This window comes from Podarcis raffonei, chromosome 1 (assembly GCF_027172205.1).
Source record: "Podarcis raffonei isolate rPodRaf1 chromosome 1, rPodRaf1.pri, whole genome shotgun sequence".
Classification (NCBI taxonomy): Eukaryota; Metazoa; Chordata; class Lepidosauria; order Squamata; family Lacertidae; genus Podarcis; species Podarcis raffonei.
The window spans coordinates 111,420,230-111,492,318 of NC_070602.1; the positions used below are offsets into that span (position 1 = coordinate 111,420,230).

The 72,089-nt window shown below is 42.4% G+C and overlaps 1 long non-coding RNA gene across 1 annotated transcript; it reads left to right on the forward strand.

Annotated features, from left to right (window-relative positions):
- The first annotated feature begins 24,044 nt into the window (after window positions 1-24,044).
- On the forward strand, window positions 24,045-54,376 carry LOC128423752 (uncharacterized). Its single transcript, XR_008332830.1, has 3 exons — window positions 24,045-24,814; window positions 31,328-31,452; window positions 53,818-54,376. It is a non-coding gene; the product is annotated as an uncharacterized LOC128423752 (long non-coding RNA).
- Window positions 54,377-72,089: the final 17,713 nt, after the last annotated feature.

Sequence of the window (72,089 nt, forward strand, 5' to 3'; positions counted from 1 at the left end):
TACATTAAGTAAAATAGAAAAATCACCACCCAACCCCACCCCCACTCACCATGACCCCCTCCAACTCTTTCCTCCCTTTTTTCCTAATGTAACACTAATGTCTCAACAAATGAAACTGATCTGTAGAAAATGTAACTTGAAACAAGAGACATTGCGCATACTTTTGTGAACCAAGAAATCTTTAATAAAAAAATATGTTTAAAAAAGAAAAGAAAGAAAAGAAAAACACACCACCATCTTACAAGGATAAGGTAAGACCAAATGAAATTAGTCTTAAAAATTATAAAGAAATTCTGAAGTGCCTTGTGAAGGAGACAGGAAAACAGAAACCTCTTATCCAGGTTTCAGCACAGCACTACTTGTAATTTCACAAACAATAATCAACAGTGAAAAAACTCTCTCAGGAAGGTTGACAGACAGGTATGTCCTGGGGGCCTGAAGTGTCATCACAATGGGAACTGTTAGAAAGGAAGGGTGAATCTGTCAATTATTGTATCTCTTGGTTTCTCATATTTCTAATCTTGAGCCAGTTCTTCATATTCCCACAGCAATTTTCAATTTTAAAAAATCCTCATGAAAATTCATCAGCATTTGGGTGTGAAATTCTCTGAATTTTTGTATTATATACATTTTTTCAAAGCAATTTCCCTGAATTCAAGGCATGCTTGTATGTTATTTTCACTATTGCATGCATTTTTTGGTGCACACTTTAGTCAAATATATGCAGTTTTGAACACATTACTAGGCTGGAATCACACTAAAAACATTAAAATAAATGTGTCTTTGAAAGGATGGCTGTGTTTCGGTTCATCTATTTTTGGTAGGTTCACTTTCAGATGTGAACTGAATCAAATGTCTTACCCATCCCTAGGTATGACACTGTGATCTCAGAATGCTGGGCAAACTATGATCTGATCAAGCATGGCTCTTCTTTTGATCCTCTGTTCTGTTTGTTTTGCCAGTGATCTTTCCCCCAGTAGATGGAGGTGTTTGAAACCAACTGCAAAACCGTAATGTTCACCCATTAGGTACGTCTTGGTTTGGGGTATGAGAAACAGAGGATTAATTATGTTTCTGATTTCTTGTGCTGCCAAGGAGAAAATTAATACAGTTGAACTTTCACTGACATCTTGCAATTGTGTATACTTATTAATAAAACTTGTCTATTAAAATTAGCAATAACGTAGCTGTTAATGTTAGGCTTAAAATTCTGGATAACTGGTGCCTCTACAACAGTCATTACATCCAAACAGTAACAGAAAGGAAATAATTACATTCACTAATCACTTGGTTTAGTTGATGTAGGGAAAAGGGCAATGTCAGAAAACAGGTTCATGAAAAAGTCATCTATAGAAACACAATATTTTAAATAACAATGTGGGCAATTCAGCCCCAGCCTAGAGATGGGAGACTTCTTTAAAAAAATAAATCAAAAAATAAATAAATCAACATAATCATCATTCAGATAGCTAAATAAAAAAATAATCCAACTTCTGATAACAGATCAGCATTGAATGCAAAAGGTGGATCATTTAAAAATAGCATGAATTCTCACACAATTAATTAAAAACTAGCATAGATTGTCTCATTATTTTGTTGAAGCTGCAAGTTTTTGCAATTGACCCTCCACATTGTGAAATTTGAGACTTCCACCACATCAACACCATACATTTAAAGAACTGTTATACCACAATATTTAAAAGTCATGTCTTCCCCTAAAGAATACTGAGAACCGTAGTTACTCACTAAGAGTGCTGCAAGTTGAATGGAGATATATTCATCTTCCTAATGAGGGTCAGTAGCACAGATGTTGTAAAGGTGCGGTGATCTGCCATGGAACAACCCAACTGAAGAAGATGATAACAGTAATTACCCGGACCTCGTTGCTGGTTGAGAAGGGTCCCTCATGACTGTTCAAACTTCAGGATCCAAAAAATGTAGGTCTGCCTCTGCATCTGCCTATACTAAGATGGAACATTAGCTGTTTCCATCTTGGGTGATGTTCTACTTTTAGGTAGGTGATTGCACTATTCAAATATGTATCCTAGATTGCTATCCCCATACTGTGACTCCTCAAAACACCAGTATCTTTTTTGTAAGCATTGATCTGAAAATTTGGAACCCCCAAAAATGCTTTATCTTCTTCCTAGGGAGACATTACATCATGACTGTTTTGTTCCCATTTCATGGCATAGAGACAACAAGATCAAACAGAAGGAACCTTTTGCGCTGACATATTCTGACAAAATCTATTCAGTTGCTGGTGAGCAAACTCCTTATTAGAGAATCACAAATAAAGCAAAAGGAATGGCTGAGTGAAAGAAGAGGTGCAAGAAAGGAAGTCTGGGGAAAGAGAGACTTCTGTAAATAAACCAAACGCATTTGAAATAGCCAGTTCAGAAAAGAGTTCAGTGATCACCCTGATGTGAATGCCAGATCCCTTTATTTTCAGCAATTATTGTTAGTACTGTGGTGCTGTGGCCTCTTGGGCTTGCCGATCTGAAGGTCAGCAGTTCAAATCTGCAAGACGGGGTGAGTTTCCGTTGCTCTGTCCCAGCTCCTGCCAACCTAGCAGTTTGAAAGCATACCAGTGCAAGTAGATACATAGGTACCACTGTGGCGGGAAGGTAAATGGCGTTCCCATGCACTCTGGCTTCAGTCATGGTGTCCCATTGTGCCAGAAGCGGTTTAGTCATGCTGGCCACATGACCAGGAAAGCCAGCTGTGGACAAACACTGGCTCCCTCGCCTGAAGTGAGATGAGCACCGCCCCCCCATAGTCATCTTTGACTGGACTTAACTGTCCAGGGGTCCTTTACCTTTACCTTACTGTTCTCCAGCGTATTAAGTATCATACACGTGCACTAATGACTAGTTAGTGTGTTGCCAAGCTAAAATATTGAGCTTCCTAAGTTACGCACTCTCTTACCTAAGCTAAGGCAACAGCTTTTTAGCTTGAAGACTTAATGAACAGTTTTCAGGCATGTGTTATGATTATTACACAAATGTAACAGAATACTATCTTCTCTAATTAATCTGTAGCTCCAGTGTATCACTGTGGATATTAGATGGGGAAGAAAATATTAAGAACTCAGAATATGGAGTAAGTGGCTTGAGTACTTTACAAGAACATACATTAAAAGGGCAAATATTCTGAAAATAAGAATAAAATTGCTCATAGTTCTATCTCAATGTAGAAGTCTTCCCATAAAACCTTTGATCTTTTATGTTTCCTGATTATCCTAAACTAAGAATATAACTGAATATCAATGGAGTAATTTGGGGTATGCTCAAACCTTTGACATTTCCAGTTAATGGATCTGCAATAGCACTCACCAGGCAGTCATTGATGAAAAGGCCTGCAGGACTGTACAGTTATCTCCACCCCTCACTGACATACTTCATGTTGTCAGCCCTCCCAAGCTGGCATGCAGTTGCCCGGGTCTGAAGGGAACCATGATGATGCAAATGGCTTTCCAACATGGGGATAGGACCTTCCATGTGTTTGTGACTCTGCAGAGCTACTGCTGGTCAGAGTAGATAGCTGTTATGAAACTTGGTAGACATATGGGACTCAATTTTGGAAGGATGAAGTCAGTTTCTTTCTAGAAATACCGTATTTTTCGCCCCATAGGACGCACCGGCCCATAGGACGCACCTAGTTTTTTTGGGGGGAAATAAAGGAAAAAAAATTTTATTTCCCCCCCAGGTGCGCTGCGCTAAGCCCGAAGCAACTTTGCGTGGCTCTCCCAGGGCTAGCGGAGCGCTGCGCTAATCCTGAAGCTTGGGGCGAGCGGAGCTCAGCGTGCCCCAAGCTTCTGGGTGCCGGCAAGGTCTCCGCTAGCTGTGGGAGAGCCACGCAGCTCTCCCAGGGCTAGCGGAGCGCTGCGCTAATCCCGAAGCTTGGGGCGAGCGGAGCTCAGCGCACCCCAAGCTTCTGGGTGCTGGCAAGGTCTCTGCTAGCCGTGGGAGAGCCGCGCGGCTCTCCCAGGGCTAGCGGAGCGCTACGCTAATCCCAAAGCTTGGGGCGTGCAGAGCTCAGCGCGCCCCAAGCTTCTGGGTGCAGGCAAGCTCTCCGCTAGTGTTGGGAGAGCTGGGTCTCCCACAGCTAGTGGATAGCTTCCTGAAGCCTGCATTTGCCCCATAGGACGCACACACATTTCCCCTTCATTTTTGGAGGGGGAAAAGTGCGTCTTATAGGGCGAAAAATACGGTGCTTTCTTACTTCTATCCAGTACTTAATCTGGACTACTGACTAGATTCTGAGATCCAGTCCGAACTCAGAAATGGAACTTGATTCAGTCTTGGAACTTAATCTAGTCTAGTATCCCAAATGGAGTGACCATTTGACTTCATCTCATGTCTGTAGATGCCACTGATAGCAGGTCAGCAAGCCGTAAGGCACAGGAGGTCTTCCTGTACTCTGGTCCTGACCCATCAGTGTGGGTGGATAATGTTTTCTTTTTTTAAAAAAAAAGTGTTTATTAATTTTACAATAAAAACATCCAATTAACATATCAAATCAAATCCAATAAAAATAAAAATACTAAAATATAAAAGTCCAATTGTCTTCCAAATTGTAATAATTTTTGTTTTGGCTTCCCACGGTCTGAATTCCGAAGCGCTTTCAACATCATAGTCCTGCCTCTCATCATCCTCAATGTTTTTCATAATTCCATATCCGATTTTTTCCCTCCACGTTTTGACTCTGGTTCTGCGATCCTCATTCATGTCAGAAAACAGATACTTTTTTCCCCTATGGAGTGCAGATTTGTCTGTTCTGTGGGTGGATAATGTTTCCATGTCTTAAGTGCACCCACAACTGCATAAGACTTTGATAGCTATACACAGCACACCTTTGCTGTGATAATTTCATTAATATATCCCAACCAAGCCTAAACCCAATATGGGCACTTGAGAGCTGACCAGACTCTTCCTTTTCCCCTTCCCTCCTTAGGACCTACACCTGGGACAGGAGGAAGCCTGTTCCTCAGTGGAATCTTCATGGTACTGCATGAGTAGACCCTGATCAGTCTGCACTTACTAACGAGTATCCAATCCAGGACACTTGCTTTTACAAATGCCCCATTTGATTTACTCACAACACCTCAGGCTTTTCTACAACTAGTGTAGCATTCAGACTCAGCTGTGTTGGGAGAGAGATATAAACTATTTCCACATCTCCTCCACATGCCCTTTTCTTAATGGGATATCAGGCTCATGAACGAACAGCCTTAGCTGCATCCAAGTAATATGCAAATACACCCAAAGAATATGTGTAAAAAGTCGTCCCAAAGGAAGGCAAGATAGAAACAGCTATGTGTGGCTAACCTATTCGTGAGGAGATAGAACCACCATTTCATTTGAGGGTACATTATCTCTCTCCCCTGCCCCACATACATAGGCACACATATATATTGTGTGTGTGTTTGTGTGTGCATGTATACACACACACATGTACTATATCATCAACCAACATAAAGAACTAAGTGCAAAGAGGTGCTCAGCAGCAGACAGAAACATCGCCTAACACAAATTTGAAATACAGGCTAGCAAAGAACACTAAACTGTGGCTGCATAAGCTGTGACTAAAGTATTACATATCTCTCCTGAATGTAGCATTATAAAAGTGCTAATAGAGAATTTACAGATGTATTCTAAATGCCAGGGAAATTTAATCAGGTTCTCTTTGAAGCAGCCACTACTTTTTAAAAGGCCATCTTTTTGAAGTTTACCCACATCATATGGAGAATGACTAACAGGGACCTAAAATGCATTTTACACTTTGAATGTCTTGTGATTGAACAGAGTACTTGTTGCAGATAGAGAAAGATAAGAGACCTCGGGTGCAATTGTGTTTTAGAACTCTGAGCTGTTATTCATTGAGCATCTATTCATTGAATCACAGTTTATAGCCCCATCAGTGAGTACTGGCAAGTAGTTAAAGAATGTTTATCAGAAGAGAAATGGATGTTAAACCACAATTGAGCCATGAATCAAACTTTCATGGGAAGAAACAGAAAGCATCTTTTCCACGTGATTGCTAGCTGAAATGAAAGATTTAAAGTATGAGGTTTCTCTGAAGGGAGAGATTTATGGACTGGCTATTTGTGCTCTGTGGAAAAATTCTCCCACTCCTCCCCCCCCCGTCATTCTCCATCAATTAATGAGAAAAGAACCTGCATGTGAAAATGATCAAAGGAGAAAGGAAATGCTGGTGAAATTCTTGTGGGTGGAGTGAAAGGCTTTTTTGTGTGCTTGCCTTTTGTGGTTTGCTGAAAGGTGGAAACCTGTCAATTATCCAATTAAGAAGAAAATAAATTGCACTTGAAAGCAATCAAAGGAGACAGAAAATTTCAGTGAAATCCTCATAAGTGGGTTGCAGGGTGTTTTATGTGCTTACATTTGTGGATGCAAATATTTGTGAGTGTCCTTCCTTTCATTCTGCAAATCAGCTATCTGTACTCTGGTCTGTACTCTGAAGCCTTACTTGGTTGCCTGTGATTCAATCAGTGTCCTGGGGAAACATCATGATGCATCACCTTCTAAGGCGGACTTTTTCGATCAGGGAGTACGGGGTGCTACTTAGAGCTGGAAAGATGTTTAATAGAAAGAAAGAAAACCACACATCACCCCTGGCTACCTTGCAACGATAAGGTGAGGTCAGCACCCATACCCATGTAATAATAATAATAATAATAATAATAATAATAATAATAATAATATGCCCTGGAAAAAAGACAGGAAAATAGAATCCTCTTTGATGGCAGTGGAAAACTCAAGAACTTGTAAAATAGATTTTGTCACAGCTCTGCTGATTGTGACGATGATTTTGCTTAGACCTGACTTCGAAATGTCTGCCTTGTTGATGATTTGCCAAAAGCAATCATGAGAATGACCTTGTCTGAAATTAGAGAGGGTTTGTGGCCGTTTCTTTTCCAGGGTTGAGGTGGTTACATTGTGATAATTCATGGAAAAAAGAAAAATCTGTTTGCCACCAGAGCCTAAAATAAAGAATCTAGACAGATCATGTCGTTGAGTTAATAAAACACGAACTGGTTCCATATTTTATTAACTTAACACTATGATCTGCAGCGATCAATTTCTGTAGGAGAAGCTCACTCTTAGGAGACCCCAACCGACCAGCCTGTGGGACGGATTCAAAAATCTACTTATGTGATTGTTCCATCAGCTTGCTAGAGGGAATGGCCACACCCCTCTCCTCGCCTGCTTGCCTGTTCTCCTACCCACTCCAGAGCGAATTTTGGGGGCGCGGGGGGGATGAGATGGGGCAATTCCCTCCTCGCAAGGGGAAGCCCTTACTCAGGGCCTCTACTGATGGGAATCACTCATTGAATCCCACTCTGTGTTTATTTGGATGAGCCAGTCCCTGGCCATGGAGGGCGGTTCCTTTCCCTAAACATCTTCTTTTGAGTCGGCCTTTCTGAGCAGCCCCACTTCTCTGAGTGGATGTCTGAGTCCCAAGGGTGATCCATATCCTGCCCACAGGTTTCACAACAACCCTGTTCACCTTCAGAGGTGCCTAAGGGACCTTCACCTAGCATCACCCTTACCTGACATAAGGTGTGAAGATGCAGACATGGACATATACAAATGTGTTGTTCTGATTTTTGCCAGAGCTTTCTGGAGGGAAAATGTCCACAGAGCGGTTCTGTTTTAAAGCACACTTAGCATGCAAAACATATAGGAAGGAAAATTGAAATGTCACTTTACTGAGAAAACACTATAAGCAAGGAGGAAACTGGTGCTGACCAGAGATAATGCATAATGTAAAAGGGGAACAAAATGCAGAAACATCAGTAAAGGTCATTTGTGGTATGAAGAAAATAACCAAAGATTTCAGCCATGTGGGGTTTATGAATAGGAGCCCTCTTTTAGGCTTCACAGAGAACCACCACAGATTTATTTGGGATAAAAATAGGATGACACAAACACAGCAAAATGTCAGGCTTAATTTAAAATGAATCAGCATTTCTGAACAGTATGAATTCATAGAATGATAGAATCATCAGTTTGGAAGGGACCATAATGATCAACTAGTCCAACTCATTGCAATGCAAGAATATTTTACGCAACATGGGGCTTGAACCCGAGACCCTGAGATTAAGAGCCTCATGCTCTTCCAACTGAGGTAACCTTCAGGGGTGATATTATTTGCCGTTGGGGGGTGGGGAAGAGATTAAGTAAATGTAATGTATATACAATGACTGCTCCCCGCATAAAACGGGGGGCGACCTTTGCGTGGACGCGTGCAGTCCCTGGATCTGGAGCGGCTCCATCACCATAGGCTTGGCTTTGCCTTCCCTCAGGTGGGATACCTGGAGGTCTCCGCCTACCCCAGTCAGTTGTCCAATCCCACTTGGGAGAAGCGTTGCCAAAGAGATCAGGCCAGGTAGGGGAGGGATTACCTGCCCACACAATAGAGGGAGGATCTTACCTGGGAATCCTCACTTGGCTCCAGAGCTTCTCCCACCCTACCCACCCTCAGTTAATGCCTTATTTTGCAGGTTAACTTTTCTTCACAGGTTTTGCAGGTTAACTTTTCTTCACAGGTATGCGGGCGATGCTACGTTAAGGTCACTGTCAAAGGGCCGGAAAGGAATTTCCCTGCATTGGCAGGTTTCGCCTTTCCCGTAGCAAAACGTCACAACTTTGGCAGTATCAGGCCTTGGGCAGAATCCTTTTGTCCATCTTCCTCTTTGCGGCGGTGATACCAGGTTTCCCCGTTAAAGGGGTTTCTGAAGGGAGGCTTTGACCATACGCCGAAAGGTCGTCATTGCTCTCCCCCGCGGCGGCGGCGTAACGGGGGTGGCTATCTCTGCTTGAACATATGTTCTCCAGAGCCGGCCCATCCCCCATACAAACACTGGATAACCCTGATGCTCCCTAGGTCCCCGGCTGGGGACTGGGGAGGGAGAACGCCCAATGCCTGAGCCAAGGTCTACCCACATTTGAAATTTAATAAAGTTGTGGCCAATTTAATCCCATAGCATGTTGTCTTGAGTCGTTATTCCACATGACGGGGGGGGCGCTTGGGATCTGGGGACTCCGCCTGCCCACGCAAAAGAAATAAGGGCAAACTTCTCTCATGGTGAGGTAAGTACAGTCCCGTCAGAAGTGGAGAATACTGGGTGGCATAGATAATTCCAGTTTAGTTTTAGAGCTTTGTTAATTTTGTGGCTCCCTTGAGTGAAAACCATTATATTGGTGGCACCTTTTTCTCCCAGGGTTTAGCTATGGAATATTTCTTTACAGCTATTATTTCTTGATCTAGGATACTTCTGGATCCACTACTGTTGCTTGAGACCCAGGTAGCCTTGGTGGCATGAAGTGCCTTCCGTCACCTTCAACAGGTAGCCCAACTGCACCCATATATGGACAGGAGTACCCCCACTTCTACTCTGGTAACTCCCACTTCTGTTGTTTATGCTCTGGTAACAATAAATCATCTGGATTACCAATAGGAAGCTGCTGCTGAATGACTTAAGATCAAGGGTGTTAAATAACTGATTTTGGTAACTATGTGTCAATCAAAGATTAACAATTAAAAGAATTAACAAAAAATAATGAGAGAAGGAAAAAACCAGAAACTTATGTTCAAATGCAAAATCAGAGGACATACCAATTTTCTGCTTGCAAAGCAACAAACCATCTCCAATACTGTGAATGGAGAAAGAATTCATCTTAGGCTGCAGACTTCAGAATACCTATCAGGAAGTAAATCCTACTGAATTAAGTTGAACATACTTCTGAGCACAGTTATTTTGGATCAGCTGGAAGAACTTGGGAGCTTGCTGAAATAGAGATAAAGGATTGATCCTATGACTTGAAGATGCTGGTGCCTTTAATGGAAAGAAGGGAGATGGACAGATGACATTGGAACAAAACCTAGTGTATCTTAATCCCCAGGAAGCATCTGTAGTCACAAGTCATTTCCAGTGATCATTTCATCATTTCAGGTGTATAGTGTAGTCCTCCACATTCAGGTTTAAGGTGCAGAAATCACAGGCCCAACATCTTCACCCACCATGGTGGGGCAAATGTCAGGGTTACATCAGGACCTGGTGCATTGTGGGGGAACGAAGAGAGTAGCACTGTTGCTGGAGAATAAGGTTACCAATGCTTACTCGTTTTGATGGGTGTATGCTAATTCCAAGGTCAGAGGCATAATATACCTGAATACCACTTGCTTCCCTGGAACAGCAGCGCATGGGGGCTACTGCCCTTACATCCAGCTTGTGGGCTTCCCAGAGGCATATGGTTGTCGGCTGTGGAAAACAAGATGCTAGGTAGCCCTTTGACTTAATCCAGCACAACAACTCTGTTCTCTTCGTAAAGGGACCCCTGACCATCAGGTCCAGTCATGGACAACTCTGGGGTTGCGGCGTTCATCTCGCTTTATTGGCCGAGGGAGCCGGCATACAGCTTCCAGGTCATGTGGCCAGCATGACTAAGCCGCTTCTGGCGAACCAGAGCAGCGCACGGAAACGCCATTTACCTTCCCGCTGGAGTGGTACCTATTTATCTACTTGCACTTTGACGTGTTTTCGAACTGCTAGGTTAGCAGGAGCTGGGACAGAGCATTGGGAGCTCACCCCGTTGCAGGGATTTGAACCGCTGACCTTCTGGTCAGCAAGCCCTAGGCTCTGTGGTTTAACTCACAGCACCACCCACGTCCTTTTTTCTCTTCATAGTCATCTCCATTACTCTGTCCCCTGGGACCATACCAAACCAAAAGAGATTCAAATTTACATTTTACATTGACATAAGAATATGTTTTGTACATAGTGAGAAAGCAAGTGGATGAGCCTGCCCTAAAACACTCATTAACTGATGTTATAATTTTGGCTGATGGTCAAAGTAGACCTGTCACCAATTTTCACCAACTTTTCAGCAATATCAGAGGAGCAAGATAAGGTTTTCACCCAGTAAAAGCATCTGAAGACTCTCAAAAGGAAAGAGCTTTCACAAGACTAAGAAAAGTGAAATAATTCTGATAAGATTAGTATAATATCCTACACAAACTTTAGATAAGTCTCAGTGAAATTTGGGGGGCTTCCCCACTCCCATGTCCATAGGGTGTGCAATATTCATTGCTGAAAATGTGTTGGATAACACAAGAATACTTTAAAAATCAAGATATCAATTTCACTTCCTCTCTCTGACTGTTGAATCTTCTTTTGATTTCCATTCCAGCCAAGATGGACACCTAAACTGTCACCAGTGGTTTTCCTGGCCTCTTTAAAGATGATCTCATTAGGAAAATGAAATTGGCCTTAATTATATTAATGATAATAGCTGTGAACTGTGCACAATTAATTCTGTCACTGTACATATCTGTAATATTAACTGATCACTCCTCTGCTGGGTAAGTGGGTATTAATTAGGGGAAAGAAACAACTCAGTCTGAAACCATCTATGACAAATTCCATGCAACAATGCTACTTCAGTGGGTTTGTTTTTATGTAGTAAAATATTTAGCGGTCAATGTAAATTGTAGGAAAAATATATTTGGTGGTGGCTAGATTAGTACTAAAAGGACTTTCATTTATTCCCTCTGCATGACTTTAAATGTAAGCTAGGCTGCGGTCATATAAACAGTTACCTGGAATTGTAGTGCAATCCTGACCATATCTCCACAGAAAGAAGTCCTATTGGATTCAATAAAGCTAACTCCAAGGTAAGAGGGTTTAGAATACCACAGTATGCAATTACGGTACCTATATCGTATCTAATTTCTATCCTACCCTTTTGCCAAGGGTCTCTGAACACCATAGTTTAGATTATCTCATTTTAATCTCACAAGTGCCCTATGTGAGGTTGATTAGCCCAAAATATGCCTGTCCCAAGATCATTTGGGGAGCATCATGGCTGAGTGTGAGTTTAAACCCAGATCTCTCCAAGTTAAATTCAAACCTTCTGCTACATCACAATGGCTCCATTATTAACTGTTTTATTTTGTTTGGTCTATTTATAATTGCAAAGAACAATTATCTTTCAATTTGAGAAAATCTGGCATTGGGCCCTTAAAAATTCTTTTATGTAGCTTTTTTAAGAAATGTGAGTGCACATCAAGGAAAATTCAATGGGCTGGTTACGAATGCTCTAATAGTTTACATTGCCTTCTCTGTCAGAACCTGAGGGGAAGTGTATCAATTTGTGAATGACTAATGTCAGTCTTCCACATAGATCCTCTCTTGTCAGAGTTCATTTATGTCGAAAGGGAGGAAAACACTAACAAAGTTTCACAATGCATAATTTTTCTGCCTGAAAAAGGAGAGAAGTTTCACACAAGGAGTGACATGCTTTATTGAGGTATTAATATTGAAACACACAGACTGCATGATATATGTATATATTGCTTGGATAAATCACCCAAACAATCTGCATTCCATGAAACACTTTTATTGGGTCTTTTGGAAGGTGTCAGCATAAACATTCTGGATCAAATGATAATGTCACTGTGCTCCTTGTGTGCGGCGGTTTCTAAAACTGGTTTGGCACCCTGTATTCCCCCTGAAGCAATCTGAGTCTTAAGGCAACCAGCATTTCTAACTTTTCAATGAAGGAATATACTGCTAAAGTACTGAAATCTTTGGGATGTGGCCAGGATAAATACACCCCTTGGAATGGGATGGGAGCCAGTGTGGTGTAGTGGTTAAGAGCAGTAGACTCGTAATCTGGTGAACCGGGTTCGCTTCCCCGCTCCTCCACATGCAGCTGTTGGGTGACCTAGGGTTAGTCACACTTCTCTGAAGTCTCTCAGCCTCACTCACCTCACAGAGTTGTGGGGGGAGGAAGGGAAAGGAGAATGTTAGCCGCTTTGAGACTCCTTTGGGTAGTGATAAAGCAGGATATCAAATCCAAACTCTTCTCTCTTCTTCTTCTTGCCTATCTATAAACCACTGTGTACGTAAATATGTTGCTGCTAGTCAAAAGGGAGGGAGGGAGGGAGGTAGGTAGAGAGAGAGAGAGAGAGAGAGAGAGAGAGAGAGAGAGAGAGAGAGAGAGATTGTACTAATCAGGGGTCAGCAACCTTTTTTAGTCGTGGGCCCTCAGACCATGTGGTGGGCCAGACTATATTTTGAAAAAAAAATAAATGAACAAATTTCTATGCCCCACAAATAACCTCGAGGTGCATTTTAAATAAAAGGACACACTCTACTTATTTAAAAACACGCTGATTCCTGGACCGTCTGCGGGCCAGATTGAGAAGGCGATTGGGCCAGATCCGGCCCCTGGGCCTTAGGTAGCCTACCGCTGGTACTAATCGTATTTTAAAAGTCAGACCAACTAAGGGGAGGATGTGCGGGGTGTGTGTGTCCTGCATACTGGGAATGGTTGTGATGTTTGCAGGAGAACTGTGGTGTATGTGTTTAAACCTCCCCTACCAAAGGCTGCAGAGGTTTGCCTTGACACATTAATGCTGCCCTTGTGTGCTCATTGAAACCTACCAGCATGCAGGGGCCCTAGGTCACTGCGTGGCCATTGGGCTGAAGGGAAACAGGCAGCTTGCCACTTTCTTCTCTTTGGAGCCCAAATAAGGAGGTGGGGTGACGTTGTGGCACCCCATGAATCCCCTGATTGCATAATTTAAACTGTAACAGGGGCACATTTCCTTGAAACTTAAGGAATCACAGAGAAGGGTGAAATGGAAATTGTGTTACTAAGACATTTCCCTTTGATTCATTAGAATTACAATACTCAAAAAACCCCATGATAGATATAACACACCTTCCCCATATTTACTCCTGTTTAATGCAGTTGCCTGATTTTCTGCTCCCTCCCATTTTGCAGATTTTCATGATGAAATACGGGATCTATTTTGAAAAGTTTTCAGGTTAATTGCTGCCGTTATAACGTAAAGATATTCCAACTGTATTCTTGAAACCAATTCCCATTGTAAAGAGTAAAAAACTCTTAAGTTATCCAGAACTTTTAAGAATTATTTATCACCCAGCATAACACAGTAGGTGTTTTAGAACTGTTGTTTATGCATTGATGTTTGAAATATGATCATAGCCTGTCTGAAAGCACTTCCAGAAAATTGTACAAGCACTGAGCAGAAAGCTGAAAATGTCACCAAAGGGGGGGAAAGGGTGGCAATATGATTTCTTTGAAATATAGTTGAGAGTCGAGTAACCTGTGAAAAGTTGGTTTGATGGTCTTGCTGATTTCACAGTTTAATTCAAATGCTTTAAATCCTTTTACAAACAACACTGACTGTGGTGTCCTTTAAGTGTTACAGGAGAGCAAGGGGAGATATTTCTGGGGCTTCATCCCAAAGTGTTAGAATCACTTTTAAAGGCCTGCCAACACATAGGGAGGGCTGATTCCAAGAAACTTTTCAATGGGATCAGTTTCTTTCTCTATATAGAGCACAGCTTTCCAAACTGTATATCATGGCATGTTTGTGGGTCTGCTGCAGTGTCTAGGTGCAAACGCTCTCAGCACTCTTCCAAGGGCTGGGAATGGGTTTGGTTAACCTCAGGTTTGCTAGTAAAACTGAATTACTTTGTCATGAAATGATGCATGTCTAAACAGTGTGTCACCAACATGGAAAGTCTGGAAGGCTCTGCTGTAGAGCACCCATTTGATGGAAAAGACCCACCCATTTACTCTGCCTACAACTGTACTTCTCTAAAGATATAGAAATATAAATATAAGTCTGCAATCTTTAATTCACTAATAGGGACACAGCTGGGCTTACTCCTGAGCAGAGTTTCCTAGGACTGTGCTGCCTAAATTACATTAGCACAAACTGATGAACCCACAGAAAACACTTCCCATTGATAATGGTATCAACATTTAAGGAGCACCTACAATCTATTTGAATGCAGTCCAGAATAAAGAGACAGGACACACAATGGAAGAAAGGCAGAATGTAAATATAAGAAAATAAATAAAAATGTAAAAACTGTCTAACGTGGAGCACAGGGCATTATCAACATCTGCAAAGGCTCTTTGAAGCATTGTCTTGCATTGCTTAGCAAATGGATGTATTCAGAGAATGTTCTGTGGGGCAATGAAAACTGCAATCTGAAGCATTAAGCAAAGGGGAAGTTTTAAAGGACCTCGCCCCCCTTTTTCATTGTTCATTTTGTGTTTTCATTGGACACTGTCTTCAGTCTGTAAATTAGGGGCACATTCTCCAATCTGTCTAAAATATGTCTGATGCTTTCAGGAAGTGGTAGAAAACCTGGGGAATTCATGCAATCTTAGACGGAAAACAACAAAGTTCTAGGCATCAGAAGACATGCTGGGGCTCTGCTGCAATCTACGTAAAAATGAAAACCAAATGAAAATTGAATGAAACAGAAGCAAAAGAGAGAGAGAGAGAGAACAATTGAAGGTAAAATTAAATGACTGGAGCTATATGCCAGAAATAAAAACAAATGAAATGAAATGAAGCTTTTTTCAGAACACATCACATTGTGAGTTTGTGTTACATAAGTGAGCATATTTAGTACTGAGCCTGGGCTTACACTGTGCAGTTATTCCGATAATTTGAATTTAGAAACATTTCTTTCCAAAGAATGTGATCAGGAAGAATATAAACTTGATTTCTTCAGTTTTTTGAATAGATAATATACTGCTCTCTGAATATCACACGTTGTTTTCCCAACACATACTCATATTTCATTCATTGTGTAGCAAAGAAACTGTAGAGTGTATAAAATGTATAACTCCCTCCCCTTTGAACCAGGCATGCTGGTGCAAACTCATTTTTTTCCTCTAGCTGTAAGAAACCAATAATAATGGTTCACATGATCAGTAGTCCTGGAAAACAATCTCTGAACTCATTTTAGTCTCTGGTTTATGTGCACATTCAGGAAGCAAATCAGAGAATAAATTGAGTTGAAAGTCAACCAATCACCCTCTGGGAAAACCAGAGGTTCCTTCTTTCTAGAAGAAATGACCGTGAAACCATCAAAGTCTTCATAATCTTGGTGGGCATTCACAGGTTTAAAGCAGGGGGTGGAATCCTGACAAATGATCCAAAATATCTGGCAAGGGGATAGAAAAGGTGGCTAACCTGTGGCCCTCTAGATGTTGCTGGACTCCCATCAGCTTCAGGCAGCTTGGTCATGAGGGGAATTGTTCTGCTTCTGGAAAACCACAAGTTAGCCACCCATGGCTTAAAGATTACCGTTTATTATGGCATAAGCTTTCATGGACAAGAGGCCACCTTATCTTATACATAATGTGCAGGCATCTCTGCACAAGATGCTGGGGTGTGTGGTGGGAATGCAAATGAATGAGGTCAGAGGGAAATGATATGCAAAAAGAGCAGTGATAATTATGTGAAAGCAAAATAGTTACAGTGACAATTGATAAGGCAGGGCTGGTGATAGGAGAAGCATACAACACTGTTAGATTAACATATGCAGCATGATAAAATTCTCAATTCAGCTGCGGGTGATTGAATATCCTGATGAATTATAATGCACCAAGTTTCACGCTGGAATTTCCCTTTGAAGTGCCTTTGTTAACAAATGGTCACTTGCAGCGTGTCCTGATGCACTGAAACGTTCTCCTGCTGGCTTCTGGATAGTGCCATTTCTGATGTGAGATTTGTGCTCATTTATTCTTTTGTGTAGAGACTGGTCTATTTGTCCAGCTTCCAAGCAGAACACACCACAAGTCCCATTTGCTACAGCCAAATACCTATGATATAGCCGCTCAATGATGTGAAAAATCAGGTAAAAAGGAGGCCAGACAATTATCAAGGAATACTCTATTAAAGGGAAGATCTAGAGGAGAAAATGGCAGCACACTAGTCATCTATAGCTCCTACTCAGCTTAGAATTGTGCTTCACACATCTAGTCCTTGCATGTTTATTCCAAGGCTGGAAAACCTGTGATCTTCCAGAGGTCCTTCAAAAGTGGCTGGACTATAGCTCCCACCATCCCTGACCATTGGCCATGCTGGCTTAGTCTGATGAGAGTTGGGAGACAACAGGCTCCCTATCCCTGTCTTCTGCTGTAATGAATTTGTTAGTTTTACAAGACTGCCTTGATTTTGCTGTAAGGGACTAGCAAAGATATCCTTCTAGGATACAACAGAGAGCTGCACAATACTTTCTCTTTTTATGCATTATTATTATGAGTAAGAAAATGCACATTGCCACATTGTACAGAAGATACATGTATTGGCTCTGCCCCATGACACCCTATAAAATTGGGGTTAGCCCTATGGACATATTAGGGGAACGTGTGTGGACAGGGAGCTGACCCAACTTTATGGTGTGAGCATGAGTGTTTTCCTGCTTGCATTTATGGAGAAGGGTGACTTAAGGAAAGGGTGGCCTGCAGAAGCATAAAACATATTGAAACTCCTTGTTCAGGTGGACTGAAGTTGCTTTCTTATAATAATATTTATGACATAATAACCTCTGAATGTTTATTGTCTTGTGAACCTTGGGGAACTCTTAGCAGTATAGCATTCTTCACTGCTGGAAGAGTCTGGTTATCAGCACCAAGGAGAGCACCACAGAGGTGATCAGTTGCAGCGATAGGGTGAAATCTCCCCCATGGCAATGCTATTCTTTGCTCAAACTGTTTCTACAGAAGTATGTGAAATTCATAGAATCACTGTACCACATGATCAGTTGTAATTAAGTCAGGAAACAGTTTCAAGAATTAAAGTGAAAGTCAGCATGAACAAATAAAGTCAAACTCTGATTCACAGCCTTTACAGTGAGAACTGTTTAGGGAGAAAAATTGCTATGATAAAAATGGAAGAATTTATTTATTGTTTATTGGGTGACCACTTCATATATCTTTGAGTAACATTGAGGATTTCCCCTGGAATTCTTCTCTGTCCGTATCTATGGTGGAAGTGCCATTTAATGTGCTCCCCCTTCCTCTGTCTGGATGTCTATGAAAATTGCTAAGACAGCTTGTCATCGTGCATTTTGAGTTGTGAGCTGAGCTAGCTGGTATTAATGGTCGAAGTCATTTGGAGTTTGTGTTTTACTCTCCTCTCTGGCAATAGGCCACCTTGACATTTTTGGTCCCCCAGTTAGAGATTGTTCTAACAGAACACAGATCTCCCTATGAAGCCAAGAACCTTAGGAATGTGTGTAGAAAAAACTGGTCCTGGTGGGTGAGGGGACAACGTGTCTCCACTTGTGGAGACCAGCCCCTGTTTCTTCACTGATTATTATATAACTTTAACACTTTGATTAAATTGCATGAATACAAAACAGTGTCTGGTTGGCAGACACATAAAGGCTGAGTGTAGCACTTGAGTTTCAGCTGAACAGCAGCTGTTTAAGTTATATAGGAAAATGTCAAATGGACCACTTGGAGATACCACTAGAAGTAAGGTAAACCTGCTCCTTTCTTAGAAGGTAAGGGCCCAACCCAACCCTGTTTTCCTTGTTCTGCCCCTTCTTTCCCACTGAAGATGCTTTCAAACAGGAATGGGAAACCTGTGGTCCTTCAGTTGGGTTCCAACTCCCATCAGCCCCAGCAAGCATGGCCAATGGCAAGGGTTGATGGGAATTGTAGTTCAGCAGCATCTGGAGGGCTACAGGTTCCCCACTCTTGCTTTAGAAATTTGAATTCTCTAGCAAAAAAATTATTCCTCTCTTCTACTGAGTCTCAGATCAGAATTTGATGGTCCACTGGTTTCTACTGTCATCTGAATGTTGCAGCGGAGGCCCATTTTGGCAAATGTACACAAATAGTGGTTTTCTGTCAATGTCAATGAAAAACAGTATGCGTTTGCCATCTCTGTAAAAGTATACCTATTTAGCCATAAGGGCATAAATATCAAAACAAAATTACATATGTCCTTTTAATTTTAGCTGACCAAAGCACTTTGGAAAAGAAAGGTATTGTCCTGCCATTAAAGTGCTGAGACTTTAAAGCAACACAGGTTTTTAAATACCAAATCATGTTTCTTTGAGGAGACAAGAAACAGAATGAAGGAAGGGATGATGATTTAGGAGGAAAGAGCAAAGAATTTGGACAAATGAAAATAAAAACATCATAAAAAGGAGGGAAAACACACAATATGTATGTATAAATGGTGGGAGTGTGGAGGGCGGGGTATTATTATTATTATTATTATTATTATTATTATTATTATTATTGAATACCATCTGCTCCAGGTAAAAAGGAAGTACAACAAAATGGATGAAAACCTCTTGTGGTTCTTGTGAATGTGGGGGGTGGGGGTAGAGGATATATATTTTGTATGTTTAAATAAAGAAATACACCTCAGGTTATTGTTGGAGAAAGGGTAGAATGGAACTATGTAGGAATCCATGCAAGATAAGGTTTCTTCAGGTGGTGCTAATTGCTGAGAACGTGGGTCAACAATTTCAGAAATATCTGACACTGTCTTGGGCAATTTTTAAGGCAAACATTGTGGTTTTCTTCTTTTACCTCACAGTGAAAAATTCACCTAAATTTTGGGGCTGGGAGGGGGACTCCTGAAAATTCATTTCACACCCATAATCAGGTTAATAATTCCAACCTTCATTCGGGAGAGGTCTGTGAGGATTAATGTTGCAATTATTGTAATGAGCTTCATTATCTACTAATTAAAAAAAAAAGACTCTGTAAGAAATCTGTCAGTAACTTTATCCAGTCGTAGACACTTACTGCATTTAATCCCGAATCTTTTCTTGGCATTAACTTTAATTGTTCTTCACCACCTTTGAATGGCTTTTTAGAAGAGCTTCGTACTTTTAAAAATGTGATCAGGCCTACAAACCATATAAAATAAAATAAAATAAAATAAGGTTGTTTTTAGCACTTCATTGACTCCCAACCCACATATGCCTGTATAAATATTTCATAATGCCATTAAATATGGGCTATTATTTGTCAACAATTTTGTCTGATTAAAGTGGTGCCACTTTAAGGGTAAATGAAAACATGCAGGCAGCAGGACTTGCCAGGCAGGCAGCAAGAAAAAACTTCCCTTCACATTGTGCCAAATATATGCCACATGGATTTGGTCGTGTTGAATATATTTAATTAACATAAATGAGATATAATGTGGCTCGCTCTCTCTTTCTGGCTTTTAAAGTCTGTAGGTTTGATGAACCCTTTGCGATTAAATTTAAATGTAAACCCTCCCATTCTGCATCTATCTCTGCAATGTGGCATATCAATGAGTTGTCTCATATATGCAGATGCATGCACACGTTGGAGAAAACGGATTACAGGCAGAGACGATATAATTGAGATCAAGTTATGTGACTGAATAATGACATATAATTTCGGCGTTTCCCCTCTACACACCCACACACACACACACACACACACACACACACACTCTTTTTGCATGAGTGTAGGTCAGATTGTTCTGCAGCACAAACAGACAGAAACACACCAGAGGAGCGTTCAGTGAGTGACCCCCACTGAATATTCACTGCTATTACCCCAGAGAAGAGTAAATGCATCACAGATAGGCCTAGGGGAAGCACATTCTCTTGATCCATTTCAGTCTGGTTCCAGGCCCAAATTTTGCACTGAAACAGCTTTAGTTGCCCTTATAGGCACTGACTCCTAGGGGCCAAGGCAGTTTCAGTCCCCACAAGGTATTTTCTGAGGGCGTTTTGCTCTTCCCCCTGGCTCCTTGTGATGTTGTGCGATGTCATGCATGTGACATCAAGATGCCATGTGATGTTGCATCAGCTTCCCCAATCCTCTGGAGAAGCTGGTGCCTCTGGTTGCCCTAATGGGTGAGGTGGGAATGCAAGCTTTCCTTAATCTTATAGTGGCTTTTGACCACAGTTCCACAAAAACATCATGAGAGCCTTCTGGATCAGGTCAGTAGCCCATCCAGTCTAGCATCTTGTTCTCACCAACCAAATGCCTTAGAGAGCCTACTGGACTTGAATGCAACATCACACTTCCCTCCTGAAGCAACTCAAATTCAGAAGCATGCTGCCTTCAACTAAGGAGGTAGAACAGGCATAGGCCAACTCGGCCCTCCAGATGTTTTGGGACTACAACTCCCATCATCCCTAGCTAACAGGACCAGTGGTCAGGGGTGATGGGAATTGTAGTCTCAAAACATCTGGAGGGCCGAGTTGGCCTATGCCTGAGGTAGAACATTGCCATCATAGTCAGTAGCTATTGATAACCTTATCTTCTATGAATTTGTCTAATGTGAACATAGCCTTAGCTTAGCAACTAATGCCACTTCATTTCACCAATTTTATCTATCAGTTTGATAGTAGAATGGTCTAGATATACACATGTCACCACATGTGATCATTCCTTTTGATTGTACTCATGTGGGAACATGCATATATGTACACTATGGCTGTACACATGTGGAACACTACAGCTATTTATCATGTATATCTTTATAGCTGCTATTGTTAACCTACGCTGTCACATAATTCTGTTATTTCAGTTTGATACATCAATTTGTATGAAATGTAAGAGTTCTTCCTTTCTTTTCCTTCCCCTGCCCCTTGTGTAGTCAGTCCCTTTGGCATTTAATTTCTCAACTATGTGAGGTTCGACATAGTGCATTGCACGGGAATTTTTACCCCATTAGTCTGATTTAAATGGGACCTTCCAGACTGTTGCCTGCAGGAGGAAAGAAACTTTGTCAGTTTAATAATCCATTACATTTTTTGAAACTTAATATCACCCTCAACCACGGCCCCCTTTCAAGAAATGAAAGTATCATTTTCATATTCTTCTCAGCTTCAGCTGATTTATTTTTGTAACTGTCAGACCTGAGGATTTATTGTATCCGTTCCACCCCCCCCCCCCTTGCTAAAATATCTTCCATCCTTCAGGTTGAAAAGACTGCATGGATTTTTCAAAGCCACATGTTGCACTGTGTTATCTAATTGCTGTGAACTCTTCCTCGAGAGTGAGGCACTTGACTCTCACAGAACTACAGAAACTGAGATAGAAGTGGTCGTTGTAATCTATAATGCATTTCACACCAATGCTTCAAAGTCATACCCCTCGCAGGGGCCTTTCCACAGCCTTTATCCTTCACTGACCTCAATTGTCTCAACAGACTTAACCCTTTGTCCAGCTGCTCCAGTAAAGACACATGCCTTATTGTTTAATGTAAATCTTCACTACCACCATTTAAAGCTGTTGCTTCTTGACCTACCCTTTAGGTCCTTTTCATCTTATTTTCTTTCCCTACTTGTTACTGCTCAGCTGAAGAAAGAGGCTGACACCAAATCTGGGAATAAAGTTTCAGAAGATGATAGCCCGTATCCGACTGTCTGAGGTCAGTGAAGAAAGGGGTGTCCTAAATCGTTCCCCAGGAAGGGCCTGGCTTGAAGTTTAGATGAAGCTGGACTTCGTTGCTAAAAGAGTTTACTGTACACCAGATGTGAATTTACCAGTAGAACTTTTGCAGGACAAACCTATGTGTGCCTCCTCAGCCCTACTGAGTGTGATGGAGCTTACTGCTAGGTAACTGCGTGAAGTGGGCCCATGGGTGTGTGGCAACAGGCACAGAGCAGATGGCTATGTGGCCAGACCAACTGTGCAACTTTGCTCCACAAGGACAACTCAAGGGTGCAGCTGATCATTGCAGAAAGCAGGCTTGAATTCACCACCCATCAGCTGTCAGGTGATGATTTCAAGCTGGTTGATCAGTGGCACTTCAAGGCACTCTGCAGAGCTCTTTGTGAGCCATGTGTGGTGCTTTGAAGTCCCAACAATGATCACCTGATGTCACTGTGACATTGGTCATTGACAGGTGGGCAGTCATGGCCATCTGTTAAATCTGACCTATGATGGGTAGGGCGAATAAGGAACTGGCCCACCAGACAGATCAGGTTCTCCACGCCTGGGGTACAGGATTTCATCCTCACTCACTATGTCTCAAGAGCTAGTCTCTGACCATGATATCTATGTTAACCTTTGACTATTTAATTGTGAGTGCTAGGAATGGGCAAATATGCCAGTTTCAGTTTCTCTCAGTTTCTCATTTTTCCAGTTCTCCAAATTTCCACATCGGTTTGCATTTTTTAAAAAAGTCTGCATGAAAATGCCCCAGCAATTTAGTGCCCTCTTTCCCTAATGAACACCTTTTTGTAAAGCAATTTCCTTGAATATAAGGTCTTTCTTGTATGTTATGTATGCACATTTCCCCATGGCATATGCATTTCTGTACACAATACTTGGCTGGAGAACTGCATTGCAAAATTCAAAGAACCGCAATTTTGAAGAGTGACTGTGTTTCAGTTCATGTGTTGTTCTGGAAAATAAAAATTAGGTAAGTTTGCTTTTAAATGTGAACACAGCTGAATTTATTCTCCAACCTTATGGATGATACAGAAGTGCAAATGTGACTAATCTAAGGCTATGTGACCCTTCTTTATCATTTCCATGGCTATTTCCATCATGATGAAAAATGTCATTGACGTTTGAGATACTTGCCTGTGAAAATGAATATCATCTTTTTCCAGGTTGTGCTTTTGCATATTTGTTTTCATTTAGATTTATTATTGCATTGTTATGCTTTCTTTCCTGTTCAAAAGCACAGGTATGAGTGTAAGGCTATAACTTTGACAGAAGCATATATGTTTACGTCTTTCCTACACTTTCCTCAGTTGCAAATGACCTTTGAGGGAGAAATTCTGAAAACTTTTTGATGGCATTTCAGGTATTCTTTGTTAATGAACAGGACTGCACCTAGAAAAGCAGACAGACAGACAGAATTTCCCAAGGAATAACAACAAACTGTACAGTTACTCTTTGTAATGACATCTCCATGGATGAGCAGAATATTTTCCTGTGCCTTTGTCTCGGAAAACACAATTAGCCAACAATAGCAAGTCAATAAAGATCCCCAACATCATTGTGAAAGGTCAAATTCATATAGCTTGGTGATGTATTAGAAAACTGCAGCTATTAAAATATATATCATCTTTATGCGAAAGTTGATAACGAGGGGAGAGAATGAGACAGCCTTTCATCCATTCTCATGCTGATGAAAACTAATGAAAATGAGCAATAGTACAAGCTGTCTAATCTCATTTACAGTTCATGTGCCTGACTCGGAAATAATCACCATTTTGGTAACATGGATGCATCTTAATCTCAGTCTCATGGAGAATGGGATGCAAGAGCTCAATGTTTACCCATAGGGAAGTTGATTTGGGAGATAACATGCTTGTTATTGAGGGAAAGAAGGGATTGGCACAGGTTTCAGATATTCACTCTGGAGAGGGGAGGGAGAGCCCTATGCCCAGGCAATCCTAAATGCATACTAAGAATTTGCATTTAATCTATTGGCAATAAGCAACCTTTCTCCGTGTAAACGTGAGAGAAACAGATTGATGTATTTGCGTTCAGATAGTGTAGGAGGGCTTGGTACAGGTAGCCTGGAATTATGTTTATACTGCTACTAAAAGGAAACTGGCAGTTCCACACTTTACAGAATTAGAGACATTCTTCAATGGCATGGAAAGAGGGAATAAGGATTTGGATGATAAAATGTGTATTAGATGAAGAAACTTTAAATAGAAAATTATACATATAGCATGTTTATCTCACCTGCTTTTTTCCATTGTAAGGATCCCCCCCTAACGTTTCATCTATTTTAAGATCGTACCAATGAAAGCCCCCCACCTCTTCCAATACAACCTATGTCTGTTTCCATTGATCACCTATCAATGGGAAATATACAAAATGTCTCACAACCAAGAGTTCAACTGATGGACGGCATCCGAAGAAGAAGCCCCAAATCCCATAAGGCTGAAGTGCAATCATCTGTATTCTGGACCTGTTAGTGTGAAATTGGGAGTATCATCCAGAAAATTTGATTCTATGGTGCTAAGGTTAGTCGCAATCATTTATATATTGTTATTTCAACTGTATTCTTTGCTACTGATTTTAATATTTACTTGACTCATTTGAAAATTCTTTGGTTTTACTGTTAAGGGCGGGGACCCTGTGTCAAAGTATTTTAAATAAATAAATCAAGGCTTAACTTGCAGGCCTAATTAAAATAGTAACTCATTACTATAACAGGTCTAATTGAAATCTAATTGGATTAGGGCTACTGCATATTCATGGATTATTCATGTAATAATAATTGATTAGACAATCAATGTGTCCCCATGGAAACATCGGGAGATTATAACCATCTCCTCTTTCGATCATATTGTGGGGTCAGGAGGAAGTTCACATCTTTCCCATGAGCCACACAACTTGTGAAAGACAAACACCTTGCCAGGCTTGACATTTCGTTTACCCAAGTATGGTAGCTGGAGTTCTTTCGAAAGAGCACTGCATGCAATGAATTGGAAAACAGGGTTTTAGGGAGAAGTGAAGTGAATGAGATAAAAATAGGAGGCGAAAGAAGAATTCAAAAGGTTAAAATAAAAAGCAGGACATGATCGGAAGGCACATAAAACCTTCACATAGCTGAAGCTACGCAGAGGCTACATCTGGTCAATGCCTGCATAGGAGACTGTCAGGTAACCCATTATGGAAGGCAGGATATAACGTTACAAGAAAATGAAATAAAATAATAACATGGGATTTCAGGATGCAAAAGGAATTATCCAAGTTTCCTCAGGGAAATGAGCCTTTTTGTTGTTGTTTAATATTAAAACACAATCCCCCCCCAAAAAACCAGACTGAACACCTACTTTCTTTCTCACACATATTACTGCTACCACTAATAGAAGGTTGGCTTCATCTACAATATCAATGGTAGGCTTCTACTGACTTTGATGAGCTGGCATAATGCCACAGGCAGAGGCCAGAGGAGATCTGTGCAAAAAGGATTTGGAATGCACCCTGAAATGCACAATGCATACATACAACTGACACTAGGGTCCTACCACATTGTTCATACCCCCAGCAGGCTGGTGGGAGGAGTAGCCATCAATGATTCCCTACATAATTTGGACATCATTACATATGATTCATGTGCTCTGTGCAGATGCCCACAAAATATCCGAGGGGATAAACAGAGTTGCATCTACTCCTTTAGCATGTGAAGGTTTCTCACTGGTGTAATGTGAACATGGACCAGCTCTGCCCTTTAGCACACTTTACATGCTCCTTGTATACCTTTTGGGATTTTCTCATGACAGATTACACAGAGACCTCTAGCTAGCTCAAATATACTAAGTTGTAGAAAACGTAATGAAGATGGATTTGGGGAAACGTGTACATTTATATTGCTTCTCGGTGTTTTTAGTCAGGACTATTGGGAGTTATCATGAAATAATTATCCTGATCATCACTTCATCATCCTCTTTGAATGAAACTGTTTTTTTCCCTAGAACTGTAGTAGAATGACTGCACAGCACTGCAAATAACCAGCTTAATTTTAAGCATATCATTTATCTAAATCTTGCTGAAAGGTTATCTTTTTATAACAGCTTCTCAAGTGAGATCCTACAGTGTCCATAGGATTAGCTGCAGCGAAGAACTGCCTGAGTGCCACTGATAAATGTACCCAGGTGGCAATATGTAAACAAACCAACAAACCAATATATCTATTTGCTTTCTGTGTTTTCAAAATGAGAAAAGAAATTGCAGCCTGAGGACTGTTAGTAGAAACTGACACCCCCCCCACTCCACTCCACCCACAAAATCACCCCAAAAAATTATCAAGAACTAGATGTGGAACTGAAATATCAAATAGAAATTTGGAGGAGCGAGGACAGTGCAGGAAAGTGCCATGAGGCATTTGGGTATTGCCTGTTTCCTCGCTTGTTTAAAGTTTGATGAGCTACAGGTGATATTTTATTTAAAAAAACTATGCATACAACTTTATAAACCTGGAGGATTACCATGATGTAATCATTGCACTTGCCTCATTTCAGCAAGACATTAGAAACTGCAACATCTGGGAGGATGGGGAAGAGGACTTCACATCCATCTAGCATGGTAATCTCAGGGTCATGGGTTCGAGTCCCACATCGGGCAAAAGATTCCTGCATTGCAGGGGGTTGGATTAGATGAGCCTTGTGGTGCCCCCCAACTCTACAATTCTATGATTCTAAGACCACACCTCCTCTGAACCTTGAATAAGGCAGTGACTCCTTGGAGTAGTCTCCCAATCTTCCACAGCAGGTCTTGGGATATGGGGAAGGAGGGTTTCAGCAGTGAGGAGAGAAAGGTAAAGTCCTATTGCATATGTGAAAGTCAGTTGCATTCATGCACATTCAGCAATTGGTACAACCTCTAGCCCTAAAGGCTTTACTTAAATACACTGTATGAAATCCTCATTTTTATTATTATTCACTTGATGGCGAATCATTGACTCTGTATACACCATTTTGCATTGAACCAATTCAGCAGTGGTGGTGGTGGGAGCTCTGGTCCTTGCCAGATGGGACAACTTTGTTGGTTACCATCCTATATCACTGACATGTTACATTCTCCTGTCTTGAGAACCTGATATTGCCCTGTTTGAAAGTATTCCAGTAGATGGATAATTTAGATATCTGAGAAACATCTGTTCCAAATACATTATCCCTTGCTGAAGGGGAAAACTAATTTGTCTCTGTCTTCTGGATCCTTTACAGTCCAGAAACCCCGTGCCTGAAGCAAAATGTGTTCAAATACCATACATTGCATTATATTTTTAAAGGAAGTTAGTCAAAAGTGCAGCTCTTTAAGAGCCAACAAGAAGGCAGAGTATTCCTGTCCAACTATCTCTAATCTAATCAGTGTCCTGGTTTTCATTTTTCACTCATGCTGATACAATCCTTCATTTTAATCATCATCATCTTATGCTATCCATAGATCTGTATGGATCTATGGGAAGAGGAATAGTATTAAGATTGCTACTTGTGTTCTTTCAAGTTATGGAATGAGTCCCAGAATGACTCGTGAAACCGGATCTATGAAAACAACTTTGTGGAATGATATATATAGGTGCTTACATGATCTTTGGAGTTGAATCTTTCAAGGTTGAAGTCTTTGTGTCTGGAAAAGGAGCCCCCTTGTTTATGGTAGAGGCAAGGGTGGGAAAATCAGTTGCACCATTGATGCAAGCATTTCTCTACATGCCCCCACACCGACCATCACATATGATATTAAGTGTGGGGCAGATGAATCTGGTGTGGGGAAAATAATCTCACAAGCCAAATTGGAACCTGTGTATGTAGATGGAAACCAGAATAAAATTCTATGTTCAGAAGCTCATACAACTCTAGCCACTGATGAAAAAGGTGATGGAAAGTCCGAGGGTGACAATCAGCTAAGTTTGTAGGCCCACTGAAATGAATGAACATGGCTAATTTCAATAGGTCTTCTCTGAGTAAAACTTAGTTGGTTCTCACCCCAAGAACACATGCTACTGAGCCAATGAAACCAAAAGGCAAACCCCCTGGTGTCATTTATTTATTTATTTATTTATTTATTTATTTATTTAGCTAGCCCTGCTGTTTTCCCCATGAAAACCCACTCTTTGCCACTGAATAAGAGCAAATGGCAATCCAGGGACCTAGTCAGCGGTAAAGATTGGGCTTCCCACAGATTGCCATTTGCTCTGATTCAGCAGTAAAGAGCAGGCTTTTGCAGAGAAAGTGCTGGTGGGTGGATAAGTGGTCAGACATGGACAGAGAAAGTGTGGACCTATGTCTAGAAAGTGCAGGGCAAAAGTTAAGTGTGGATAAGCCCTAAAATCAATGATGCATTTGCCCAATTGTGCTCATGCAAATTGTACTTTAGCACTAGTCACATTCCAAATATTGAACAGAAGAAGCCCAATCAGGTTTTGCTTTGAGATTTTCACCTCACGTTTTTGAATAAGCTCTTGCTAGACCATAATGAGAGTCTAGCTACAGGGACTTTATCTTTGTTTTTAAGGAAGATGATAAATACAAACAACATTTGAGTTAAACCTTCCCCAGCTATTTAATATCTTTAAGCAAAGATGGATAGAGATTCCTTTATCACACAAGGGAAGGATGAACTGATTTAAATGAGTATTCTCCGTGGGATACTGTTACTATTTTAAGTTCTTCCAGCTGCGTTCCTCATATGGTGGATTTTAACTAGTGGAATTTATTTACAAATGAATTTGTGCAGAGCTAAATGGAACTGAAATGTTTTTCCTAAGAGAATGGTTTCCTTTTTACATTTCAAATATCCATCTTCTTAATATGAAGTAGAGTTCAGCTGAAATGAGAGTTGCAAGATGAAATTGCAAGCAAATCTTCCTATTTCATATCTGTTAGCAAAAGCTGTGATTTCTGTTCCCTCATTGTGTTTTGTTTCCCACTATTCCTATTGTGAATGTGGTTGGATTTAGGGTTCTTTTTATGGGGTAGTGTGCAAATTAAAATGAAATTCATAAACAGCTCCAAATCAGTCTTTATCTATGGTTTCAACAGTACAACATACAATATGGTGAAATGTATCTGCTGGAAAACCCGCTAGACCAGAAGTTAATCTTCTCTACTTCTTGGTCATTAACCTCTTTGTGGCATCAACACATTAAGCTGAACAGGGATGAGTGAAACTGTCAAGTTCAATTTTTCTCTGTTTCTTGTTTTTCTAATCTTAAATCTCCACATTTCCACATCAGTGTGCATTTAAAGAAAATGAAAAAAGAAGGCTGCATGAAAATTAATCAGCATTTTAGTGCAGATTTCACCCACTATATGAAATATTGTATGCAATTTTGCCTAATATACATATTTTTGCAACCAGTAATTTTCTGCACCAGTTTTGTAATCTACCCTGGTATATGCAATCTGGGACAGATTACTTGGGTGGAGAACTACATTGTGAGATCTGGAGATGTGCAAATTCTGAAGGTCTGGTTTCTTTTGGTTTGTGTATTGTTTTGCAAAGTTCAGATTAGGTAAGGTAAAGGTAAAGGGACCCCTGACCATTAGGTCCAGTCGTGGCGGACTCTGGGGTTGCAGTGCTCATCTCGCTTTATTGGCTGAGGGAGCCGGCGTACAGCTTCCGGGTCATGTGGCCAGCATGACTAAGCCGCTTCTGGCGAACCAGAGCAGCACACGGAAACGCCGTTTACCTTCCCGCTGGAGTGGTACCTATATATCTACTTGCACTTTGACGTGCTTTCGAACTGCTAGGTGGGCAGGAGCAGGGACCAAACAACAGGAGCTCACCCCGTCATGGGGATTTGAACCGCCAACCTTCTGATCAGCAAGTCCTAGGCTCTGTGGTTTAACCCACAGTGCCACCCGCTGCATTTAAATGTGATCTGAATTGAATTTCTCCCTCCATCTCTAAAGCCATAGCAATCTGCTTATATGACTCAATGATAAAAATTAAGGGGCGAGGTGCTGAAACACTCATAGAACATACTACCAGTACCTTAAACATAACTCATCCAAACCCCTAAGCTGTGCATGCTTGCTGAGTTCATGCTGCACATGATTAGTTGGGCATTATTCAAAGCTAAATTCTGAAACAGGATTCAGGATAGAGCTCAATAGATTTCAATATAGATCAGGGGCTGCCAGCATGGTGTCTCGAGGTGTTGATAGGCTACAACTCCCATCATCCTGGACCACTGGCCATGCTAGCTGGGGCTGATGAGAGTTGGAGTCCAATAGTATATGCAGAGCACTATGTTTAATGTAAAGCATTAAAAGAACCACTTCTCGCTTTAAAATAAATAACAATTCTTGGAGGAAATAGATGCATTACCATTCTACAGACTGCCAATTGAATTATGTTGTTCAGCTCATGTTATATAATGATATTGACATTCTCAATTTCAAGAGGAAAGGGGGAGCCGAACAACAATTATCTAGAATATGGTGCTTTGGAGGTATGTTTGCAGATGCCGATCTGGTTTATAGTAAGCCTAGATTGATGTGTATGTAGCAAAAGGAGGTACCTTTTTCCGTGTGTAAAAAAATAAGCAGAATGTAAAATGCTGTGTTTGCTGTTTTGTTTCCTAGTATTGTGGGAAATCATCTGCGTGCGCGCGCGCGCACACACACACACACACACACACACACACACATGCTCTGGTTCCTACCGCACTGCCACCCTTTTATTGATGCCTCACCATATCTCTTTGCAGTATCTTTATAACCAAACTCCCAGATTTAGGGAAGCTGCATGAGGTTCAAATGCCTTCTAACAAAGTTATTTTGGCACACACCCCAAGCTGCGTCTTTTCAGTGCTTGCTTTGTAAAGTTCCAGGGTAGAGGCAGGGTCTTAAGAGGCCTGCGCTTCCTGATGTGAAGTCATTATTCCCCTCTGAAGCTGTTATAGTCACTGTCACGCAATAAATCTGCCCTGCAGTTTTATAATTTGTGCTGGAGCTGGCATCTGTGACACAGCATTGGAGGGATAATAGGAAAGATTTTTATCTTCTGCTTCCTGGTCCTTGCAGAATGTCAACGACACAGCACAAGAGAGCCATGCTGGAAAGTGTCACTGTTGGGTGAGAAACAACCAGGAAAGGGAGCGGGGGCGAGGAAGCATCTTCAAGAATCCAATTGCAGCAGACTCTTGAAAGTAAGTCAAGGACAGACACGTGAAATCTCTGCAAGTACAATACCCACAGTGCATCGTACCACAGGCTGATCTATTCTTGCTTTCAAGGGCTGCCCTAAATGTTCACCTATAATTTTTTTTCTGGGGTAAACATTCTGCTTTAAAAGAGTATGAAGTGGAGTCGAGTAGGTGGGGAATCCCATTTCTCTTCGCAGCCTTTGTTTCCTTGAGCTGCTGTTCTTCAGCACCACTTCCCCTCTCAGGTCTCTCCCACGTAGGAACATATGATGCCTTACATTGGTCCTTCTAGTTCAGTCTTGTCTACAATGGCAGTGGCTCTCTCGGGTTTCAGATAAGGGTCTCTCCCAGCCCTACCAGCAGATGCTGGAGATTGGACCTGGACCTTCTGCCTGCAAAGTAGATTGTTACCTGTGGACTACAGCTTTGCCTTCAAGTGATTTCACAGTCACAAAGAGAGCAGTAATCCTGGGTCAATGTTACCAAGGTCCTGATCAATGTGGCCAATCTATCCCTGCCCAGGAATGGCCAATACTGGTGTACCAGCCAAGGCCAGAATAAAACACTCCTGGCCACTGGGGATACCTGTGGCTCTTGTGCCAGTGATGGATCTAAGAGTACTCCCAAGGTATATATACCTCCTTCTTCAGGGAGTATGCAATCCAGTCAAGAACGAAGGGGCAATCTGTGATGCCAATCTGCAATTTATTTTATCTATTTTTTTGCTGGGGGAGGCAATTCCTCCCCATCTCTAATGAATTTGCAAGTGCTTCGCCAAGAGAGGAAGATATGACAGTATCAAATTGCACATCCTGTGCAATCATACATATTATTCTTGAAACTGAACCCAGTAACTTACCCAGTTGTTTATGATCCTGCACTTTCCAATTCCAAAACAGCATTCTCTCTCTCTCTCTCTCTCTCTCTCTCTCTCTCTCTCTCTCTCTCTCTCTCTCTCTCTCTGTGTGTGTGTGTGTCTGTCTTTTCAACCTCTAGTAGATTGGCAAAGTGCTTGCAAACTAAATAGAAAGCCAGGGGAGGAGGGGGTCACACTGCAACAGAGTGACAGTTTGCCCACCTGATTAAAATGTTCATCAGCTTTGCTGATCCTTTTGGCTCAGCCTTATTGCTTTTTTTTGGATTGGGGAGTTTAGAAGCATTGACATGAGGAGGAAGTCATTGTGGCTGGTATTTAATAGGGACTGTCTGGTGATGGAAGGGAATCTATCAGTCGAAGAGATAAGGGGCCTGTTTTCAGCAATCCACTTTCCACCAGTCATGGCCTTCACTCCTCCAATCTGCTCCAATGGTTTGGGTGACCCAGTTAGGGAGAGTGCAGGGCACTGCAGGGTAGCTCACTGGAAATCCCTCCCTCCCCATTCTTCTAATGGATTCCCTTCCACCACTAGACAGTCATCACTGGATGTCACTATAGTTTGCCCTTATCTGCACTATACATTGGGAGCACTATGGTAGCACTTTAAACAGTCACAGCTTCCCTCTAGGAATCCTGGGAACTGTAGTTTGTTGAGGATAGAGAGAGTTGTTAGGAGATACCCTGTTCCCTTCACAGAGCTACAATTCCTACAGTTCCCTGTGAAGAGACATTTGTTCCTCTGGATCCTACCCTTTAGGTGCACTTGTGATGGTGTCTACTAGTTGTAGAAAAGATAAGCGAAAGTAACACTTTGTATATTGAAAAGAAACATGACATTATCAAGCCCTTTAAGGTTCTATATTAGTTTTTGCCTTCAATTTGTTTATGCATGCCTTTGGAGTGGTGGTTTTTTTTGGGGGGTGGGGGTGCTTTAAATATACTTCTGGCCTATATTTGACATCACCAAGCCCTAGAAGAGTACAACAAATTCTCAATTGCTCTGTTTCCATAGCTCCATCCAAGGAAACTTCCTCAGTGTTTCTCATGCACTAAATAATATTAAGGTTTAAGGTAAAAGCTATCCAAGGAGTGAGGCTCTTCTCAGCCTTCCTGCCATTTCCACTCTAAAATGCTGCCACTTATTTTCAGAGCACTTGATGAGAAAAAGACCGGAATGGAGGTTACACTAATAATGAAGACATTAAGTGGGGGGAAACCATGGTTGTGTCATTCCCATTTCGGGAAACAGCTCTCCGTTTTCATGCTGATGTATGAAAGTGCTTGTTGCTAGGAATTTGTGGTTCTTTCATTTGAATGGGCCAATTAAATGAAGGTTTCGGTAACCTTTTCTTAATAGAAAAAGCCAGTTCCACTGTGAAAACTTTGAGCTGTTTAACAGCAAAGCAAAGCAATAGCTGAAACTACTGATTAACCATAGAGTTTCCTTTTTAAGTGTGTGTGGGGGGGGAATGGGCAACTAACATTTCATCCAGGTGAGATAAAACAATAAATTAAAACAACAAAACGAAGCACTAAAAGGAGTTAAGAAGTAAAATGGAAGAGCTAAGGGTTGGTTATAGAGCAGAAACTTGCCTTAGAGTTGGCCTTAGAGCTCAAAACCCTGCTTCAAGCACTCGGCAGCCATCTTGTTCCCCCTCATCATCCAGGTGTCAGAATCCTTTGTTTGTTTGTTTATATTATTATTATTATTATTATTATTATTATTATTATTATTATTAAACACTTTCACTATATTTATTAACAACATTCATCCAGTAATTCCATACATATTGACATTAACAACATTACACTTATATTTCTAAGCGATAAGAAAAATAACAAAGAAAACATAAACAAATGCATGCGCAGTAGAACAACCAATTGTTTCTTTTTTTCTTTCTTTTTCATATAAAAACCAGGCCACTAATCTAAGTGGCCAATGGGGACAGCCCTCTTTCCCCCAAAATACATTTTCCTGGGCTACGTGCAGCTAGGGACAGGCAAATCCACCAGTCTCCGTTCTCTCATTTTTCTACTCTTCCGTTAAGTTATCCACATTTCCGCAGCAAGGTTTGATTCCCCCCTTTTAAAAAAAAGGGGGGGGGGGAAAGAAGTCCTCATCAATATTCATCAGTATTTTAATGTGAATTTATCCTAATTATATATATTTTTGCAAAGCAGTTTTTCCTAATTCTGGCCTTGTGCAGGTCACTGCTGAAATTTGAAAGACCAAAGTCCACCCTTGTAAGAACTGTTGGAAAAGGAAGGCAGAAGAACTTGATGGATATTTTTCCATAGTTCAGCAAGGCCCAAAGTGTGAGGAGTTTGAATATAAGGCCTCTTTGCCTTTAATTGCTTGAGGGTAGTGCCATAGCTCAGTGGCAGAGTATCTCTGACACATCGAAGGCCCCAGATTCAATCCCTTGCATCTCCAGGGAGGACTGGGAATGTCTCCTTTCTGAAACCCTGCTAGTCAGTGTAAAAGGTAAAAAAAGGTAAAAGATCCCTGGACAGTTAAGTCCAGTCAAAGGCAAGTACTGGACCGCCTCTCCTGTTATGCCCCGTGGAGGACCTTAAGGTCCACAAATAACAACACCTTGGAGGTCCCAAGTCGCAAGGTGGTTAGATTGGTCTCAACTAGATCCAGGGCCTTTTCAGTACTAGCCCTGATTTGGTGCAACGCTCTGTCACAAGAGACTAGGGCCCAGCGGGACTTGACATCTTCCCGCAGGGCCTGCAAGACAGAGCTGTTCCACCTGGCCTTTGGTTTGGACTCAGTCTGACCCTTCTGTTTCCCTCCCCTTACAGTTTTGATCTATGGGCTACTATTAAAATGAGGCTGCATTTTAAATTATAGTTTAACCTGTATTTTAAATTGGTTTTTTAATTTTAAATTGTATTTAATTGTAATTTTATTGGTGTTAGCCACCCTGAGCCCAGCTCTGTCAGGGGAGGGCGGGGTATAAATAAATAAAAAAATTATTTATATTATTATTATCTCGCTTCAGGATGAGGGAGCCAGCGTTTGTCCGCAGACAGCTTTCCGGGTCATGTGGCCAGCATGACTAAACTGCTTCTGGCATGCCGTGACAGAAGCCAGAGCACATGGAAACACCGTTTACCTTCCCGCCACAGCGGTACCTATTTATCTTCTTGCACTGGTGTGCTTTTGAACTGCTAGGTTGGCAGGAGCGGGGACAGAGCAACGGGAGCTCACCCCATTGCGGGGATTCAAACTGCCACCTTCCAATCAGAAAGCGCAAGAGGCTCAGTGGTTTAGACCACAGCACCACCCGCGTCCCCTTGACTAGTCAGTGTAAACAGTATTGAGTTAGATGCATTCCTAAGTTAAATGCTTCAAAGTGGGCCGCTTTTATTCTGAAAGCATTACCAGTTCTTTCTTGTTTTTCTGTCATTTCCACGGAGACAGCATTACAATAGCTTTCCACTTCTTTGAAAAGAATTATTCTGCCCCCTACCCCCCAATATACTTTTAAAAATATGCTTGCTTCAGAAACACATTCTCCTTTTTTTGTTAATTAAATGTAAGGGAAACGAGTTTGTTTCTCCAGAGGCTTTTCAAGCCAGCTGTTTGCCACTCACACTTAACTTTCTTACTTTGTCGAGAGTTGCCACTCTTAATTGTTGAAGACAGAGTTAGAGAACATCTAGCATCTATCTTGAGCCCCTGATCTTCTGTTCTGCTGAGAAATTGCATGCATTGGGCCAGATGGAGAAGAGGGCCCTCGTGGTCCTTCTAAAAACTGGGCGACAACAGATGTACACACATACATACAGCCACCTCAAAGAGAAAATCTTCCTGATAATTAAGTGTTGTTAACAGCCAAGTTGTGAAAGGTTTTCAGCGCCAAATATGTCAGTAGAAATTATTTGGAAATAAAAATGTCACGGCTGTACTTTTGACATGTTCAAGAGGACATACAGTCAAATATTGACCTGTTAAGTCATTTTAAGCAGGATTTAGCTAATTAACTCTGGTTTTAAATTATTAGTTGTGTACAAATTATATTTCACTTTGTGCTGGGAGGTTGAATAAACTTACACGCAACAGCAGATGATGTCTGACAGCTTGAAAGTCTGGTCCCCTCAACTTCTGCTATGTATCAATAGGTCTAGTCAGCTAAAAGGCCTTGATGAGGCAGCAACTGTCACACAAACATTCCAGTTGTCATTGCAGATGGCTCTGGGAGGGACCCATGGCATCCGGGGAGGAATGGTGCATCATCACATTGGGTCCATCCCTGGGCCCTTTACAGCCACAATTTGGAAGGTCTCAGTGTGCTAGTACTGCAAGCAGCAAGAGTTTCTAACAACTTGGGTTGGCTGTGGAGAAAATAAATACTAAGCTTTAAAGATCGACCTTGGACCCCTCATGACAATTGTGTGTTTTTGGTGGTGGGTTTTTGCTTCTGCTTAAAATAAGTAAACAAAAACTTTACAAATGGAATGGAAACTGGGATGAACATGGGGCCTGCACATTCTCCAACTCACCCACCCATTCTCTTTCTCCAAGTCCTGTTTTGGGAAGGGAAAGAGATGTGGTAATGCAAAGTTACCTAATCCACATTTCCTGAAGCAATGTGCGCACAGAGATATCCTACAAGGCTTCTAGTTCTCTGAATTTTGTGGTGTAGCTCTCCAACAAACAGAGAAAGAAGCGAAAAGAAAGGGTTTAAAAATGTGTACATTGGGAAAAGTGTGCACAAAGTGGGTTTGCAGAGACATTTGTGCTGATGGAACAAATCAGAAGAGCAGACTGTTGAATTCCTCCTCCTGTGCTCTCACCACTTGGATCCGGGATTTAGGGCCTGAGGCGCACTGTGGTGTAGGTAAAAAGAGCATGGATCCCCAGGAAAGAATTGTTAGAATTCCTGATCTATGATTGTAGTCATAGGATTGTTGTCTTTCACATGATGGTGTGTGTTTTGACTCCACAGAGTGGGAAGTGACAGGATGTTTGTGTAACTGTGTTCCATGAAGTGGGACTATTGTCCTTTGTTCTTTCTCTCTTTGCTGTCTGATACTAGAGAGAGAGGGAGCCATGTTGCAGTGCTCCGTGTATGTTTATATGTAAATAAAGTAGATTAGCCAATATGCTGAGTTGCTGAGGTCTGTTACGCAACCGTGCAAACTCTGCGGATCCCTAAGTGTGCCGGTGTCGGTTGGCATCAGTCACTGTGATGTTCGGGCTGAAGACAGCTTATGAAGCTCCTGGATGATCGACCAGGAGGGAGGGAACATGCCAGTTGGGCATGTGTCTCTGCCAGGGTCCTACTCCAGTGTAGGCTGAACTCCTGACAAGAATCACACCCCAGCAAGTGTTCAATTGTGCCAAAGGTAGTGGAGGGAGAACACTCCATGTTCTAGGAAGTCTAGCAAAGTCCCCTTCATAGAATCATAGAATCATAGAATCATAGAATCATAGAGTTGGAAGAGACCACAAGGGCCATCGAGTCCAACCCCCTGCCAAGCAGGAAACACCATCAGAGCACTCCTGACATATGGTTGTCAAGCCTCTGCTTAAAGACCTCCAAAGAAGGAGACTCCACCACACTCCTTGGCAGCAAATTCCATTGTCGAACAGCTCTTACTGTCAGGAAGTTCTTCCTAATGTTTAGGTGGAATCTTCTTTCCTGCAGTTTGGATCCATTGCTCCGTGTCCGCTTCTCTGGAGCAGCAGAAAATAACCTTTCTCCCTCCTCTATGTGACATCCTTTTATATATTTGAACATGGCTATCATATCACCCCTTAACCTCCTCTTCTCCAGGCTAAACATGCCCAGCTCCCTTAGCCGTTCCTCATAAGGCATTGTTTCCAGGCCTTTGACCATTTTGGTTGCCCTCCTCTGGACACGTTCCAGTTTGTCAGTGTCCTTCTTGAACTGTGGTGCCCAGAACTGGACACAGTACAGGTGAGGTCTGACCAGAGCAGAATACAGTGGCACTATTACTTCCCTTGATCTAGATGCTATACTCCTATTGATGCAGCCCAGAATTGCATTGGCTTTTTTAGCTGCCGCGTCACACTGTTGGCTCATGTCAAGTTTGTGGTCAACCAAGACTCCTAGATCCTTTTCACATGTAGTGCTCTCAAGCCAGGTGTCACCCATCTTGTATTTGTGCCTCTCATTTTTTTTTGCCCAAGTGCAATACTTTACATTTCTCCCTGTTAAAATTCATCTTGTTTGTTTTGGCCCAGTTCTCTAATCTGTCAAGGTCGTTTTGAAGTGTGATCCTGTCCTCTGGGGTGTTAGCCACCCCTCCCAGTTTGGTGTCATCTGCAAATTTGATCAGGATGCCCTTGAGTCCATCATCCAAGTCGTTGATAAAGATGTTGAATAACTCAGGGGTACTTAATAAGCACATTTTGGGTTGTGCTGTTAGGCTCAAATCCCATGACAACATCTAGATTTATTGGGGGGCCTTCCCACCATTTATCCTCTGTAAAAAGGAAATAGTAGTGGCTTACCTCACAGCCTGATTGTGAAGATGAATTGGAGAAGGAACAGGATATGTTGCCCATTTAAATATGCCATAAAGAATTTTACAAAAGCAACAGGCTTGCAGGCAGTGTTGCAACTTCTCCCTCTCTTCACTTTAAATTCCCCTCAGATGGGTGAAGAGGGCAGATTCCTCTGTTTAAGGTCACTCATGATTACCAGCAAGGCTTAAAAAAACCTGTGCTTTAATCAATTAATCACACAACTAATTGACTAAAGCATCCTGCTCTAATTTACAAATGGGCATACAGAACTCATACCAGGACCTAACCTTGAAATGATCTCTGTGTTTCACCAATAAAGTGGATTTTTTTGGGGGAAATCAATTCAGCAGCATTTCTCTAAAATCTATATATGTGGCCAATACAAAATGAGGAGAAACTCTTATTCTGGTTCCCTCTCAGTTGGTACAGCCTAATACAGGGCGGGGGGCAAACAAACCAAGGACCACATTCCCTCAAGAGGAATTTTCTGCGGACCATGTGGCAGATGTGGGTGGGACCAGTGACAAAAATGGGAGGAGCGATGCTGCATTCCAGGAACACAGGCTTTTACACATATACATGCGCTTACCTTTCCATCTTTGATCTAGGGAAAATCAAAGATCACAGTCTAAGCATACATTCCAGTCAAGCAAAAGCATTCAAGGAAAGCAGATAACAGGGGCCATGAAGGATATGGCCTGAGGAATGTTACCCAAGGAAGGGGCATGAGGGCACCCACCCTGGCCTAACCAATGAACACCACTGTCTCCTTTTCTTTCTTTAAAACTTTTTTTTAAGTACTCTATTACCTACTTTATTGAATTGCCTTTCTAAATAAGAAAAGCCAGTTCAAAAAAGGAGATGTTCCAATCCACTGCAAGTTTCTCTCCCTTTCATGAGAGTTCTGTTCCAAGTGCTGGCAAGTCCTGCCACTGACCACACCCTCACAATTGCAGGTCTGCCATGCAGTCAGGGACAGACTGTATCAGGCCCGGACAACCATGCCAAATTATCTTCAAATAAATACTTCTAAAATATTTTGCAGACCTTCTAATGAAACTGTAGGCTTGTTTTAAGAAGCATAACAGCCTCTGCCTAATCTGTTCCTTCAGAAGTAAGACCTATCGATTTCAGAGGATTTGATTCCATGCAAATATACTTGGGCCTGAAGCCAACTAACCATTTGTAAATAAAATTAACAAGGCAGTCCTTCTAAGCGGCATGTTTGTTTTGAAGGCAGTATAAAGTTTCACTTCATGTACTTAAAGTAATTCTGGATAACTTTTGCTCTATCTTTATAATTGGGAGAGAGTAAGAGGGATCACAACAGGCCCCATCCCACACCTGAACACAACGGGCTTCCTCCAATGGCAAAACTATGAGTATAGCATCCTCTACAGTTCTCAATATCCATATATGGGGGGATTCACATATAGGGAAAGGTGCTCCTTCTGGTATTTGGGTCCCAAGCCATTTAGGGTTTTATATTTTAGCAGCAGTAGTGAACAGGAGCCTGATTGTACTGAACAGGAGACCAAAGTGGATTCAGAAGAATCTGTCATGGGCCAGGAGTCAGCTTTGTCTGCTGAACAGCAGCCTAAAGGGGGAGAAGGTGGAATGACTCCACTTGCAGCTGAGCAGCCTGACTTTGTATGTGAAATATACTCAGAGTTGAGTGTGAATTTCATGCTCTTTATTGAGCTCATAGTAGCAATGAATGAAACTTTCCCCAAAACGTCTAGCTATATATACATTATTTACACAATGGGCCCCGTGTGATTGGCTAATTCCGGGCTGCTCCTGTAGGTCAATGAGGTTGCTGATTCACTTCATCCAGGAGCCTTATTGGCTGCTCCTGAAGGCCAATCAGGTCACTGATTCACTTCCACCTGGAGATGGATTGGATGGCTCCTGCGGACCAATCAGACTGCTGCATTCTGGATCCTATTGTTCTAGGATTCAGCTCAGTAAATAACAGTGTGTGGATTATGTCCCTAGTCTCTGCTTGGCATTGGGAGTTGGATAGGGCTACAACAGAACCAGTACTATGTGACTCCATCATGCTATACTACTCAGAACTGGTAGTGTTCTACACAAGCTGGAGCTTCCAAATCATCTGGAAGGGAGGTCCCACATAGGACAATGTAACAGTAGTCTAAAATTCCTTTATACTGCAGCATGAAGGAATGTGGCTAGGCTAGCATGGTTCAGGAAAGGCTATAGCTGGTGAACAAGACTGAACAGGAAACACACTCCCCTACCCTATGAAGCCTACCTGGACCTCCACTGACAAAGTTGGATCCAGAAGGTATCTTCTGCTTAAAGGTATGAGTATTGACCTGGTGCTATGCCGTGGATCTGGTACAGTCCTGATGCAGCTGCTGTGGTCATGATGCAGTTTTGTTTGTGTGTTTCTGCAGCTGCAGGGAGTTTGGTGATGAAAGGAATTGGCAATACCCATGTTCACAGGCCTTCATCTCTGCATGAACAAATATGGTCATGTACAAAGGACCTTTATTATTATTATTACCATAGTCATTATCCAGCACCCCTCACCCCAAATCTGCTCCTGCACATGCATCTTGTGAACATTAACATGGGGAAATGACCAGAAGTTTTACTTCTATTGTCTAGTTTTTTTGCTATGCAAATCGTTGTCAATATTTTCTTGGTGAATCAATATACTCAGCAATTTCTTTCCCTCTCTCCAGGTCACTTGATGATTAAGTATGTGCCAATGTAAGTCACCAGCTGAAGTTCCAGGTCATTTATTGTATTTAATATTATAGGGGAAATCCATTTAGATGAGGAAATTTGGTAATTAGCTCCAAGGTGAGCTATGTTTAATCTACCCAGATGAAACTAACTCAGGTTAAAATCAGTACATTTGTTGCAGTAATTTTGTTATTGGATTCATCTTCTTTGTATGTGATTTAATACTTTGTGCTTGAGGAGCTAAATTTTTTTTAATCCATCTGTGAAATTCACAGCTTCGAGATACATTTTGGAAAGTGTTCCATGTGCCCCTGATCTCTGGTGCCAATCCTGCTGTAATTTGCATAAATTACACGCTTATGTGTATGCCCACATTTTTTCCACCAGTCACCTACTTGATCTGCAATTGGAGGCCAGAAGCTACAGCTGAAACAGATGCTTGCAAATGCTCTCAGTTGGTGGGTTTTCTAGTGTTGCCATTCAGAAAACCAAATGAGAAATTCCAAATTAAAAATAACATTTTGGATATGAATCATTAATCTTTTTTTTAAAATAATTCATAATTGTATTGCAGTGGTAGCCAACATGCTGCCCTCAGGCTGTTGATGGACTACAAATCCCATCATCCCTGACTATTGGTTAATTTACCAGAGGATGATGGGAGTCATCTTAAGGGCACCACTTGGCTACCCCTGTTGTATGTCATTATTTGTAGATGCACACCCTTGCAGTGTTGTCTGTGAATCGTAGTAGAGGGGGTAAGCGGGGAGGCCCATATGTTGCCTAGATAACCACCCATTGTTTCTTTTCCAGCGGCGAACATCATGAATCACAATATCTTGTCCCAGGATTGGCGGCCAGAATAGTCTTCATATTTACAACAATAGCAGGCCACCTGGAGGAGGAGTTGGCTGCAGCATTTATGGCATGGCGTGTGTGTGTGGAAAGGGCAACAGTGGGGAAATCATACCATAGGAAGAATAGATTTATGAAAAAGCTAACTATGGTAGTCAATCAATTGTGCAGGCAAATCAAAGCCAAGTCAAATGAAGGATCCAATGATAGAACCTCTTGCATGTCATCACTAATCCTGGTTCATTAATCCTGTGGACTGTAATCATACAGAACAGTCTACTGTAAGTGAACAATGGCTACAAAGACTGAGATTTGAAATTATTATTTATTATTTAAATTTATATACTGCCCTATACCCGCAGGTCTCAGGGTAAAATCACAATATATAAACACAGCATACATTTGCCATTGAAACATCATATAATTATTCCCACGTGGTTGATTGACAAATGCCAAATTTTAAAAATTGGTTGATTTGGTTAATTTTTTAAAAAATTTGGTTGCTAATATGGCAAGGGAGATCCTTTTTCTCTTCCTCTGCCCTACGAAATGATTGAAGATTCTTGTTTCCCAACAGTTGGAAGTTACAAGGCTTGCTTCCACCACACACACACACCAAAGGTCACATTTACATGATGCATATCCTGCCCTTGGGCAAATGAAAGGAGGCACAGTATAGCTTTATAGATTGCATAGCCATTTTCCAAAGTTCAGGTCAATTTCAGCAATGGAAACAGCAGGCACCAACCAACTGCTAACATAGCAGCACCTATTCTCAGGAGCACAGGCCACCCAGGCACAGCATAATCACATAATCTCATAATGTTCTCGATTTAAATTGCAAGCATAAGATCATTTTCAGGGTTAGGGTTAGGAGCTTACCACAAATGCATTTGTGTTTTGCAAGCTAAGTAAATGTGCATTGTGTACCAGATATTACCAATCCCCATCACTAGTCAACTGTCAAATACAAATTAATGCTGCATGTCATCTATGAAATGCTGCCATATATACTGTATAATATGCAGCATTGTATATCACCTATCATGTATCAGCTGTCAGGCATAAAATATTGAATTATTTTTCAATTAGGTTGGATTGTTTCCGTTGTGTTGAAGTCTGTATTCAGCATATAGTATCAATAAAATAAAACACTGAAATCAAATCAAATGCAGATATCAAATATTCAAAAGAAGGTCAGAACAACAACAAAATTCTCATGGCACTCCAAAAAAATCTGATACATGAATTGTGGCATAGCTCTTTGTATTTTGCTGTTGTGAACCACCCTGGGATCTTCAGATGAAGGGCAATATACAAATTTATTTAATAATCACAATCATAGCCTCATTGGTTTAGAACACATTTTATTTCATTTTGTAATACCCTCAGCAAGTGAGGTCAGAGGACAGAACCCTGATTTCCCCCCATCTGTAGCCCTATTTGGAAACAGTAAATCTCTGTTAATTTTATTCTGGCCCTGTGTCACCATCCCCATCCCTCTCAATGGGTTGAAGTGATGCCATCTAAAGTAGGAAGGTTGGTCTATATGTATAGTCCAGGAGTGGACAGAAGGTAGATTGGTATCTGTCTGCAGGTGTCTCAGTAACCTGCAGTAGATCAGCAAGGATTTCTGACTCCCAGATTAATAAGGGGGACAACAAAATGACTTGCCCATGTTGCGAAATTGCACTGGTGATGTGGGGTAGATGTGCATTGCTATTAGGGCTGTGCAGAAATCCCCATGATCTGCTTTGTTGTTGTTTAGTCGTTTAGTCGTGTCCGACTCTTCGTGACCCCATGGACTAGAGCACACCAGGCACTCCTGTCTTCCACTGCCTCCCACAGTTTGGTCAAACTCATGCTGGTAGCTTCGAGAACACTGTCCAACCATCTCATCCTCTGTCGTCCCCTTCTCCTTGTGCCCTCCATCTTTCCCAACATCAGGGTCTTTTCCAGGGAGTCTTCTCTTCTCATGAGGTGGCCAAAGTATTGGAGCCTCAGCTTCAGGATCTGTCCTTCCAGTGAGCACTCAGGGCTGATTTCCTTCAGAATGGATAGGTTTGATCTTCTTGCAGTCCATGGGATTCTCTATCCAGGACCCCTTTAGGTAGACCTGCTGAGAAAAGGCGAATGGCAGAGAAGCAGTAACCCAAATGGGGGTGGGTGGGTGGGGTGCAATTATTTTTAAGGTGCCTATTCACATAAAGTACTTTCCAGAAAATATTTCTACATCAGTGAAATCTGTTTTCAATCTGAGAGTTGATAGTGATAGAGAATTTGATGGTATAGCTACGCATACTAATCATAGTTAATAAACTGACATGGAAAACTAAGTAAAAGGAGAAGAAAATATGTTGTGAGTGGCAGTCAACTAACTGTAATGTACTCTACTGGGTCTACTGTAACACAGAGTAGACCCATTGAAATTAATAGCCATGACTAACTTAGGTCCATTAATTTCAATAGCTCTACTCTGAGTAAAAGGTAGTTGAATACAAACTTCTGTGCTATCATGGATTGCAATCATTTCCAGTGAATGTCAAGCTCAGCAGGGAGTTGCAGTTTTAAAGTTTTGCTCACGTCACAAAGGCCATTTGCAGGGTCATCATAGTTCCCATGAGTGCTTGAGGGAGAGACATTCTCTTTTCATCCCTGTCTGTAACAGCAATGGATTAAAGACTTTTCAAAGCTTCACTCAATAACAAGTTTTTTCTCCTTCCCTGCCCTTCGCACAAAAGAAAACCTAGCCCTTTCCAACAGCTGGGCATTTGTGTTTTAGACTATGAAATCAAAGGCTCACTGTTTAAAATGGTCTTGCCTTCTATTTATAGCAATAAGCTGCAACTTTGCCCAAAGTAACTTGCTCACGTCCCAATAATTTCAGTGGAGTTTCAATAGCCCAACAGTCCATCCATGGACATGTTTATTCAGATGTTATTCCCAATGAATTCAAAGGGATTTAACACCCAGTTCAACTGTTTCTATCAGGGATGGTAAACATGTGGTCCTGCAGGCATTGTTGGGCTGTAAATCCCATCAGCCACAGTCAGCATGGCCAAATGCCAGAGGTTTGGGGGACTATAGACCAGTAATATATGGAAGGGCCACCGGTTCCCTACTTTGGGTTTATAGAATTGGTGTGGACTCCTGACTTCCATTTTCCACCTTCCATCATGAAGTTTGGATTATCTTTGATGCAATGTACAGACTGAATCAGCAGGGTAGATGAAAATGCTGTATGGAAAGCTTGTAGATCCTTAAAAGAAACCAGGTAAAAGATGATGATTTGAGGCAGTTAGACATTTAAAACACTTGCTTAATAACTGAGAGTTGAAAAAGCAGGGCTGCTGCTGCTGTGCCTTTTCCTTAATTTAAACTGACAGCCCACTTTCAAGTCATACCAGTGTATGAAATTGCTGGTCAGCACATCCCAGAGCTTTTCTTCATGGACCGAGCTTGACAAATTAGATTAGAAACTTTTATCAATATTAAGGCACAGTAGAACTACTTAACCCTTATGTACCCGGGGAAACAGAACACGCACCTTTGTTAACAGGAACAAGTCCTTCCTTGCCTCAGGCTCATAACTCATACAGTCTTGGAATGCTACTACTACTACAAAATGGACTAGAATATAGAGTAACAGAATTCTCTCAGGCAGATGGATTGTCCTTTTAGGAGCCAATGATATATGATCCCTAGCTTGTGCTTCCAGGCATCTGTCTTCCCATAGGACCCACAGGTCTTGCTTAAGCAGCTCCAGAGATGGTTGGGAGGAAGGCGTTATCTGAGGCCATTGTACATTATTCTTCTACATTAGCACCACCTCAGCTGAAGGATCTGGAACACAGACCAGGATGGAAGTATTTGATGAGATGCCGCTGGGTGTTAGTCATGTTTTTCTCCACATACTCCAGTAGGAGGTGATGCTAATGTAAAAGAACCATATGCAGTGCAATCTGAGCCAGACCAGGGACCACAGAGCTTCAACTTCTGAAGCAACCATTCATGGGAAAAGAGACAGAGGCTCCTCCAGTCAATCAATTTCCTTTATTTGACCGATAGTCAGAAATAAAACATTACACAATAATTATAAACTATAACATCATAGGGGTACATAAATAAGGTAGGGCCACAGTACTAGACCTCTCACAGATAACCCACATCAAAGCAATCAGTTATACGTTTCCGACACTTGAGTGCCAGGAAAAGGAATTTAGCCACTGACAAAGTTCTTTTCCCAGAAGACTTATTTAGCAGATATTCTGTCTGCTTTCCTCTTTGTTGGGAACTGAGCTGGGGTAAGTGTGGAGTTATAAGGTACTGTCTTAAATCGTTGTAAAAGGGACAGCTCAGTAAAATGTGCTCTGTGGATTCTACCTCACCCAATGCACAGTGGCATAATCTCTGGTCATATGGGACTCCTCCATATCTTCCCTTCAGAACCGCCGAGTCAAGAACATTCAGCCTAGCCACAGTAAATAGTCTGCGGTATTCCACGTAGTGGATATCCGCCAAGTAGCGAGCTGGAGCAGCCCGATACAACTGCTCCCCCAGAAACAACCCAGGTTTCACACAGGCTATGTCCTCCTGCCTGGCAATATCCCTTAATCTTTGAGCGATCACCGCCTTTGCGTGGCTATACGTCATGGACTCTATATAAAGGGAGGACAACCCGCACTTCTGCACTTCCAGAGGCTCCTCCAGGTATATCAAGAATACTGTTATACCAAAAGCAACTGCATTCACTTGAATCACTTATGCACCCACAGCTGAAAACTTTCTTGCTGACACAGAAATCCAGGTTCTAATTAAAACAGATTGCAAAAGAATGGGTTTATTTAAAAACAAATATACCCTAATTGAAATCTGTATTTCAATTAGGAAATATTTGTTTTTTAAATAAATCAATTATTTTAGAACTTCTGTGATTTTTGTGCTATCTGAACCATGCTACAACAATTCTAAGGTTGGCTTTGTCTCAGTATAACTCCATAATCTGCAGCTGCTGGCATTGACATTTGCTTTATGATGTAGACTTGTAGGGCAACCCACAAAACTGGTTAATCACCCCTTTATTTTCTTGGTTCTGAGTTACACTAAAAGAGAAAACATGAATTTCCCTTTGGACTTGGTTTAATATGCTTACCTTTTTTTCTCCATCCATGTGATTTCTCCTCCAGCCCTAGTCTTGGGATCCAGTGGGGTATGTGTGTGTGTAAAATGTGAATCTCAGTCTGCAATCACTCCATTAATGAACTCTGGTGCAAATTCTCAGATCATGATGGTTCATGATCATTGTGATAACCCAGATCCTGTTCATCATCATCTCACACAACACATCTCTGCATTGTTCATTTGCATCTAGCTTCTATCAGTGGCCATATTTTGAGTTGAGCAAGTTCTGAAGAGTGACATGGGCTGTACTTACTACTCGCTACACATGAAATAGGGAAGGGGCTCTTCAGTGCATTTTTCTGAAGCATGATGAGCGACAAAGACAGGCCTAGCCCAAGCCATTTTGGCACCTGAAGTGAACCACAAAATGGCACCCTGCCTCCCCACCAGGGAAGAAGGCGTAAGTGAAGATCTACATCAGGAACAAGGGGTGTGTGTGGAGAATTACAATGGGATATGCTGCTACTGTGGAACGTGCCACCTGAGGTGGTCACCTCACCTTGCCTGAACAAATGTTTGGGTTGAGTTCTCCTCCTCTGCAATTCTGATAAGAAGAGACATTTTCTGTTTCTTGACCCCCCCAACCACCCCAACCTTAGTGTGTATTAGCAACAGAAGTTCTCTCATATTTCTTTCCCCTCTTTTCAATCCTGATTGGGTCAAAGCAGCTGAGCTGAATAATAAGGGGGAGTTGTTAGGATCAGGTCAAACTCCCCCCCATTTTTTTATTGATTTTCACAGAATTAAGAAACGCTCCAACAAATAAACAGACAAACATAAATCATAACCTTATTGAAACTAATCTTCTTAACATTGTTAAGTGACTTCCTCGTATCCCTCTAGTTGAATTTCAATGCAAATCATTTTAACGGTTTTCCAAATCAAGGTTCTTATAATCTTAACTTAATCACTTAACATCACTCTTTCTTCCCAATTCAGCATTAAACATAATAATTCATCACATTACTTATTTAAATCCTAAGCCTGACTAGTAATTGCAAGCTTTTTCCAATTAATTTAACTTAACATATTTAACCAAGTAATCATTAAATTTCGTCCATTCTTCCTGATACTCCTCCTCATTCTGGTCGCGGACTCTTCCGGTCAGGTCGGCTAGCTCTGAAAAGTCCATCATCTTCATCTGCCATTTTTCCACATTTGGTAGTTCTTGCATTTTCCACTTCTTAGCTAGTAAGATTTGAGCAGCAGTTGTGGCATTCAAAAATAATTTAACATCTTTCTTGGGCAATTCCAAACCTGTTATTCCAAGAAGAAAGGCCTCTGGTTTCTTTATAAATGTATATTTCAATATTTTTAAAAATTCATTGTAAGTCTTTCACCTTGGGGCAGGTCCACCACATGTGATAAAAAGTTCCTTCTTTTTCTTTACATTTCCAACATAGGTTATCACAATTATGATAAATCTTTGCTAGTTTAACAGGAGTCAAATACCATCTATACATCATTTTCATCATATTTTCCTTTAACATTGTACATGCAGTGAACTTGACCCCTCTCTTCCACAATCTTTCCCAATCCTCAAAAATTATGTTATGTCCTACATCTCTTGCCCAATCTATCATCACTGATTTAACTTGTTCATCCTTTGTATGCCACTCCAAAAGTAACTTATACATTTTAGACAGATTTTTAACAGGATCAGGTCAAACTTGGTTCCCTTCCCAGGCCTCTGCTTGTTTAACCCTTGCCCACCAACAGGACAACAATAATCACAGTGTGTGTTTGTGTGTGTGAGAGAGAGAGCGCATCTGACTTGCACAAGTGCAAACTGGTGCCATCTCATCCTTAAGTCCCAATTACACAGTCCCTTTAACAGTATCTCATAGGCTTATTGAGCTTAGCATCTCATCACAATGGTAGAGTTTGAACGGTTCCAGTGGAATTCAGTCCTATCTGTCATCTGATAGGACTTCGCAGCGGTGAAGAGCTTTTCAAAGCAGACGAACAAAGAGCAACTTATGGTGAGCATACTGAAAAGACTCCATGTAAAGATCTGAGCCAATGAATTCATCAAAAGTCTTTTAAAGGTACAAAAGCATATATATATAGTAATATGTTCACCTGGGAATTTCCTACGGCATGGTACATATTAGTGGGGAAAGCCTATAACAAATACCACAGTTCGGTGAAAGGAAGATCACACACACAGAGAGAGAGAGAGAGAGAGAGAGAGAGAGAGAGAGAGAGAGAGACAGAGAGTATATATATATATATATATATATATATATATATATATATATATATATGGAAGGACTTTGTAAGATTCTATTTAGAAGGTCTCATCTACAATATTAGAGCTATTAAGCTGTTCTGGCTCTTGCCCAAACACACAGAGAGGGTCTCATTTGTAAGTAAGAAAAAGGTCTTTACTCAGGCTAGTAACGCTGCATATTTGGCAGTAGGCACAACACTCAGGAGTCGTGACTGGTTCTGAAGTTCTAGCCCTGCTCTAGAACAACTGACTTCAACTTCAAAACCAGACAGTGACATAGATGTCCCAATGAGTTTCCCTTCCACCGCCCCCCCCCACTTTTTAAAGATGAGACAGGGTGCACTCACTCTGGCACAGGGACTTTTTCTGGAAAAAAGTGACAATTATTAAATCCATTTAAAATATATATCTGCATCCTAATTTTATAAGTATTAATTCATACATATATTTATATTGTTACAGGTATTGCTGTATATATCTGCTTAGGAGCTGGTTCCTTTAAGAAACTTAGGGTGTATGATATGCAAGAACCGCTCATATTTTTCATGGAACCCTTAAAGACTTGATCTTCTCATTAAGATCAAGGAATGAAACAGGAATTAGGAAAGAAGAAAAAAACCCTGTGTGGATAAACTCAGCAGCAAGATTTTCAGAAAATCCCATCCTTATTTATAAGACACTGTCAATCACCATAAGAAGAAGAGGCAATTCATCTATTGCTGTGATGAAAATTTCTCCTACATTTTTTTTAACCATAAGTTAATGAGAGTAGAAATTGCATTTGAAAGAAATAATATTTTGTTGAAAATATCATGGGTGTAATGCAGGGGTTTTCATGTGCTTGCTTTACTCTTGAAGCAGCCAATGTGTGCTTGTGTGTATTCCTTCCATTCATTCAATTGACCATCTTATAAGTGGTCTGCACTCTGGAACCATCCTTGGTCCCTGTGCTTCAAGTAAGACCCATGTGAAGACATGCTAAAGTAACTCCAGAAACAGACAGACACAACCCACAATGACAAGGTACGCTCATACCCACATAGAAATTCTCAAGAAATTCTCAAGTGCCCTGAGAATGAGGTAGAAAAAAGTAGAAGCCTCTTTTGCAGAAAAAGAAACAAATGTCAAGGAACTGGAGAACAGCATCCAGAACAATACTAAATTCATCACGCCAGGTATTACAGTTTTTCAAAGAATGCTGTTTCATTCTTTGCAACTTGTACAACATGAAAATGCAGAACACGATGCTTTGGATGAATGGTGAGAGGATGCAAAGTGAGGCTTCATTATGAATTGATACTCAAGTACTTTCATCCTGGCACACCACCATATGGTCTAATAATATATGACCAAAGCTGATGACTCATCATGTGCAGAAAGCCAATATTGTTTGTGTGATGCTTGTCCTTTTATTTCATTCTTTAAAAGAAAAAGAAAAATCCCCACACTTATTTAATTACAAATCCTGGGACACCATCTAGCAGTCATTCAGGTTTTTTCCAGAGCCTTCGTAATGGAACATACCACATTTCACTGATAAACGATATGTCTATAACACAGACAGTTCTTTTATCAACACCTCAAAACATGCCCAGGAGGCCCTAAACCTACCAGCTTGATCTTGAAGTGGAACCCCCTTTGTGAAGAGGGCACATTATGAAGCTCTGATTCTAAAAGGGTCAGTTTAGGCCAGGGGTAGGCAATGCTACCTTCCAGATACTATGGATTACAGCTTCTATCACCCTTCACCATGCTGGCTGAGGATAATGGAAGCTGTAGTCTAAAGCTTATTCCTGCATCCTACCAGCAGTAGCAATATGGTCCTTATAAAGGGTTCGGGGAGAAGGCACAGCTTAAGAATGCTCTGTTTACTTAAACTGCTGTAAGAACAACCCAGGGCCAATGGCTGTTATAGGATCGTCTACATGGAAAATGTTAATGGCAAACATGCTTCTTTTGGGTTTGTTTGGCTATATAAAATACTCTGTATAGCAAAGTGTCCACTTGACAACTACATACCCACCTACCCATAGTAGGTATCCCTGAATGTGCTTCTCCCATTCAGCCTTTCTGCTATTTTAATATATAGGTAAATATAACAACAACAACAACTTTATTATTTATACTGGCCCATCTGGCTGGGTTTCCCCAGCCACTTTGGGCAGCTTCCAGCAAAATATGAAAGCATAATAAAATGTCAAACATTAAAAATTTCCCAATACAGGACTGCCTTCAGACGTCTTCTAAAAGTTTTGTAGTTCTTTACAAATGTTTTGGTTCGTGGTGCCAGTAGTACCGTCTTACCAAACTGAGGCACTGTACAGAAGATGAGGTATTTGTTGAGTCAATTCACTTTGATGCTGCAGAACTTATACTACTTGGCACTTCAACAATCCAAGTAGAGACACTTCAACCAACGTATGAGACAGGCAGGAATTCTGTCATTCAAAGAGATGGTTGGAAGTGCAGGCAGCCAAGAGACCATGTTTGTTCATCAAGTGTGGGTGTTGACAGAATTTCCAAACCTCAAATCCAAATGGCTATCAGGCCTGAGTGTCTCTCCTTAAAGGGGCAGGCACACAGCCAATACACTACTATGATATATTAACCCTTGGAACAGTTTATCTTCCATCCCTTCTGTGGGTAACAATGAAAAAAGAATACTGAACAATTTAAATTCCCTAGAGTAGTTGGTTTGGGGCTAATAATAAGAAACCCAAAGGGAGAAATTGGACCTTAAAAATGATCTATTAAAATGCAATCCTGTAGTGTCTACTTAGAAGTAAGTCCTATTGAGTTCAATGAGACTAACTCCCAGGTAAGCTGATATAGAATTCATAGAATCATAGACTTGTAGAGTTGGAAGGGGCTATGAGGATCATCTAGTTCAACACCCTGTAATGCAGAAATATTTCGCCCAACATAGGGCCCAAACCTACTGACTGAACTATTGTAAACTGGCTAAGCAATAACAAGACAGGGGTGGAGAAGGAAGGTGAAAAATGAGCCTAATCTAAAGATCTAGCGACCTTGCTCAAGCAAGGCAGAAGGTGGTGGTGATGGATACACTCTGCCTTTTTGAAATGGTTCCTCTGTTAGCTTTAAACAACAACAACAAAAACCCAATTTCCCCTCCCAATGAGCTCGTTAATTAGGGAGGGCCTTGGCTCAGTGGTCGAGTAGCAGCTTTGCATGCAGGAGCTCTCAAAGTTCTGGGTTCAAGGCATATTCAGGAAAGAGCATTGCCTGAACCCCTGCTGAACTGCTGTCATTCAAAGTAGAAAATCCTGAGCTAGATGGAACATCGATCTGATTCAGTATAAGATCCTGTGATCCCAATGGGAGAGAAACTATGGGCTTTCTCTTCTCCCATTGCTTTCCCCCATGGAAAACCACTTTTTAGCGCTCAATCAGAACAAATGGCCATTTGGGTTCCCCCGAGATTGCCATTTGTTCCGATCTATTGCAAACAAATTGGAAAAGAGTGGGGCATGTGAGAAATCACTCAGACCCATGCTTTCTAGGCATGGTACAAGTGAATGAGACCTAAGTACAGTATCAGGACACATCCTCATTTGAAGGGCATTCCAACATAACGGATCCAATACCTCCCCCAATCCACCCCTGACAGACCCTAGACCACATTCCCTGCCCTTCCTGCATGGCAGGAGCGGGAAGGACAGCCATGGAGGTGAAATTTCCATGTGTGTGTGTTGTGCCTATTAAATGGCAGGAAGAAAACACTGATTTCCCTTCTCTCTCTGTGATGTCCAAATGTTCTTTTCCTTCACAAATGGGTAGCTTTTTCAGCTTACTGGCTCATTATTCTAGGTCTCTATCAAGATGTACTTGGCAATGACTGTAGATATGGAAGGAGGTGATCTTTATGAAAAGGCACTCCTGGCTTCCATTTCCAGCCTACCAAATTTGCTCAAGAAACCAGCAGATGCTTCCGCATTTCATAAAAAGGAAGAACTTCATGGGAAGTTTCCTTCCCTCCAGGAACTGATCCAAAAGTCTGGCATTTCACTCCACAAGAGCATAACACAAAGTGGGAACTTTCTCTGAAGCACCTCAACTGGAACCGCCATATTGTCTGGGGATCTTCCAAGGCAATTGTCTTTCTCCTCCTCCGGTGAATGTTCCAAGGAGAGATACACAGGCTGCAATTTTGACATGAAAAAGGAGTATCTTCCACACAGATTATCATCAAGCGTGCATGAGATGCTCATTTGAAATTCTCCTCTAATTGTAAAGGCCCCCTTGAGGAGAACAAATAAGCCCCGCCATGTCTCCTAATCTTGCTGCACTGGTTGTAGAGCGCAGTGTTCGCTCCTAATGATGACACAAAAGCTGCTGTAAGCTTTCCTTTTGTGTCTCTCCTGCATAAATCAGCTGTTATTCAGTGATTCAGTCCTAACGGGGGAGAATCATTTTTGTGCTTTTCATTCTTTCCTCCCAGAGGGCAACAGATGTAATAACTTATTCCCTGTCTAGCACATTAGGGCTTGAAAAATTAATGCGGCGCTGCTGTGTTCTCTGCTTTTCCGCTATACTTAGAATTTAGGGTGAAAATATATTAAGTAATAAAAAGCTTATTTTAAAATTGTTAATGCACTTGTCTGTTTTAATGCCTCCGTGAATCCTCCCCCCACCTTTCGTTCTGTGAAACAAGGATTTTAGTAGCTAATATTCAAGAACTTCCTCTTTTCATTTGCTCCTGGTGCCTGCCGGTTGTTCTGCAAACAGACCAAGAATGAAGAGTCAAGAGACAGGATGGGTTGAACTAGGGCCTCAGTTATTACTGCAAATATCTTCTGGAAGTGGGTGAATAAAGAGCACAGGTAGTTGGTCTTGGTTAACTACCGTATTTTTTGCTCTATAAGACTCACTTTTTCCCTCCTAAAAAGTAAGGGGAAATGTGTGTGTGTCTTATGGAGCGAATGCAGGCTGCGCAGCTATCCCAGAAGCCAGAACAGCAAGAGGGATCAGATCACTGCTTTTGCTGCGCAGCGATCCCTCTTGCTGTTCTGGCTTCTGGGATTCAGATTTTTTCTTTCTTGTTTTCCTCCTCCAAAAACTAGGTGCGTCTTAGGGTCTGGTGCGTCTTATAGAGCGAAAAACTTGGTAACTTGGGGAAGCCAAAACCCTGCCCAGGTCAAAGAGCATGAAAAGTCCTAACTCCATTAGCTGGACTACACCATTACCTTGAATACGGAAGCCTTCTACCCCTTCTGGGCAAGGTTATCCTCAAGGATGCTAGAAATCAAGTGTGGTGAACCTTTGCCTCTCCTGATGTTGCTAAACTACAATACCCATCAGACCCAGCAAGCTGAGATGATGAAAGGTGTAGCTCAGCAACACCTGTAGGGCCAATGGTTCACCACATCTGCTCTATATCCTAGCTCACATTCCCACACACTGAGTAGCCCTAAAATGTTCAAAAGTGCTTAAGGGTGCTTACATGTTCTCATTCTTCCCACCCAATTAAAATTTTTGCACCTCCCTGGCCATATGCGACCAGTTAAACTATTGAAATACACCAACTCCTAGCTTCTTGATGTCCAGCAGAGGCTGGCTGAAGCCTGGCATTGGCGTAAACATCCCACTGCCACGCCTCAACATGTGCATCTTGTCCCTGCTCTAGCAACCAGAAAACTGCACTCTCTTGTATCAGAAGAACCACCCCCTTGTTTGTGAACCACAAAAATCCACCACTAAAATCCTGCTCAGATCCCTCCTTCATCAGATGCATGGCACAAGAGATAAGACGTTTTCCACTCAGAATATGGAACATCTCTTGAAGGTTGCCCACCTGGCTCTATTATAGTATTCTGCAAATTCTTTTTTTAAAAATCCAGTGAGCTTTCATCACCTTTTCTTCTGAAAACATCTGCTGCTGCTGTGCGTTAAGCGTAGGCAGTGATTATTATGCTGATTTTTAAGGTTAATTTTGACAGGTGATTTATTGACTTACTAGTTAAGAAATCTCTGCATTTTTATAATACTATTGTTAGGCAGCCTTCATTATCTGAGGATGGAAAGTGTGAGAAATAAATGAAGAAGCAGCCTTACTGTCAATTGACAATAATCTTCCAAGGGTTTGAGTTAATTTTACATTGGAAGTGAATTGGTGAGAGTTGATTTTCAAACCTGCATATTCCTGGCTCATAGCCCATATTCCCATCTACAAGGATGAGACGATATGGTAGAGCTTTTCCAATGATTGTTATGTCCCTGGTGAATGCTGGGCTTTAAGTGTAGAAACAGTGTGTGGAAAAAAATCTTTCCCTAATATGGGATTAAGGGGAAATGGCTGTTCCACACGCCCTAATGCTGGGAAGAGATGCTATCCTTTCATGATGGTGGATGGAGGGAAATATATTTGCATTCTGCAGGAAGGATGAAGGTAATAACTTACTCTGCTGCTTCCCATTGATCCCTGTGGTTTTGTTTAGTGATGTCTGGAAATCATGAATTGCAGATTTGCTATCCTACTTGCAACAAGTGGTACATAGCAGCTGCCTGGTTGAGTGTACAAACTCATGTGATCTGTTCACTAAAGGTATGGACAAAGATGGTTTATAATGATTATGGCAAAACTAATGAATAAAATACAATTGAGCCAGAGACAAATTGAGAGGCAATTCTAAAAGCTTTGGCAAAGTTTTATTTTTTATATAAATGATACTAATAATATTCAGACTGTGCTGGCAAGATATGGCAGCATTTGAAATGTTTGATGCCTGCCAACTAACACTGGTGATTAGCGACAAAACTTTACATTGTGGACCTCCTGAAAAACATCTTTAAAATAACAAAAATGAAAAAGTTTTAATTTATGGCAGTGGTATATTGTTTCCCTTGCAGGGTAGCCATTGATCTCTCTCTTTCTCCCCCCTTTCTTATTACTTTCTTTTGGTTACAAATATGCTTGTGCTCTTATATGTTCATGGATTTTCCTTTTTTTTCTTTTTTAAAAAGATGGAAACATAAAAAGCAGTAGAAAACAATTACTTGGAACAGGCTGAAATAAATTAAGTTTTTGCATAATTTGACTACTACTGTGATGGGGGAAACAGCATATCATTAAACATGCAAATTTCAGAACAAACATTAAAAACTGAGAGGTGGTGTTAGCAAAATATGTATGGGATATTTTATATTCCTCCACTAATGATTTCAGCGACATGAACAAAAATCTAATTAGTGCCGTTTATATCAATCTTTTATTCAAGAGCTCTTTATACTATGGGTCAAGGCTTTATTTGGAACAAGAATGTCTGATGGACCAGTATTCTGGTTTAGACAGATGTACCAATAATCCAAATGCCCAGCTATCAAACTGTTTTGAACATGGTACATATTGCCCCAGTGTGTCTACTTGGAATAGGCAGGAAATGCTGTTGTGAAACTCTGGATGAAAACAACCAGCTACTTCGACAACTGCTACTGTCCTTAATAGAGACATTTGGAAATTGATTTCATTGCAGATACTTTGAAGGACCCATTTCATATGCTTAATGAGTGGCACTCCAGTCCCCATTGTGGAGAAACAGACAGCCATCCTCTGCCATCATGTACGTAATATAATAAGAAACCAACAACAAATTATGAATGGCATGGACTCCCACCACCAACGCTTGCTATTTCTCATGGCGCAAATCTGCTCAGGTCTCCACAAGTGCTCACATCACAGATTATGGATGATCTGCTACCTAAGCAGATCTCCCAGCGCAGGGATTTCCATATTTGCAATGTAACTTCTCCTCCTTCCTCTCTCTTTGTGCTCCAGCTTCCCAAATCTTCTCTGAAGCACTGGGAGGAAACCCAGGACAGATTTAGGTGTGCAAAGAGAGGATAGGTTCATTTGAACAAGTGGATGCCTCCCTACTGATGAGAGGGCATGTGCCTCTACCACAGGAATTTGAAGACTGCCCAATAAGTTCACGAAGTGGACCATATATGATCATCTAGACTGTATGATCATCTAGGCTGAAAAATGACTTCACACTTCTATGGCTCCATTTGTGTCCTACAGAAGAATGGACGTTTCAAACAACTTTAAGGGGGTGGGGTAAAGATTCACCTCAATATGAGGTGGCAAATGGCCGATCAGTCTTTCCATTAGCTTCAAAGAGCAGCAGAGCTGCAATCAGAAGAAAAAGCGGCACAACATGGTTCTTCACTGAGAATGGCCCAATAGGGATGGTGTTACTTCATGACGTAGCAACTCTGTTCAAATTAGGGTGACATGAAGAGCACTGGGATGCATAAGAGGGAGTTTTCAGTGGTGATGCCTAGATTATGGAATGTCTTTCCCAATGAGACTTTGCAATATGATTCTTACTGTCTCTTAGGCATCAGGGAAAAACATTTTCATTCATATTGGCTTTTAAAGTCTGATGCATCTGTGCAGTGCTTTCCCCCCTAAAAAAATGTATAGGGGTACTCTCATTTTACTACTCATATTGAAATACTGCCCCTCAATGAGGCCAAACTTAGATTCACAAAATGTTTAGGGTACACCTGTGTCCCCCCAGAAAAAAAGCACTTCATCTGTGAACCTTTTCCTGCCTTTTAAAAATTTCTGTCTTCTTATGGTCTTATTGGGATTGTTGGATTCAACTTTTGATGAATGATGGTATATAAATAAATGAGACAAGAATGTCATTTGATCTGTTTGATGCCAAAAGCTAAAAATACTTCAGCATTACATAAAACATGGCATTCCAGTAGCATATTCTGGCACTGGTGGGAAGAGAAATATATGGGTGTAAATGTTTAGGATCTGTGTGCCGTCTGGCGTTCCTTCTCAGATCAATGTGAGAAGCAAGAAAGACTACTGGAATGAAACCAGTAATGTTGCCATTCCAAGCTGTATTACTTTACAACATAACTACAGTGCTTTACAACATAACTACAGTGCTTTGTAAAGCACTTGAGATGGACTTCTCCACCACACAGCAGAAACATGTAATATTTGCATTGTGTGTGCCACTTGAAAGTAAATGTAGTTTTCTCTCCTTTAATTCATACATACAGATATATGGACATAAATATATAACAGGGACCTGGTTACTTAAGCCGACAAAATTAAACGAAACAGGAAAGTAAGCCATAGAAACAAAAACAAAACAAAAAACAACTCAGCACATTTGACTCTTCCTGCTGTTCTTCTGGGGATTGCAATCCGACCAACTTATTGCAAAAATGTGCTTTTGTATATAGAGCATTCAGAAATCATTTACTTAGCCTTGCACTTTCCATGAGAATGCTATGAATCACTATTTTCATTTGGAGAAGGTTATTACAGGAGTGATTTAACCAGAGAAACCCTTCCGTGTGGCCCAGAGGAGTGAAAGGTTAATGGCATAATGAATTCCTATAAAACAAATACTAGACTTTTACCATCCTTCAGTCAGCAGGTGGTAAATTAGCAGGTAATAAAGTGCCCATGTAATCTGCATCCACATGCCAATAAATAATATTCAGAGGCTAGTTTTACCTGCTGCAGTTTGATGGCACATTATTGCATGTGTTTGGCTTCTCTGATAAAGGAGGAAAGGTATGGTGAATGAACTGGTGGCAATATTGCAGGAGCTTGGCATCTAACACTGGTGTTTGCCTGATGCTACTAGATAGGCATATTTGGAATATCAGAGCAACATTCATAAATTTAATCAACATATGATTTCTGCAGGTGGCAAATACATATCCTCCCAGTCCCTTTAAACCCATGACATTTACTTTGCTATCATATTACCACTGTCGGTATTTCACACTTGTAATGGAATGGCTGCGGGTGGGGAGGGCATTCAGTTAATATGCAACAGAGATCTCTGGATGAAGAAAATGAAAATAACAGGCCACCCATTGCTTTGTAAGTTAAACATGTCGTTGAGCCATTTTGATAAGCAGGAGTGTTAATTATTGATTGAATCGGCAAGAGGTAAATAAAAAGAACGTATGTTGATTCTACCTAGCAATACGAAAAAATGCTCTATTGAAACGTGATGACATTAAGCAAATACCAATCAACATTAAAATAAATCCTCTCCATTGACTTTCTTTTTCAATCTGGAAGAAGAAAAAATCCTGCCAACTTTGAACCATAAGAGGATTTCTTACAATGAGTCACATCATGAGCTCATCACACTTAGAATGGCATGCACTAGTTGGCGTCAACTGTCTAGGGAAGGCTTACCCAATTTCGTTCCTTCCAGATGTGCTGTACCACAACTCAGCATGGCCAATGATCAGCAGTGATGGGTGTTGTGGTCCAGAACATCTGGAAAGCACTGTGTTGGGGAAAGCTACTATAGAGATACACACAAACACACACACACACACACAGAGAGAGAGAGAGAGAGAGAGAGAGAGAGAGAGAGAGAGAGTGTCAGGGATTGGCACCTGGGACCTTCTGCATATAGAAGGATTTTAGATCAGGGTGGAAGGTCCAAGGGTCAGCCCCTAGCATCTCCATGGGGAACTAGGAATTCTGCCTGAAACTCTGGAAAGCCACTGCTGGTCAGGTTAGTGAACTAGATGAACTTCTGGTTTGACTCAGAATAAGACAGCCTCCTGCCTTCCAAAGGATATGCTATACCACTGAACTTCACCTTATTAAAACATTAATTCAAGTGAACAAGAATGTACAGAGCTGTGCCAAGCATTCTAATTTTGCAATTCTCTCCAGCAGCACATCCTTTGCAGCCCAACGTATTACCCAAAAAGTACTACGCTTGCCAAGATTTCATGTTGTTTCAATGCGATGCAGTCTCATCCTCCCCCCCCCCCCGGACTTCAGCTTTTCTTCTGGCATGCCTTACTTGACCCATATTGCTGTTGGCTATGATGACCTATGTGCTTTTCACTACAAGCATCCAGATGCCATGTAAACATTGGGGAAGGGACAAAGCTCAGCAGAGAGCACATGCTTTGCATGGAAAAACTCCCTGTCTGAAATCCTGAGAAGCCACTGCCAAGCAGCATTGATGTTAGTGAGCTAAATGGACCAATAGGCACAGTCCTATGCCATTGTATCAAAGGTGGGATTTTGATGTCATCATATGGGTCACAACCACATATGACAGCATTAAACACCCATGAGAACATGTGATGCCCAGGACCATGGGGGTAAAAAAAGGAGGAAAACAGCACCAAGAAGGACAGGGGGATAATGCAGACTAATCATGAGTGTTATGAGCTAGGCTTAGGGAGATCAAATCCTCACTCATCTATGAAGCTCACTGAGTGAGCATGGGCAAGTTGTTATCTCTCAATGAAACTCAACACATGGGTTTATACAGAGGATAAAAGGGGGGTGGAAGTGAACTTGCATGCCACTTTGAGCTTGTTGGGAGGGGGAACAGAAGGAAAAATGATTAAATGAAGATAATAGATAAAATGAATATAGTGGCAAGTGCCAAAATGGGATTTGTTTTAAAATATTTTTGGATGGGCTATAGCAATGCCACTGGATTCTTATGACTTACACTGCTGGTATTATTATTATTATTATTATTATTATTATTATTATTATTATTATTTATTTATTTATTTATTTATTCCTGTCCATCTGGGCAGCTTATAGCATATATAAAACCACAACAAAACATCAAACATTAAGAAACAGAATATCCTATATGGGCAACAAACAAATATTCATTTCCAGACTTAGTAATAGCTAAAAGAAGGAGCTTTGCAGACCTGAATCCCTAATTTGAGGGTGATTATGCAATGTGTGGGCTGATGATTTTTTCTTGCTCTAGATCAGGGTTTCCTAAACTTGGGTCCTCATCTGTTTTTGGACTACAACTCCCACCATTCCTAGCTAGTAGACCAGTGGTCAGGGATGATGGGAGTTTTAGTCCAAAAACAGATGGAGACAGAAGAAGAAGAAGAAGAAGAAGAAGAAGAAGAAGAAGAAGAAGAAGAGTAGTAGTAGTAGTTGCAGTAGTTTGGATTTGATATCGCGCTTTATCACTACCCTAAGGAGTCTCAAAGTCTCCTTTCCCTTCCTCCCCCACAGCAAACACTCTGTGAGGTGAGTGAGGCTGAGAGACTTCAGAGAAGTGTGACTAGCCCAAGGTCACCCAGCAGCTGCATGTGGAGGAGCAGGGAAGCGAACCCGGTTCACCAGATCTTAACCACTACACCACACTGGCTCTACACCACACTGACTGAAATTTGGGAAAGTATGGTCTAGACAATTCTTTACCCTCAAAGGTTTCTGTGTGTCCAGCATAATGATGAATGCCTTCTTCTGAGCATTTGAGTCTTTACCCTTCACCCTCCCATAATTCAAAAGGGAGTTTGGCCATCAAGATTTATGTCTTGATAACCTCTTATCACTGAATAATTATCTCTGCTGCTGGCAGGAGTGCCAGCAGTCGATGTCTAGTCTGCTATTTCCTCCCTGGAAGTCCCCCCCCCCCCGAAATTTAGACTCTTCTGGAGAACTTGGGTGCCTTTAGCAATTGCACAGAAGCAAGACTCTGCCTGCTGAATCTTCTGTTGTCAGTGTGTCATTGTGACCTGGTAATTTAAGAAAGTGATGCCAGTCAAGAAAAGGGTGATTTTCACCTATTGTGAATTGGACTAAACTAGCCAATGCTTTGGCTGCAACCCCAACAGTGCTTCAGGAAAGTGTTCACATACTTACTGAATGGGCACAACCTGTGATTGAAAACACTTCCTCTGTGCAGGGCTAAAATTAGAAACAACTGAGTTGTTTTTTCTTTCAGGAACGGGACATGCCCCTTTGAGTTGAATTAACCAAGCAGTGAACGACAAGGAAGGGCTTTATCGCAATGCTGTTTAGAATTAACAGCTGCTATTCTTAAACTCTGACTGTGATTCTGAAGAACAGCAAACACATTCCAAGCTTTTGTCCTCCTCTCTTCATTGTAAACTTCATTCCCCACCACTCCAGCCTTAGCAATTGAGTTATCTACTCCAGGCACATATCGGGCCTCTTTACTGGAGAATCCAAGCACTTCACAATCTTTAATGCAGTTATCTATAAAGCAGCTCTGTGAGGGGAAAAAAAGACAAAACAGGACAATTGCTTCTGGTTTATAGAGCCAGAGCAAAGAAGCAAAGGCCACCCCCCCCCCACTGCAAGCAAGGCATTCAGAGCCACAGTCTAAAGAGTTCCCCACCCCCCAAGGCTATTGCAAGCCCATTGCTATCTTTGTAAAACCAGACCTTGAGTGATCTAATCAGACAAAGATAGAGCAAGATTACCGGAAGCATTTAAATAGCAACGGAATTGGTGCTTGCAGCTGACAAAGCCACTTCCGTCCTCGACAAAGGAGGTGGGGTTGCGAGCTTCACGCCCCCCCCACGTGCAGGGCTGGCTCCAGCCCCGCAATAGTTAGGGAATCCCAGTCCACCTTTCACCCCCGGGCCGGCCAATTGCCTGGCGCTGGGGGCGGGGCCTCGGCTATTTAACCTGGCTGCAGCCGAGCCCCCTCCTCTTTTCCTTCCTTCCCCACAGGTAATCCTCAGCAGGACTCCTCCCCCCGGTGATTAACCCTTCTGACTTTAGCCGGTTTGTAGTTAATAATAATAATGTCAGGGAACTGCCATCTGAAACGCAGGAGGTGAAAGAGCTCACAGAGGGTGAGAGAGACCATTCAGCTGAGGAGGGGACCAGCAGGGGGAGAAGTGGAGTTCCAAGGGAAAGTGAGTCGGAGGGAGGGCTCAGAGACACTTCAAGCGAAAACAGTGGGGAGGTTTCAAGACCTCCTGTAGGGAACCCCACGCCTCGCCGGAAACTGTCACGCCGAGAGTCCAGAAGACGCGTTTCCGTTAAGGAGCTTTTATGCTGGAAGAAGTTCCGTAAACGCCCACTGTCCGATTCAACGAGCGACTGATGGAGCCATGCTTAAGGAGCTCCATCAGAGACAGAGGTTTGTGGACTTAGCCAAACTCTGAGGGACTAGGATTTTACGCACGAGCAGCTCACCATCCCATCACAGCAATCGGACAGTCCCTGAAAGCAGCTTGTGCAAAGAGGCATCATGAGCAACCCAGCCGGAGCCGGGGGAGCAGGAGGAGCTGGAGAGGGTCCAAGCCTGGAAGAAAGGTACAGGGTGTTGGAGCTCCAGCTAGCGCTGCAAACGGCGAGGCTAGAGGAAAGGAGGGCACAGGATGCAGATAAGACAAAAGGCGCCCCACTAGCAAGAAAGATGCCAGGGTTGGTGCAGAAGTTTGGGGGGGACCCCAGGAACTATCAAGCCTTTAGGACAGAGATGCAGTATGCTCTCGAGCTGCAGTTTAACGACTTTCCCGACGAGGCATCGCGAGTGGCGTTTGTGATTGGCCATCTCGAAGGAGGGGCGAGAGACTGGGTTAGACCCCTGATGGCAGGGAATAGTGAAATGCTGAAGGACACAAGGAAGTTTTTTCGCGCCATGGATTTGATGTTTTCCAGCGAGATTGAACAGGGACTGGTGCGCAGACAATTGATGGCTTGCAAACAGGGGAGCCGATCGGTTCGTGAGTACTGGACTGAGTTTACCATGTTGATACATAAATTGGGATGGGACCTATCGGCGGAACCCATTCAAATGCTCTTTGAAGAAGGGCTTTCTTCGGCGGTGAAAGACGAACTTTCCCGGGCGCCCAGGGCGGAGTCTATGGACCAGCTGACCAAATCAGCGCTGACCATTGGAGCGCGCCAGGAGGCAAGAGCCTTGGAGAAGCGGGAGGGGAAAGGAGAGCGTTGGAGGGATTTCTGCATTCCAGAGATTCCAGAGCCAAGTTTCCCGCCAGGAGAGCCGATGGAAGTTGGAACAGCGCGCGCGCGCGCAGTTTCAAATCCCAGTGAAGGGAGGAAGAAGGAGGGAAAGAGCGCCAAGAAATGTTATCTCTGCCAGCAGCCAGGTCACTTTGCCAGAGTCTGCCCGCAAAGAAAGGAATGGCAAGGGATGGCGGGAGCTGTTGGGGGGAAGGAGGAGGGAGTCCAGGAGCCAGTAAAAGCCAACGCCTGGCTGCCACCGTCGGGGCACTGCAGCCAGGCCAAGGAGCAGTAAAAGTGCCCACTCCGGAACCTCCAAGACCAGCCCTAGTAATAGAGGTGTTGCTAGAGCTGGCAAACGGATACCCACTAAAGACAAAGGCGCTGTTGGACTCAGGCAGCTCCTGTAATTTTATGAGTAAGGAGTTTGCAGCTGAACACCAGATACAGACACTCCCTTTAAGCAACCCCCTGCAGGTGACCACGATCGATGGGAGGGAGCTGTTGGGAGGAGAAGTTAGTCTACAGACCGTCCCAATGGTTATGAGGGTGGCCAGGCACACCGAAAGGATAGCGTTCAATGTGGCCACCCTGGGAGGGGCTCCCGTCATTTTGGGAATGAGCTGGCTAGCGTTGCATGACCCGCTAGTGGGCTGGCATCAGAGAGTGGTCTCCTTTGGGTCAGCACATTGCCTGGAACATTGCAGAGAGGGAAAGGTGCCAGAAGGGGCAAAAGCCTTTCTAGCAGGGACGGAAGTGGCAGACAAAGGGAAGGTGCCCAAACAATACGCTGATCTGAGCAAGGTCTTCAGCGAAAGGGAAGCAGATAAACTACCACCGCATAGAGACTTTGACTGCCAAATTAACCTGGTCCCTGGGGCCCAGCTCCCCGTGGGCAAGCTGTACGCCATGTCAGACAGGGAAATGCAGGAGTTAAGGGAGTTTATTGATAAAAACCTGAAGAGGGGCTTCATCAGAGAGTCCAGAGCGGTGGGGGGGAGCCCAGTGTTTTTTGTGGACAAAAAAAACACGGATAAACCCCGGCTTGTAGTGGATTACAGGCGGCTAAATGCCGTGTCAGAACCAGTGACTTTCCCCATGCCCAGGATTGATGACATTTTGACCAGGGTGAGGAAGGGAAAGATATTCACGAAATTGGACCTGAGAGGGGCATACAACCTGATACGAATAAAGAAAGGGGATGAATGGAAAACCACCATGTTCACCCCTTTGGGGGCTTTTGAATACCTTGTTATGCCATTCGGATTACAATCAGGCTCCGCCTGTTTTCAATCGCTCATGAACCATGTCCTGGGACCTTTGCTCTACAAGAATTGCGTGGCCTTCCTTGATGACGTGCTGATATATTCAGAGAATGAGGAGCAGCATGTAAAGGATGTCAGGGAAGTGCTGAGCCAGCTGCAAGCAAACCAGCTGTGGGTGAAATTGGAGAAGTGTCAGTTTCACACCAAGGAGGTGGAATTCCTGGGGTACCGCTTATCAGACAAGGGATTAGCCATGGATCCAGGCAAGGTCCAGGCGGTGCTGGAATGGAAGACACCGAAAACGAAAAAGGATGTGCAAAGGTTCTTAGGGTTTGGGAACTTTTACCGTAAATTCATCAAGAACTTTGCCCACTTAACGGCTCCCATCACGGACTGTCTAAGCAGCAAGAAGAAATTCGTTTGGACGGCGGAGGCGGAGCAAGCATTTGAGGAATTGAAAAGGGCATTCGCTTCGGAAGAACAGCTCCTGCATGTGGATTTACAAAAACCCATGAGAGTGGAAACTGATGCCTCAGACCGGGCGGTGGGGGCGGTGCTGCTTCAGCCAGGGAGCAATAAGTCGGAATGGAGACCTTGTGCCTTCTTTTCGCGTAAGCTGAACAAATCCGAGAGGAACTACACCGTATATGACCGAGAACTACTCGCCATTCACGAAGCGTTCCGGAGATGGAGACACTTACTAATTGGCGCACAGCATAAGGTGCAAGTGTGTACGGACCACAAGAATTTGGAGTATTGGAGAACGGCACGAGTGCTCAACCAACGACAAGTGAGATGGGCCCAGGAGTTCTCCAAATTCCATTTTGAAATCTGCTATGTGCCAGGTCCAGAAAACATCAGAGCGGACGCTCTCTCTCGCAAACCTGAATATTTGGAGGGGGAGGGAGCGCCTGAAGAGAGACATATTATCCCAGAGGACCACTGGGTGTGTGGGGCGGCCTGGGTGGGGCAAAGGGAACTGGTAGAGGGAACGGTAAATGATGAATACGCCCAGGATAAGCTCAGAGGTTTAAGGAGAGAGGGAGAAGACCCCGGAGGTTTTGAAGAAAGAAACGGGGCATTGTATTACAAAGGGGCTCTATATATACCCGAAGGGGAATTGAGGGGGAGAGTACTCAAACAGCTGCACGACAATCCCACAGCGGGGCATTTTGGGCAACACAAGACCATGTGGTTGGTGACCAGGGAGTTTTGGTGGCCCAAGGTGAGGGAGGATGTACGGGAGTATGTGAGAAGGTGTGACCAATGCCAGAGAGCCAAAGGAGAAAGGCGGGCACCAGCGGGGTTATTAGAACCGTTACCCACACCAGAACGACCGTGGGAGGCGGTATCGATAGATTTTATGACGGATCTGCCTAAATCCCAGGGGAAAACCGCCATACTAGTCGTAGTAGACCTGTTAACTAAGATGGGTCACTTTGTAGCTTGCTCACATGCAGTCACAGCGGAAGAGACAGCGAAATTGTTTGTAGAACATATTTTTAGGCTGCATGGCGCCCCCTTGAGGGTGGTCTCCGACAGAGGGAAACAGTTCACGTCCAGATTCTGGAGGAAACTTATGAGCTTGTTGCACGTAGAGGTCAACTTTTCGACTGCCAGGCACCCTGAGACCAATGGGCAGGCGGAGAGGGTAAACGGTATCCTCCAACAATACCTGAGGTGTTATGTCAATGACAGAGAGAACGATTGGGTCGAAAAGTTGGCGCTAGCGGAATTTGCTTACAATAATGCAGAGAATGTGTCCACCGGGATGAGCCCCTTTTTGGCTAATTTTGGGTACCACCCCAGGGCGTTTCCAGGGGGAGGAGGGGAGAGATGGAGTGTCCCGGCCGCTGAACATTTTGTAGAAGAAATGGAAGCGATCCATCGTCAACTCCAACTCAACTTAGAAAGGGCCAAAGAAGAATATAAGAGGCAGGCAGACAAGAGCAGAAGGGAAGGTGAAACCATTAGGGTGGGGAGTCAGGTCTGGCTATCAACCCAAGGGTTGCCGTTCAAGGGGGGTTGCAAGAAATTGAGACCCAAAAGATTGGGACCATTTGAGGTCATCCAACAGGTCAACCCAGTGGCTTTCAGACTCCGGTTACCGAACCACATGAAACTGCACCCAGTATTCCACAGGTCATTACTGTCACCCTATAGGGGGGAAGGTGAAGGGGTATCCACACGGGGGCCAGCCATAGAAGAAAGGGAAAGCAGCAACCATGTGGCGGAAATCATCGACTCCAGGTGGAAGGGTAATCAGGTGGAGTATTTGGTCGCGTGGGAAGGGGAACCGGAGTCGGAAAACACCTGGGTGACGGCAGAGGAGGTCCGTGACGAGATCTTGATCGAAACGTTCCACCAAAGGTTCCCCAGGAAACCTCAGCCAATAGCGAGGTTCCGGAGGGAGTACTTTGGCACCACCGACGATGAGGAGGAACTGGAAGGATTCAGGGAATCGGAGTTGGAAGGAGGAACAGACTCCGATGAGGAGGAGTACTTGGAAACCGGTAACAGCAAGAGGTGGAGGGAAGTGTTCGAAACTTCGGAAGATGAGGGAGGTTCATTCAGGGGTTTTGCTCCCTCGCCTCCCACAGAGGAGGGGAGGGAAGGGGGTGAAGGGGGCCCTGGAGGGGAGGTGGATGTCAGGGAACTGCCATCTGAAACGCAGGAGGTGAAAGGGCTCACAGAGGGTGAGAGAGACCATTCAGCTGAGGAGGGGACCAGCAGGGGGAGAAGTGGAGTTCCAAGGGAAAGTGAGTCGGAGGGAGGGCTCAGAGACACTTCAAGCGAAAACAGTGGGGAGGTTTCAAGACCTCCTGTAGGGAACCCCACGCCTCGCCGGAAACTGTCACGCCGAGAGTCCAGAAGACGCGTTTCCGTTAAGGAGCTTTTATGCTGGAAGAAGTTCCGTAAACGCCCACTGTCCGATTCAACGAGCGACTGATGGAGCCATGCTTAAGGAGCTCCGTCAGAGACAGAGGTTTGTGGACTTAGCCAAACTCTGAGGGACTAGGATTTTACGCACGAGCAGCTCACCATCCCATCACAAATAATAATAAATTTTATTTATATCCCGCCCTCCCCAGCCGAAGCCGGGCTCAGGGCGGCTAACAACAATAAAACAGTACAAAAGTACAACACAAACAACACTCTAAAATCATTCATTATAAAATTAATTAAATTCAAGCCACTGGCCACCATTGGGCCAGAGCTCCGCGAAGATTGCCGAGGGAGGGAGTCAGGCTGTGCCCTGGCCAAAGGCCTGGCGGAACAGCTCTGTCTTGCAGGCCCTGCGGAAAGATGTCAAGTCCCGCAGGGCCCTAGTCTCCTGTGACAGAGTGTTCCACCAGGTCGGAGCCACAGCCGAAAAAGCCCTGGCTCTAGTTGAGGCCAGCCTAACTTCTCTGTGGCCTGGGACCTTCAAGATGTTTTTATCTGAAGACCGTAAGTTTCTCTGTGGGGCATACCAGGAGAGGCGGTCCCGTAGGTACGAGGTAGGTAGGTAGTTAGGACCAATGCCTAAGGCCAATACCTCTCAATTCCTGTAATCAATAAAGTTGTGGCCTAATTCGACCCATTCACCTGAATTCTTGTGTCCTGTGTCTTTATTTCTCTGGTGGGAGGCGGGAAATCGCCACGCAACACAATTCCATCTAGATACTTTAAGGTCATATTCTCTTACAAAGCATTACAGGCTGTAAATTTTATCCTTTCATTCCACAACCTTTCCCATTCTTTAAGCTGTATATTATTTCCAAAGTCTTTTGCCCAGTGTATCATTACCGATTTCACTTCCGATGAAAGGCTGTTTAATCGACTGGAGGCTTCCATTTACTGAACTGGGAGGGAGTCTACTCCCTCCTTCACCCCCTTAGCATCTCCTGCCATTTCCCACATTATTTTGAAGGATTTCCCATCCTTCTTAAACAGATTGGTGGGTTTCAGGGGGCTGCAGGGAGACTAAGCAAAAGTCCCCTCTCTTCCTGTTCCATTGATAGAAGCCTTTGCTGGATCAACGTGTCTTTTTCTTTTTCCACAAGGGATACCACTGGATACATTGGTTGTTTTGATTCTGCTGTTGATTCTTGTTTCTTGTTCTATAATTTCATTGTATTTTAATGAGATGGCAAATCAAGAGGAGGCATATACATCTTTAAAATGAATGCATAAAATCAAAAGTAAATTCAATACAATTGCAGTTATTAGTATTAGAATTATTACTATTTATTCGCTCCACTGGAACCTTGAAGTCAACCCTAGCCTTTGCTTCAAAAGGCAGGTCATAAAATAATAATGGTTTAAAAATACTCCTTTGTGAAGATATTCTCCTTCCTTTTCATGCGAGTCGCATAATGTATTTCTGAAAACCAAAGGTGACATTTTAAAAGCACTTGGGTTGTAAGTCGACTTATGTCTTTCAAGATGTAACATCCAAAAGAAGGATGGCAACTTCTGGTCACTTAAGTAAGTAAGTAAGTAAGTAAGTAAGTAAGTAAATAAATAAATAAATTCTCCAGTAATTTTATGCTATTTTACAAAGCTTGATAGCAGGCGACATTGTATTGCAATGCAGGTTGCGTGTCACCCCCAATCTCTGCCAAGCGGTAGCAAGATTCCAAGGGGTTCCAGTCGCTCACCCCAAGTTGTGTTTCCATTGAGAAAAGTGAGGCATAGTGGAGGTTAGCGTCTTTAGGAAACATGGTTTATTTTATACATATTTACACTTAAAGTCTTCAATGGAGATGGTGCAGGACATTATACCTCTCATTGCCCCCTCATAGCTTCAGCAAGCTTGGGTCCAAAGCAGCAGTCAGTCAGGGCACCCAGTCTCTTGGTGCAGCCTCCTCCAGCCAGTGCCAGATGGGTTTCCTCCTTCTTGTTCCCTGAACACCTTTAGATCCCCCAAATGACCCATTTTTCTGTGCCATCACACAGACCCCCACCATCACCTTGACAACCTCCCAAATCTCCTGCCTATGTCTACTTCTTGGAACAGGGGAGAAAGGGAGATTATTTATTTTTTGCATTGCCATTTGCCCTTAATGGCTCAGTAAAAGACTCCCTCAACAGCTCTGCATTTAAGCAGACCAGCCAGGCTGGTTTGCTAAGCTAACCCAATAATTTTTTTTGTCTGGTACAGTTCTGCAGCTTGTATTTCCTCTTCATATCCCAAATATTATCTAAATATTACTGTTTATTACTTTCTACCATTCACTAACAGACTCTGGTACCCTAGCTCTATGGCAATATGGAAAATGCATAAGCTGTCCTGTTTTTTCTCAGAAAAGGCACTCTCATTACTGTTTCCCACCAGAGGACAGTATCTCAGTATACTTGGTTTAATTTTCTTTTGCAATCGTTCATTTAAAAATATATATCAAGGGAATATAAATATATGTGCATGGTTTACAGAAGCAGAAAACAGTCCTTTGGGAATGGAATCACAGTCTGGAAGCATCCTTCCTCAGTACAACATAGGAAGGCAGGAAACTCCTAGAGTAGTGGGGGCAACCCAGTTAGATGGGTGGGGTACTACTACTACTACTATTACTAATGTCAGAACATTGGTCTATCTTGCTCAGTACTGTCTACACTGATTCGACTGAGGGGGACTGGACTGAGGAGGATTGGTGGAGACTGTCAGGAGTTCAGCCTACACTTGAGTAGGACCCTGGCAGAGACACATGCCCGACTGGCATGTTCTCTCCCTCCTGGTCTTTCGTTTGGGAGCTTCAAAAGATTTCTTCTGCCCAAACATCACAGTGACTGATGCCAACCGACACCAGCACACTTAGGGATCCGCAGAGTTTGCGCAGTTGCGTAAGAGACCTCAGCAAATCAGCATTTTGGCTAATCTACTTTACTTACATATAAACACACACGGAGCATGCATCATGGCTCCCTCTCTCTCTAGCATCAGACAGCAAAGAGAAAAAGAACAAAGGAGAATAGTCCCAGTTCACGGAACACAGTAACACAAACATCCTGTCTCCGTCACTTCCCACTTTGTGGAGTCAAAACATACACTGTCATGTGAAAGACAACAATTCCATGACTGCAATCATGGAGCAGGAATTCTAACAGAGACTGCCTCGCACTCCTCCTCCTCCTCCTGAACCTTCAGGAGAAGAGGAAGCCAGTATAGATTTACGACAGTGGTTTGCAGCAGGTTACAACTCAGAGCTAGAAGAAGGGCAAAACTGAGAGGTAATGGAAGAAGGGCGGGGGAGCAGAGCCGGAGCAGCTGGCTGACA